Genomic DNA, 71,557 nt, shown 5'->3' on the forward strand with positions numbered 1-71,557 from the left:
TTTCCAGGGTAATGTTGCAATACATCATACTTTCATAAAATCATGCAACATACTCTACCTTGTCTGTGGACATTGTTATTTGCAAAGCCAGTGCTGGATAAACAAATAGCATGCGTGCGACAGAGGAAAAGTGCTTTGGTGTTGCTTTAATGAATTTGACATGAGGATTTATGTAAGGGATAACATCCGCTGAGGTGTCCTTATGCAGAAATAATGGAGAAGTCAGGGGTAAAGGCCTCCCCAATGCGAAACAGTAACAAGTTAATTAATTGTATATCGGGACACCTATTCTGTTTATCCCCCATGTTGCCAGTCATGTCAGTAGTCAGGTATGTAGGCAATTGGCATTCACTTATAGCACAAAAGGGAAATGCAGCTCAGTTTAAGAGGCCAACCTGTTCAATTTGTTGTATTATTTTTATTGGTTACGGAAAATGATGGTATAGTCTACTTTGTTACAGTTGATTCCACTGTTGCGAAGCCTGCTTGTTGACAATTCAATTAACGTATACATTAATATGGGACGATGATTACATTTTTACTTTTCTACTTCATATGAGCCCCAATGTACAGAAGTAATTAAGTTAAAGGCAGCCATGGCCTACTGGTTAGCACTTCGGACTTGTAACCGGAGGGTTGCCGGTTTGAACCCCGACCAGTAGGATGCGGCTGAAGTGCCCTTGAGGAAGGCACCTAACCCCTCACTGCTCCCTGAGCGCCGCTGTTGTAGCAGGCAGCTCACTGCGCCGGGATTAGTTTGTACTTCACCTCACTGTGTGCTGAGTGTGTTTCACTAATTCACGGATTGGGATAAATGCAGAGACCAAATTTCCCTCACGGGATCAAAAGAGTATATACTTACTTATAAATACTTAATAACCCCCTGCCAGCAAATCAGAAAATAGTATTTCTTGTCTCTTGGGGATACATTTCCAATAATGTGGTCTCTTTTAAAAGTTGTTAGACCTACCATGATTATTATTGTATGGGTATTTTTGTATTTTCAAATGACTAATTACTTGTATTTCAATTAAATACATTTTCACATCAGTATTTTGTATTTTATTTTGTTACATTTAATGAGCCAGTATAGATTGTAAAAAAATTGTTTTTGATGTATTTGTGCCCTCTGGATGACCACAGCCATTCAAACATGACAAGCCATTTACTTGAGAAACAGAAAGGACAAAAAGTCCACCAAAAACATTCTCACATGGTAAGCAATGGTCATGTACAGAATTGTGGTGCTTGTAGGCCTACTCGCAAATAGGGGCTAGTAAAAGCTGTGGCTGGCTATTTGGTTAATGTGATTAAATATGCTATTTTATTGAGCAGACAAAGCAACTTGAAATATCAATATGACATTAGAGTAGCCTAACATACAAGTTAAAAATAAATAAAATAAATAAACTACGGAATGGCATGCATATTAATAAATAAGCTAGGATATTATTACCTGGGCTACATTAGACTACTGTGCATAGAGTACCATGTTTTTCCCCTAGAAATATTAAACTCCGCAGACAGTATGGAGGTAATGACTGACTGACTATATTGTGTTACCTGCTTCAAATGTAAAGCACTTTGAGCTGCATTCTGTGTATGAAAGGTGCTATACAAATAAAGTTTATTATTTTTATATTATTATTATTATTATTATTATTATTATTAAACAGACTGCCCCGATGGCACGATCCGCACACTGCACACAGAATACGATGATCGTTTCCGGATGCCTTTCTCGAGCTGTGACGAAACCGCAACTTCAACCAATCGTTTTGGTTTGGCGGGCGGATTTGAAATACAACCACAGAAGTTCTGGATTGCGGAAGTGAGTGCAACAATGTAAGCTGGCTCGCGGTTATTTCATCGCTTAAAGTAGTTTTGAAAATAGTTTCTTAATAAAAACAAAAGACAAAGACACACTCCACTTCATTTGCCTACTCAACGTTCGTCTCGCACGGTAAGTGGTCTAGAAACATGTTGGGTAGCCTCACTGTAGCGCTGGGCTAAACGTATTTTTAGACTCGCATGGGATTCTTCTACATTGTAGCTGCACCCAAACACGAAGCTGCAGTCTCACAAAACGCGGGTTATTCACCCCTGTCTACGTAGAGCTAATTGGTTACATTGAATCTAAATCCTAATTTTATCGCCACCATGCTGTAACGTTATTTGATGAATGAGAGAGGCTGAGTAAGTTTCGACTAGGCCTGGGTTGTAGTAGCCTTGGTTAATGTTCTGGCGGTTTGTTGTTCCAGCTCTGCGCCATGGAAGCCACACCGAACCTACTCAACTTGTTGGAAAACATGCGTGCGTACGCGGATCTACTGCTCAGCGAGGGAGTCGAGCCGCGTGAGTAAAAAGTTAAGGAGGCGTTGTTGCCCTAAACTACACTGGTATCACTTGCGGGACTCAAATATAAATTAACATCATTGTTGGGCTTTATTACCTCAATATAGTTAGTTCACATGTCAAAGCAAATAACGGCCCCTTGTTGCTGACAAATTACAAAAACTTACTAGAAATACTAAAATACTAGACCCGGGTGCATGTACCATGTGTAATGTTTGAGAAGGTCCAGAACACAGCTCTTAAGTGTAGCCTACTGAGAGATGTCTTTTGTATGGAGGTGTTCAAAGCTTTTCATGGGCTATAGGTGTGAGAGTTACTTTGTCTCATGCAGAGTTCCTGCAGATGGCCATGTGCTTTGAGCGCTGCCGTGGCCAATGGCTTCGTGTGGAAGAGGAGCTTAGCGGCTGCCGAGAGATGCTCACCAAAGCCGAAACTGAGCGGGGGGCACTGGAGGTTAAGCTGAAGCACGCTCGCAACCAGGTAGACGTGGAGGTCCGACGCCGACAGAAGGCTGAGGCAGAGTGCGAGAAACTGGTGAGTGTCAGATCGGTGTGTGTGTGTGTGTGTGCATGTGCATGCAAACCCTGATGGTGTACGATTGTCAGCTACTTCTGGAAGTAAAAGTGTCTAATGTAGAACGGCTGAACAGCTGGTTAGCTCTGCACCTCTGATGGTCTGTGTCTGGTGTGTTGCAGGATCGTCAGATCCAGTTGATTCGGGACCTTTTGGTCTGTGAGGGATCTACCAGCCTGCAGCTTAACGAGGAGCAGCGGTCTGCTTTGGCCTTTCTGAATGCTCGAACTCGCACATCCAACCTTAACAACAGTCGAAGGTAATGTATTCCCACACCTTCAATCTAAAACACACACACGCGCACAAAACAACACAACTACTGATGCTGTTTATTCCGATTGTGGATTGTTAACTTTTAAAATGAAATACCATTACAAAACATATTTTGTGGTCTCACACCAGAATGTCAATTTGGGTCTAAAATATTTCATTTTAAACCTTTCAGGCTGACAACCATTGATGAGTCAACATCCATCCTGTCAGATATCAGCTATGATAAAACTGATGACTCTCTGGTAACCTTACCCTATTTCCATTTCCCAGGCCACTTACTCACTCACTCACTCCCTCACATGCCCATGATGGTAATGCAGTTGCACAGTTATTTAATTGGTTTTAACTGCCCTCAAGTTTGGCAAGCTGTCTATGAAGTGCCAGGTCTGCCGAGTGGTGGCGCATGTTGAATGTTGCACAGTTATTTAATTGGTTTTAACTGCCCTCCTCCCAGGACTGGGATTCCTCCGCAATCCGCACAGTCAGGCTGAGGAAGAGACAGAAAAGAGTAAGTGGCGCTTTATTTGTTCTGTCCTCTCCAGGGGAGCTCTGCAGGGACGGGTGTTTTCAGTGAGTGGATACAGTGTATCCTGTAGGATATGTCAATGCTTTGTTTTATGCGTTTGTGTGTGTTTGTGTTTGTGTGTGTGTGTGTGTGTGTGTCTGCAGCGCTCCTCACGCCTACATGTGGAAGGTCCTTCAGATGGTCCAAAGAGATCCCGCTCAACTGGTCGCAAGTCCGAAAAGGTGCGAGTGTGTGTCTCCTTTTTTTTTGGCTTTTTGCCTTTTATTGATCGGACAGAGGACAGAGAAGAGTAACAGGAAGCAAGTGGGAGAGAGAAATGGGGTGGGATCTGGAAATTACCCAAGCTGGACTCACACCCTGATCCTCGTGTGCACCTGGACCCAAGATGGTTCGGATGCTGTAGCCAGTTGCACCACAGCACCGCCTAGGATCCTGTTTTTCAGTTCAAATGCTTATAAGACAGTGCTTATAATTATGGAGGATTAGTTTTGGGTGGATTGTTTTTTAACTATTATTATTTATTCAAGGCTATCTTTAGTTTGGTGTCACTTACTTTGGTGTCACTTACAGTGTACATTTTCATTGCCCATTTGCTAATTTAGCTTATGCTTTTATCCAAAGTGACTTACATTTCTGCCCCACCTTTAACTAATGATGACTTTAATCATAGTAAGTATGGAGGATGTAACACTGATCAGTTTTATCGTCTTTTGCTGTGTCTCTAGGCAAATGAGTCCATCGTGGCAAAGACCACTCTGACCGTGCCTTCTGATGGTGGCCCGATTCAGGCAGTATCCACTATTCAGGCCATCCCCTACAGAGTCAACGGCACCAGGAATGGTGAGCAGGACAGGGCTACACTCAGTATAGAGAGGGTCATATGAAATCCTAAGAAAAATAATGAACATCATGTGTCAAGTCTTTAAACAGATCTCATTGACCTCAGTCATCGGGAATCATGTGGTATGCTGTCCTTAATGGGTAATACAGTACATATTGGTGATGGTGTTACCTGAGGTGCGTACAAATTTGCAAACATAGGCGAATGTTTGCAAACAGTTTTCAGTCAGCCTTGAGTTTTCGGCGAACGTTTGCGAACAATCGCAAACAGTCTGAGGAGGTAGTTCTCCGAATATGCGGTGGAACTGGACGCGAGTTTGACAAAGGCAACAATACAATTACCGTTACAATGGAATGTTAACACCAAATCGTTCAAATTTAACTGTTTAAAGAGAACATGTTCACCACGAGCGTTCGCCACTGTTTGCCATAATTGAACGCACCTCTGAGGTATATACACTGCAGTGTTTTGTACCATATAAAAGTTTTACTGTAGACACTGTTTTCCACTCAGTGGCATCATGTGGCAATATAACGACCTTGCTCTTGATTCTGCTCCCTCTGTCCAGCTGTTCACTGGGAAACAGACACGGACACGCTGTCTTGTGTGAGTGACGCCCCCAGCGCCCCACCCAGTGTAGTCTGCACCCCCACCCCTGCCAAAGCCAGCATCCCACAGAAAGCCCATGCCTTCGTCTCCAAAACGGTAACATTATAACAGGATGTGATAATCGCTTACTTAGAGGTACTTTTAAGAACTTAAAAGTACCTCTAAGTAATGATCAAAATGAACCCGAATGATCAAAGCCTGAACCCGCGCTTCTAATTGTTCCCTATTGCCGAGGCCCAGCTCTGCCCAGTCCGTCAGCAGCGGAGCCCCTGCGCAGGTGGTGCTGGGTGGGGTGAGGGTGGCGGGGGTGACGGGGGGGGGGGGGGGACTTAGAGCACATTAAGAACATGATAAGGAGTGATAGTTGTGCTCCTTTAAACACCTGATTCATAAAGTTGCCTTTTCATGAGATGTCCTGGGAGCTGTTGGATTTTGTTTTTGTTTCCATTTCTCATCTTAGTAATGCTTTGTCATCCCCATGATTGTTTGTTTTTGCCTACTAATTTATCACTTTGTCATCCCCATGATTGTTTGTTTTTGCCTACTAATTTATCACTTTGTCACAGGTAAAAGGCAAACTAAACTAAACATGAACTTACTGGTCCATGTTCCTCGTGCATGAATCTCTTAGGTCATCAAGCCTGAGAGCTGCATACCATGCGGCAAAAGGATCAAGTTTGGCAAGCTGTCTTTGAAGTGCCAGGTCTGCCGAGTGGTGGCGCATGTTGAATGCCGTGAGAAATGCCCTCTACCCTGCAACCCCATCAGCTCTGCCACACCACATAAGAATGTTGAGGTACCTAATGCAAAGATATTACTCAGAAGTGCAACCTCCCTTAATTTTATCCTTATATTCATCCAGTATATTTATGCTCATTTTAGACCTCTTTTGGCACATTAATAGAATACTGTATTTAAAAAAATGTAACAAACCTGTTAGTGGTTCGGTCAGTTATGCTAAGAGCATATTTGTCTTCCATCCAAAGTTTGGGCTGGCTGTGATTAATACTTTTCAAGATATTAATGCGTAAACATTGCCTCCCAGATAATGTGTTTTTCAGACTGTGAAACTAAAATAAATTCAAAATCTGAGAAGGTGCAGCAACAACCTTAGCTGATTTGACACGGAATGACCCACTTAGCTGCAAGATATTGTGCTCAATGTAGTTTTGTGGATCAGGTTGGAAACCCCCTTGAAAATGCAATAAACTTTTTTAGCACAATATTGTTAAAAGACCCCTGTTGGCATGTTGGCATCTTAGCTTTTCTCTGTGCCAATCAGGCTGTCGATAATGTTTTGTAGAATTTTTGCGTGTTTTTAGGTAGTTGGCTTCTCGTTGGTTCTAATCCCTATTGCTTTTTTCAAGTGATCTGTATTCTCCCTCTCTATCTTTTCACAGGGCATTCTGAGTGATTATGTTCCATCCCATGGACCTATGATCCCACAGCTGGTCATCCAGTGTGTCAGCGAGATTGAGCAGAGGGGACTGCGTGAGGTAGGTCAACTGGGCAAGATCACACATACTTGTTACAGGGAGTTTGCTCACTCTGAAAAAGTATGGAATTTGACATGACTGTTTCCCAGACCTACAGTACAAAATTATTGCCAGTGTGTAAGATTGAGTCTTAGTTCTAGTTAATAGTTAAAATAGTTATAGTTAAAATTAATTCATGCATAAAACATTGACAAAGTGCAAAAACAAGGTCAAAATCACTAGCAGCACTATACACCCCTGTCTGACAAAACTACAAGAAGTTCAGAAAAACTGTGTAAAAAAAGTCTGGATAATATATTTAGTTAGTTGCGTGCTCAGTCCTCTTTGTTTTTTCGTATGTTTTGTCGTTGGGTGCTCTTTGGTCCAAGGTTAGTAGTTTCATATGAGAGAAATAAGATAAAAATGTCTTGGACATGTCCAAAAAGGACCTAAAAATGCCCACGCGTAGCAGCTTCGGCCTTCTTCAGGGCATAGTTTTAAAAAGTCTGGATTTTTAATTTGGAATAAGGGCAAGTGCCGTGTGTAAACACAGGGAGTGTGGCCACATGTCTGTACTTAATTTATACAGCTTGCAACTTTGTCTCACTATGGGTGTTTATTTATGCAGAGTGAGACAGTGAGTTCAACCATCATGTTCTGTTTTGGATACTCATGCCATGGAGATCTTACACAGACCCAGAGAGAGTGATGGTTTGCCAGACTCCTTCATGTTGGCAATTCCATCTTTGGCCAGAGGGAGGCTGACTGTCTTAAGCCAACCAACAACAACTGCCTTAATGCTTTCTACATTTCTAAGCAGTTTATAGACTTTAGTTAGATTGCTTGTTGATCTCCCTTAGCTTATTGGCTTATTCAAAGGTGTAGAAAGCGGTCTGCTCAGTTGTAGGTGTAAGTGTGGTGTGGTTTCTGTTCCCTGCTGTGTAGACTGGTCTCTACCGTATTTCGGGTTCTGACCGCGTGGTGCGGGACCTGAAGGAGCGTTTTATGCGCGGGAACAACAGTGTTCCCCCTCTGGGCCGTGTTGACGACATCCATGCAGTCACTGGCCTGCTCAAGGACTTCCTGCGCAAGCTCAAGGAGCCGCTGCTCACCTGCCGGCTGAACCGTGCCTTCATGGAGGCTGCAGGTGAGGAAGCCCGCGTCATTGATTAGTACTAGGAGAGTAGGAGAGAGGCCGCACTATGCATATATACTCTTTTATTTGCACTATCCAGGCCAGCACTCTTAAAGTTTAAAAATATACAAATTGAGTGAAGCCTGCTCCTATCCTCACTGACTTTAGTACTAGGAGATGCATCGATTCGTGAAATTCTTGGTCGATAACGATACCGTTGCATAAAATGACAATTTAGCCGATAACAGATGTGTTTGTTTGTTTGTTTTTCTTTGTTTGCTTACTTTTTGATGTTAATTATACCATTTAGTTGAGTGGAAACAAAAATATTCTTTAAAAATGTAACAAAGTCTTCCAGGCCTTCATAGTAGCATCTCTTAATGTCCTGCTCTACACATAAGACAACATTTAATGATGATAAACATCAGGCGATGTAAATGTCATATACATTTGTAGATGGCCTATATCAATAAACAGTCCAGTACTGGCCATCTGTTGGAGCATCCCTAATTAGTATACAGAGAGAACATGTACATTATGTCTATGGAGGAAAGGCTGAATGAAGGATTTTAGGAAAATGTTGCTGACTATGTGAAAAAAAAATTGGTAATCCCATCTGCATTGTGTAGAAATTCTTGATGAGGACAACAGCATAGCTGCAATGTACCAGAATATCAGTGATTTGCCCCAGCCCAACCGAGACACTCTGGCCTTCCTGATTCTGCATCTGCAACGGTGAGTGGAGCCACTCTCAGAATGCTGTTGACTTTGACCTTTTTTGTCCTTGACTAAGGTCAAAAACCCTTTGACTTTTACTCCTTGACCTTTACTAAATGTTGGATAGACATGCAGTGTTTCCCACAGAATTGAATTCTATTTGTGGTGGTAGGTTTGCAGAATTAACCTGAATGCAACAGTTTTTAACAAATTAGTGCAGTGTGGTTATGATTCTAACCAGATTTAACACAATTTAGTACAACCAGGAAAATCATTGTGTGGTGGTCAATGTTGATATTGTTGTGGGCCGCCACAAATAAGTCAATGTATGGGAAACACTAACATGGTTAATTTAAAGCAACACCAAAGTGTTTTTTGTACCTTAAAATAATGTTTCCGAAATCGTTTCAGTGGTTCATCAACTCATAACAGGGTGAACGGCACTTTCTGCATTCGCTTCGCGGCCCTCTATCGACTATAACCGCACTATGTAAGTTTGCCGGATCGGGTAGAGGATCTGTAGTTCGATGAAATGAGACCTGAGAAACTACAAATTTGACTTGCATCTGATGTCGCAATACATCGTACTTTCATAAAATCATGCAACATATTCTACCTTGTCTGTGGACATTGTTATTTGCAAAGCCGGTGCTGGATAAACAAATAGTGCGTGCGACAGAGGAAAAGTGCTTTGGTGTTGCTTTAACTCCACTACACTGACATTTTCAGACCTGATAAAAAGGTGTGTGCGTGTTTACTGAACTGCCAAGTCTAGGGCGTGGGCTTGACCTTAAATTGACCTGTCTGACTCTGACTGTTACCCAGGGTGGCCCTGAGTCCAGACACTAAGATGGACAACACCAACCTGGCCAGAGTTTTTGGCCCCACTATCGTCGGCCATGCTGTTACCGACCCCGATCACATGACCCTCCTGACGGATACTCAGCGTCAGCCCAGGGTAAGCGTCAAATAGAGGAGCCGGGGATTGTGATTGGATACCTGAACCTGTTATGTGCAAGCATTGAATGAGAATGTGGTGGATCATTTCTGATATTGCAAACATCAAGTCTGTAGGCTGGATCTTATCAGTAATAATAATAATAATCACTATTATCAGTAATAATTAAATTGCAAGACTGCAAAAAATCAAGGGTCATAAAGTATTCAACATTTGTCCCCCTTCACCTGCCTTGTTGCAGGTGGTGGAGAGGCTCCTCAGCCTTCCTGCGGAGTACTGGCGCCAGTTCCTGATGGCGCAGGACAATGTGCTCCTAGGCAGTACCAATGGCAATCATGGCTACCACACTCCAGAACAAAAAGGTACACAGTCTGTCATTGCCTCTGTGAAGACATATTTCACTTTATCTTGTTTCTCTTGTGGTTAGCATTTTCTTTATGCTTAGGTGCTAGCCTGGCTAGCTTTTTATGAAAAAAAGTTTGCACACTCCTTGGTATTCTTTTGTTGAGTTTATTTTCTCATTTGGCACATGACGTTTCGACCTTGCGGTCTTCCTCAGATTCACTAGCCTGGCTAGCGCCACCACTTCTCAATGAGACGTGGTCTGGGAACCAAACGTTCATTTTCTCGTATTTGAAAAAAATGCCTAAATCCGTTTATTGGGTGCCACGGATGTCTATCAAATGCGTCTGTGCATAACTCATCATCGTCTTGCTTTCCCCCCTGTTCTGTGATTGGTTCCCTATCTGAGGCAAAAATTAGGGCGGTAGTTTCCAGGCTGCCTTAGCAGCGTGAATCAAATCGCGCGCAAGGCAGCATGGGAACACCCAGGCTACTTAGGTGCAGTCCCATAAACTGAAATTGCTTCCACAAAAATGGAATCTAAATTATTTTTACGGCACGCATGAGAAAAGGCTTGAATGCCCTTATGTAGTCAAGCTCCATGCGGTATTTGAATGGGTTATTTGCAGAACCTTTAACGTCTCTCCCACGAGATTAGAGCCTTTTGGGTTCCTTTTTGAATGTGTTCGTCTGTTGTGTTCCTGTGTCTGTGCAGTGAGTATTCTGGGGCCGGTGACGACACCGGAGCATCAGATGAGTAAGACTCCGTCCTCCAGTTCACTCTCCCAGCGCGTCAAGTCCACCCTCAGCACTCCCATGTAAGTCTGTCTGCCTTAACCCATTCGCGCTGGATGATGCACGACGCAACATTCTATCTCCCGCCTGTTGCTGCATAGCGCAGCATTGACTCTCCCGCTGGTTGCTGCGTAGCGCGGCATATTAGGAGTAAATGGGTTAACATGCCCACCTCTGTGTAGCACTGCAGTGCTAGAACTTAGTCACTGTAACAGTACATCTGATCCAATCCATGCTGTGACGCTCAGTGTCGTGCTACAATATAATAGAGTTTGGAGATAGATGCATGAATTGGTGATTGGGATTGTTGATGTCATGATATTCTGTTTCATTTTGATTGTTTATGATCATGGACGTGTCTATGATGAGAGAAAGTAAGAATGATGATGTCTGTCCGTGTTGCAGTTTTGGAAGCAGGAGTAAGGCATCTGCTGGCCTTGGTCGGCAGGGCAACTTCTTCTCCTCCCCCCTGCTGAAGTGAGGAACTCCCAGGGACCAAAGCTGGAGGCACCACTGTAGATCCTGCCAGCACTTTATCCTACTATGCAAAACACTCCAAGCTGCCAGATATTTACCAGCATATTATATACATATTTCATACTATATTTTAACACCTTTTTTTTAACAATCATGTTTTATTACTTCCTACTTTATTTATGACTAATGTTTTATATTGAATCTTGGTCCGGATGAGATATTGACTAACCAAGGAGCTGCAAACCATCTGAGAGCTTGCCATTTAAAGAAATGTTGTATGTTAAATATGTGGCATTCCTTTACTTTAAAAAAAAAAATCTTATAAGATGCAACATTTTATTTGTTGTCGTGTGCAATGTTGGCTAGTTTTTGCTACTAATGCAACCTTACACTGCAGTGTTTGAATGGGAAAGAAAGCTACGCTAAAACTGTTTTGTGTCTTTCAATTGGCAGAATGTGATTGAGGAAACACATCTATTCAATATTCCTACTCAAATTTTCCTACTCAAAGTTCTGAGCTCAATCTTATAATAAGTAGTTGAAACAAAAAAGGAATTATGGTTATATAGAGCTAACATCAAAGAGCTACTAGGAGTCTTTCAGGGTAATTGTCCTATGTTACCATGGTGATCATCCTTTTCAGGCTCTGAGGAAACCAAAGTGAATAATTTGAGGAAATTAACATCATGGAACTGTTCTGTGATTATGTGATTTTGATCACAGAATCACAAAAATAAGTTTGATTTCTGTGTTTTTGTTTTTTAATGTGTGTGGTGAAACATTTGGGATGTGCAATGTTTTCCCTTGTCTGTAAAGTGGAATGGGGATTTTTCACTTTTTTTCTGTTAAAAATATCAGTAATTGTTGCTTGTATCTCAACTATATTTCCTTTATAATCATGGAACTAACATTTAAGGATTTCAAGAACGGACTGTTGGCATTGGATTTCTGTTCTGATGACTCCATGACTAATGCTCGTGTATATCGTATCTATACATTGGTCTAGTCTTGTATTGATCGTTGCTGCTCTGACAAATTCTGAAATACTTTGAAATACAAATGTATGTTTGGAAAAGCTTGTCGTATTCTTGTGTGTGTGTGTTCAGCGTGCCACTCAGCCTGTGATTGAGTGGCATTACGCAATTAAATAATTCATAATTCTCGGATTTTACCGAGGATTCATAGTCAGCATATTTAAACTGCTTATTTTCCTCAAAGTTATTTTGCAAAAAAGAATAGACTAGGCAAGCCAAAGAGGGCAAGCTGAGATGCTGCACTGTTCGGTGACGATAGTGTTTACGATGAAAGACTTAAAGGAACACGCCACCCAATGTCAGTAGTAATATATGTTCTTACCTTAACTTTCACGAGTTGAGTCATACCTCTCCCGTGTCCGTACGTGCACTCAAACGCTCTGGTGCGCGGCTGGACTGTGTTAGCATGTTGCTATGCTAGCGGGCTTTGACGGCAACTAAGCGTAGAAGTAATCAAAAACATCCACGTTTTACCGACTTAAATACAGTTGCACGAGTAGTTGATAGAAATGCTACGGCCACGCAACGTGAAACGTGGCGATTTTCCAAGCGAATAAACCGGAGAACTACAATGTGTGGCGCAATAGCACTTGGGAGTACTTCGACCTAGCGTAGTAGTATTGTTAACACCTAATTGTAGATCCTATCCACCACAGAGTTTAGATGCTGGATCGACCCTCAGCCTCTCCCTCCCCTCTGAGCGAGAGAGAGGCACACACACTAGAGATGTGCTGATGGGCTATTATTTCAACCATAACTGCATAGCAAAACTTATCATCCATCAGCCATCCATCAACACCAAAGTTTTTTGACCAATTTTCGAAACGGCACCCGCCTACCATCCGCTGGTTGTTTTAATGTAGGGGAGAACTGGTACAATTGTAACAGCGGTACAAATGTAACAGTGTTTTATTCTCAAGATATGGTGTAGCTACGGAAACGGAAACAGACACATATCATAATTATGTATAATCTTACAGCCATCCAAATATGAACGGTCTACTATAAATACGACCAGAGATATTAAGCAAAAAGGTGCAAAATTCAAGCATCGCGATTTTTTATTTATTTTTAACCGCAACTGTTTGTTTAAGTTTGCTTTGTGAAATTTGAGCGTGTGGACTTCAATCACATGTCATTCATATCTTCAGTCCCTCTGTTTCAAGTTAACATGAGTCCTATTTGATTTATGTAGTCACAGCACATGCAATTAAATGAAAATAAAAACATGACCTGTGCAGGTCAGTTGTAACACCAGTCTCTATGGCAAAATGAACTGATTTTATCGCGAATGCACGAACATACTCATTGCGAGTTATGGATTATGATTTTTGTGCCGCCGTCACCCAATTAAAGTTAACACAGCAACTTGAAATATCACTGTTGGACCAAATGCTTCAGACATGTAAGAAATAAGCAGTTTATCAACTATATTTACTGGTTTTATCAAGTGGATATGGCCAAAATAAGCATATTTAAAGGTTATTGTGAGCTAGCATAACACCGTAATATGGTCTGCAATGGCTAATCAATAATGCAATAAATTAGCTTTAACAGTCATACATTTGGACTTTTTTTCTTGATTTTATATGAAAACAGATGCTCTTTGTTTAACCCAGCACTGTTTTGTGTTAAAATATGTTATAGGATTCACGATTTTAGCACTGTTACATTCATGACGCTACTGTTACAACTGTACCGCACTTTTTTATGGCTGTTAGGTTAAATTATTGACAAACTATAACATCTTTTTTAAATTCTGTTTCAACTTTCATGGAGTAGACATGTACGACTCTGTTCTGGTCAAATTTCACAACTCTCAAGTCTATCGTCTTTGTGTAAATCGAGTTTGAATTGGAAAAATAAAAAAGTGTTACAATTGTGCCGGTTCTCCCCTAGGCTATATGGGTGATGCAGCGCTGCTGACGTGAGGCTAGAAAGCCCTTGCCTGTTCTAGGAAGACTGATCCAATGCAGCAAATATATGAAAAGGCTAAAGTCGTACATTGGCTATGTTGTAGCCTATCCCCAGAATATCAGCAGCAAACTCAGTCTCTGTCTCGCAAAACAGTCTCCAAATAAAACGCACATCGGCCTGTTGCCTTTTCTGCCAGCTTGTGAAAATATATCGTCCAAAATGCTTGATTGCATTGCATTCTCCACATTTTTAGCTACATTTTCATTTACCACATCAGCATTTTTGTTCAGTGAATCTTTTGTAAATTGCTTTACAATTACCGTCGGGCCTATAGGCCTATTGCCTGGCTTGCCTCAGCTTCAGTCACGTCCTTTTACAATTTTATCATTGTAATAAAAAACGCAATTTGCCACATAATTTCAACATGCTCCTGGCCTACTAATTAATGCCTATTGTACTTTATTTTTTGCAAAAAGAAAGAAATCCTTGATAAAATAACAAGTCATTCACATTATAGGCTACTTTACACACTGTTATGTCAGGGTGACTGAAAGCCTGTTCTGAAGACTCCCATTCATTTTGACTGCACGAGCGCGTCTTTTTCAGACAGACAGCGCAATTCATTTTAAAGCAATTTACAAAAGATTCACTGAACAAAAATGCTGATGTGGTACATGAAAATGTAGCTAAAAATGTGGAGAATGCAATGCAATCAAGCATTTTGGACGATATTGTCACAAGCTGGCAGTATAGGCAACAGGCCGATGTGCGTTTTATTTGGAGACTGTTTTGACTGAGTTTGCTGCTGATATTCTGGGGATAGGCTACAACATAGCCAATGTACGACTTTAGCCTTTTAATATATTTGCTGCATTGGATCAGTCTTCCTAGAACAGGCAAGGGCTTTCTAGCCTCACGTCAGCAGCGCTGCATCACCCCCTACATTAAAACAACCAGCGGATGGTGGGCGGGTGCCGTTTCGAAGATTGGTCAAAAAACTTTGGTGTTGATGGATGGCTGATGGATGATAAGTTTTGCTATGCAGTTATGGTTGAAATAATAGCCTATCAGCGCACCTCTAGTGTGTGTGCCTCTCTCTCGCTCAGAGGGGAGGGAGAGGCTGAGGGTCGATCCAGCATGGATTCTAAACTCTGTGGTGGATAGGATCTACAATTAGGTGTTAACAATACTACTACGCTAGGTCGAAGTACTCCCAAGTGCTATTGCGCCACACATTGTAGTTCTCCGGTTTATTCGCTTGGAAAATCGCCACGTTTCATGTTGCGTGGCCGTAGCATTTCTATCAACTACTCGTGCAACTGTATTTAAGTCGGTAAAACGTGGATGTTTTTGATTACTTCTACGCTTAGTTGCCGTCAAAGCCCGCTAGCATAGCAACATGCTAACACAGTCCAGCCGCGCACCAGAGCGTTTGAGTGCACGTACGGACACGGGAGAGGTATGACTCAACTCGTGAAAGTTAAGGTAAGAACATATATTACTACTGACATTGGGTGGCGTGTTCCTTTAAGAATGGATTGATGTCACAATGTTCATGAGCGCGTCTCCCCTGTAACTATGCGACCTCAATAATAACTTTTTTTGACCAATTTCAAAGATTCATTATAGCCTATATTCTTCCTGCAATACAGGTAGGTCTTGATAGTTTCTCCTTTTAGGTAATACCATGAGAGGTAAGTTCTGGGTTACCAGGATCGTACGGGCAAAATTGTGAGTAGTTAAAAGGCCTACCATCGCATACCTACGTTTTGTGTTAGTTCTAGGCTAAGCCTACCCATTGTTTCTTTACTTGCCCTTCAACATGCAACACGCTGTAGGCTATTTCAGCAATCGTTTTGTGGGACATAGAAGCTACAGTCGTACAAATTCTTCTGTGACTAGGTTATCTAATTTTATTAGGCTGCTGTAGTATCCTAATGGGCGTCACCTCCAGAAGGGCAACATAGGCTACAGTCAAAAGTAGGCTAGTAATTCTCTGAGTAAACATGACCTTTATGTCGGCTTTGTCTAATTTGCTATTGATCCTTGTTTTAGGTAGGGCCTACAATGTGCCAACCACCTTGCCTGTTGGCCTACATTTACAACCAACTAGCAGCAGTGAATTCTGATATTAGCACCAGAAGTGGGCACATAAAAAAATATTTTGTTACAAACTACAAATACTAGCTCATAAAATGTAACAAAATAAAATACTGATGTGAAAAATGTATTTAATTCAAATACAATTTTGTTTCATAATACAAAACTATGTCGTTAGTGTCGTGCACTATTAAAAGCTTCCATTTACTGCACCCTACTGCGGTGAGGTAGGGCTGTCAACAATTTCGCAAAAGCTATATCGCTACAATTTTCACAAAACTTGTTGGAAAAGTGTAGCACAGGCTAAGGAAATCCCATACGTTTTTGGAGCCGATCAGACTCAAAAGGAACTTTGAAACATTTTCCATTGTAGTCTTCTCGCAATGATAGCGAAAGTGAAATGTTTTATTTTAAATTATGAATTTGTGCAAGCCTGTGTCATTCAGGGGGCATCTGTGCCCAGGGGTTCATAATCCATCCATGCCATGCCTATGTCCGTCAGACCTTATTTTACCTGGACTAAACAGAAGGGTGGGTTCAGGGATTTCAGGCACAAAATGTAATAAAACATTAAAGTTGGTCGAATAATATTATCATGTATTTGCACTTGATTTATTTAAATGTTACAGTAATGGGAGACAAAGTATGATCATACGTTTTTATTGTGGCAATTTTGGTCTCTAGATAACACCATCACACACTAGATATAGTTCCATTTAGAATAGGTAATCTGTATTTTGTAATCTGGATCAGGTTGATCCAATCCCAAATTGCCTTGAAAAATTGGCACTTAAGTAAAATGGACTACCTGATCCTGAATTGTAAAACCTGGGATTTCCAAATCCGGATAATTCTGATCCAGATTAAGTTTTTTGAACAACTGGGCCCCGGATACAAACCTATTATGACATATGACCAATCCAGTTTGACCAAGATTAGTGTGAGAGAGGCTATCGGTCTGCTAATCCTATGAAACACAGCTTTAGTTCAACTGAAACTATAGTGTAAATTTGAACCTTTCTTGTTGTACAGATTTGATAAATTGCTTAAGATGTCGATGCCAGACGCAGAAGCAATCACACCTGGCCATGCAATGAGGACCAGATCCATGGGCCAGAAAGGAGACCACAAGGCGGAGGAGGCCGACAGGGTGAAGGCCTCGATGGATGTAGGCTACTTCCTGCAGCGCGCAATGACCTCAGACTTAGCTCCCTCCGTCATGCACTCTAACCGCATGCGTCTGGAGACGCTGCGCCGCTGCTCGTACTACCTGGAGGTGATCCGGCTGGACTTGCCCCTGGGCGAGCACAGCTACCTGTCCAACTCCACCATCCTGCACCTGATCGACCCGTGGAAGCTGCAGCGCATGAAGAAGCTGGCCAACTGCCAGGTGAAGATCCAGCTGAGCCTGCTGGAGGAGCTCCACGAGCAGCTGGTGAAGGGCCGCCAGAGGCTGGACTCCCTGCTGGAGTGCTGCGACCTTCCCATGCTGATGGTGGAGGGCGAGTCCATCCACGAGCAGGTGACCCAGGTGCTGCGCACCAAGGCGGACTTCGACGCCGTGCTGTTGCCGGGGCGCCTGCATTCCAAGCACCAGCTCATCTCCGACATGGGCAGCGCCAAGGTGCCGCAGGTGCGCCTGGCGCTGGTGCTCAAGATGCCCGTGCACTTCAACAAGGAGCGCTCGTTTGCCACGGGCAACGCGGCCAGCCTGCACTGGCACGTGGCGGGCGCCGAGGTCTCCGACCCGCGGGAGCAGTTCGAGCTGCACTACAAGCTGCTGCAGCCCGCCTGCACGGCCGAGGGGACAGAGGTGAACATGCTCACCTGCGACGCCTACAGCGCACAGGTGGAGGGTCTGCGCTCAGACCGCTGCTACGAGTTCCGCATAAAGAGGGTGGACTCCTGCTGCCTGGTCTACGGGCTCTGGAACGACAGCATCATCCTCAGGACCGTGTCCGCAAGCTTTGGGGGAGGGAAGGAATGCAATGAAAAGAGAAGGAGACTGTTTCCATGGTGAGAGGGACATCACAGACAACGTTTTATATACAGCTATGGGAATTAAATACATTTATATTTACATTTTGGATTAACTGGAGTGTTACTGTGTTTTTATTGCCTTTCACTGTGAAGAAAAGTGGATTTTTTCTACCTTGTGATATGTAATGTCATTATTACTGTAATTTTATTATTATTATTTTATTATACCTTTATTGAACCAGGGAAGAAAATCACATTGAGATAGGTATGTATAAGTATACATACTCTTTTGATCCCATGAGGGAAATTTAGTCTCTGCATTTAACCCAATCCGTGAATTAGTGAAACACAGCACACAGTGAGGTGAAGCACACACTAATCCCGGCGCAGTGAGCTGCCTGCAACCACAGCGGCGCTCGGGGAGCAGTGAGGGGTTAGGTGCCTTGCTCAAGGGCACTTCAGCCGTGGCCCACTGGTCGGGGCTCGAACCGGCAACCCTCCGGTTACAAGTCCAGAGTGCTAACCAGTGGGCCACGGCTGCCCAAATTAACGGGAATGTCACGTCATGAAGCAGGATCAGAACCTGCGACGCTGGCAACTTCAAGTGCTTTGCACAGCGAAGTCCAGTCCATTGTGCTACGGGAGCGCTAGGTATCTCATTTACAAGTGAGCCCTGGCCAAGGTAGCAGCAAACAGTGAACATCGTGTAAAACCGCATATATTTGTCTTTGTGAGAAAATATTACCACTAATGCAACACTGATAGCTGATTTTGTTTTCAACTCCAACATCTAACCCGATATTTAACATTACAGTTGTGTGGCCAAGGACACAATAAAATGACATTAATGGCAGTAGACAGCTACACACAGTAAGCTCTGAGCTGCAAGCACATTTTTGAGTTTGGCTTTGGATGTCAGATTTTCATGTCCTGAGCCTACTTCATATTTAGTCAGCCAAATAAAATTTCAGCAAAACAAAAGGAAGCGGTGAGTGGTGTGTGTTGAATTACAGCCAATGCTAATTGGTTTGGATATCCTGCCTGTGAGGCTGCAGATGTCAGGTGGCGACCCATCTCGGAATAACCCGATTAGAGCAACAAGTTGCTATGTGTCTACTACACAGTGTGCAACTGAAACAACAGATTTCCTGGAAATGCAAACCACACCCTAAATGAAAGTACTACTACTACTACTTAAACGTTCAGGGGAAAGACCAGAAACTTCTTCACATTTGATGATCTGTGGTGTGCAGTTCAAAAAACTCGGATCCACTGTTTGAACTGTCTGTAAACAATCAATTATAACATCAAGTAAACAGGCTCAGTCCTGTTCATCATGGTAAACAAAACACTGAAAACACTGCAGAGACAAACAGCGAGTTTCCTCACACATACTCTCAACATGGTCAACATGGTCAACCACAGCAAGCCTATACATTGTGCTAGACGTGTGAAGTATGAAGTGTGAGATATTTTCACTTCTGAAAAAAAAAAAAAAAACATATATTTACTCTATAAATACCTACACAACAGCAACATGCACAGACTCAAAACTATACTGTATCGGCAGCTGAACTCTGCTTGCCGGTGACCATATTCTCTTCTTGGAATTTGACCAACTAATTATGTGATGACAAGAGGAAGTAAACAATTTTGTCATGGAGTAAGTCATACTCACTAATTCACTGTGCCTAAACGTGTCTGTTCATGATCACTGACTACTGTTTGAAACAAAAAAAAAACTTCAGAGAACATTGGTGAAAGTGGAAAAAGGCCCCAAACACTCACTCAAGTTAGGATTTTACAGTATAAATAAATACGGAGGAAGAATTGTTTAAAGGCTTTAGGCTTCACATCTGGTTCCTCAGCTGAAATGACAAATCATGAGTTCTGAAGGACATGAAGATGCAAATGCATTTAAAAATGTGTTGGCTGTGAACCAATATTAAACTAAAAGAAATGGTATGGAAGATATGTGATATTATGTGCTGATGTATAAACAATTCACCCCACATATATTCTTCTAACATGAGAGTCAAACTTTAAAATGTAATGACACTTGCAACATACACAATAAGAATATCGAGAAGCAAAATAACAGCTAGTATCTGCAGTGATGCTTGTCTCCAAGCATTCCAATAAGGTTCATTAAATTTAGGTGGAAACTATATTAGTTTGTGGAAATTATTTAGCCTAGCCTACTTGTCCTGTTGGTGATGGAACACTGACATTGTTGCAACAACTTTTATTCCATAATCTTTTTCACATGCAAACGTAAGCTACAAGTAAACTTAATTTATAGATTTGGAACATCTGGAACAGGGCCTATCAAATAAGTAGTCATACCATCTCCTCAGTATCATGGGAAAAGGCTAGGCTACTAGTACAAATCTAACAGTCCGACATTTGAATACAATAGCAGAGTGACAAGCAATAAAACAAGCTAGCCATGTAGAAAGCAGGCCGGCCCACCTAGGGTTTACAAAGTATAACGCTAGGCCTATTTAGGCCATTTATTTTGTCTTTTGTATAGCCTATAGGCTAGGCTAGACTACAGCATAAAAACTGAACAAGTGCGATAACCTATAACATCAACTGCTGTTCAAACATAAGAAAGTCCTGAAAGTTCAAGGTGACAACAGAGTAACAGTATTGGGCTCTGCCTCCGTATTTACCGTTGAATACATCTCCCTTGGTTTGCGGTAAATTACAGCATCGCTCAGTTGCGCCAATGACCTTCGAGTTCTTTTACTTAAGCTGTGAAAACGCATAAGAAATTCGTCGTTGCCGACCAGGTAGATGAGTGGATTGATGGCGCTGTTCAAGCAAGCGAGTCCTCGGCTGACTTGATAGGCTAAATAAATATCGTCAAAAGTTTTGTAGCAGATTCCCTCCATTTTCAAAATCCTCGTAGACAAATTAAGATTTCTTAAAATGTGATATGGAACGAAACACACAGAAAACAACACAGTCAAAAATATGATCAATTTAAGGCTCCTTTGCTTCAGCAGAGTGTTGATATTCGCCTTGGTCATGAGGACGAATGCCACGTGCCCGTAGCAGACAAGGATGACAAGTAGAGGAATGACAAATCCCGTTATAGTCCAGCCGATGCTGTACGGCAGGTAATCCTTGATACGGTTGTTGCCAGTTGTATCAAAACAGGATCGTGTGGAATTTAACGCTGATTTGTCAAAGAACATATCAGGGAGAATTTGAATGATTACCAAAGTCCAAACAAGTGCACTTATGGCCACAGAGAGCCGTGTGTTTACAATACCTTTACTTTTCATGGGATAGACAATACCAAGATACCTGTAAACACAAATGCAGGTTAAAAACCCGATGCTGCCATAGAGGTTTAAGTGGAAGCAAAATCGTGTTATTTTGCAAAATACAGTTCCAAACATCCAAGTGCTGTCAGCTGCGTAATAACTGATTAGGAACGGAAGCGTAGAGACGTACAGTAAGTCGGCAATTCCAAGATTCAAAATGAAAACTTTTATGTCACCAAGTGTCCTCCATCGATTAAACACCAGTTTCAGTCCGCAGACGTTTGCAACAATTCCAATAGGGGATTATCACGCTTCCGGGTTTCACGGGCGGGATTTTTTAATTTTGTGCACGTACACTTCCGGCGCAGTTCAGCAATGGCTGAAATGAAGGCTAGATGTCACTGCTCTGTTCCACTTTGTACATAGAACAAACAACGCCAACCCATGGATTCCCGACTGAATTGAGTCTAAGGAAGAAGTGAATTAAAGCGGTTCGCCGGGATGAATGGCCCAACTTTAAAATAAAACAAGGTAGCACGTTTGTTTGTAGTCGGCACTTTAGTGAATCAGACTACACTAACGCTACAGGTGCTATCCGGCGGCTAACGAGGATAACTTTACCAATCGGGGTCGCATCAAGCGTCTGAAAATCGGGTTGTGCCCTCCCGTTTTCAGTGGAACAACTGGGGACTGCCAAGAAGGGAGTCCGCTTATAAAAGAGCATCAACTCGCTTAGGCCATGACGTTTGCCCAGCCCTTCCTCTGGAGCAGCCCCTGCCATGTGAGGAAGAGGCTATGGAGGAGGTCCCAGCTTAGGTGGTGATGACAGAACATGATTACGCCTCTGCTCCTAAACCAGGTATGTCAGTGTTTGCCGATGTTCTGAAATGTTGGCCTACCTCCTCATGATGACCTACCAGTACCCCATACTATGCTTAAACCATAGGTAGCACATCCTGTTAGGCAGTGGTGGAATTTAACGAAGTATACTTCGTTACTGTGTAACGTTAAGCTTACTTAAGTAAATGTTCCACGTATTTGTACTTTACTTAAGTAGAATCTATAGTGCATACGTTTGACTTTTTTACTTCGTTACATTTTGCAGCAATTATCTGTACTTTTACTCTACTACTTTTCTACAACACCATCGTTCCTTTACGTACCTTTCTCAACAACATTTATTGTTCAATCTGGACCAGCAGAACTGGCATTACGATCCACCAGACGTTTCCCTTGTCTACCCCGTTAATTTTCAGACTCTCATGTTTTTACTAGAGTAAATATTTCTCTGCTTATTTGTACTTTTACTTAAGTAATGAGTTTCAGTACTTCCTCCACCACTGCTGTTAGGTAGAAATGATAATAGAAATGTCTATCAGAATGCCCTACTGCTCATTATATTTTGCTTAAACCATAGATAGCACACCCTGACAGGTAAGAAATGTCTATCAGGATGTGCTACCTATGGTTTAAGCACAGAACGGGTTATTAGTACGTCATACCGTGGGTAGGTCAGCTTTTCAGAACACTGGCACAAAATGTTTAGTGTTATTGATGTCCCAGCATTTGACTAATACTACAATTTTAAAAGCTTCATCCCAAGTACAAACGTTGCATTTTATATCTTACTTGATTAAACGTAAAGGTGAATATTGAGCTATAAAAAGCTATTTCACGTAGCTTTAGAGGTCCAAACTACTTCCAATATGCAAGTCACAAACAATCTGGGTCAAATGTTTTCATTTTTCTCTCATCTCATACAGGTGCACTGGATGCTGCTGTTGCACGCATACAGCAATTGGAAGACCAAGTCAAGGAGCTGATAAGAGCTGTCACAGCTGAAAGTGGGTTGGGTGCATTTTCACAGATTTTGTGTTTTTTACACAAGATTCACAGCAATACGCAGGGTCAAGGAATACCGCATCTGGGAACACACTCTCCCTCTAACCTTGTCTGGGACAGTCAACCAGCTGTGGACCGTCTGTTGTGTGATGACCAACTTCCAGGGACCACTTGATTTAAAAGGCTACATCCCTGTAGTGTTTCCCCGATCCCATGCATTTAACTATATACTGAAAACATTGTATAGATGTACATAATTGAATGAAAAGTCATTCATCTATAATAAATTCTAGTCAGTCTGTCATGAAGGTATTCAAAATAATGTAAATAATGCAAATATGTAAATAAATATGTAATAATGTAAATAAATATGTAATAACGTACATAATGTAAATATGTAATACTGTAGTAAGTAATGTACTCAGAAAAGGGAATTAATAAAATCCTTTATTCATTCAGTTCATTTCACTTTCTGCTGTAGATACACATTCATATATGTACCAAAGAAGTACAGGTCCACCTTCTTTTTCATGTCTTTTATCACTTCATCATGAACCTCGCGGCACAGGTCCGAACCTGGAGTCGACCATGGTGAGTTGAGACAAGCCACGCAGCACTAATGATATTAGTGGTTGCGGCCTGAGGCTTTTCAGTCCTTTTCCAAGAGACAAGACTTGCGGGTCAGGGAGGGATCCTAAAACATAAAATTAAAAACAGTAAGTGTTAAATTATCCACACATCTCTTTAGCTTGTTTTGGTTTTCAATTCTGATGTCAAGAGTCTTTCTGGAGAATTGCTCACTGCAGTGTTCTATATCATATGGTAGCCAACAGTATGATATTGTTACAGTATTAACATTACCTGTGTATGCTTGATAGAGTGTTGATTTGCATACGCTGATGGCTTTGGTTCCCTAACAACCAAGTCCTGAACCGGCTCTGCATACACCTAGACCTGACAGCCACCACCCTGTCAACGATGTTGGACACTGGTGGACAAAACTATAATTAATGCATAAATACTGTGGATTGTTGATTCTAGCAAAAGAAGGCTCATATGCTGACGTTAGCTAGCTGACACTGACAGAGGCTAAAGTTCTTCCTATCAGAATAAATGGAATGGGTGCATTGACTCGTTTAAAGCTGAATAATCTTACTTTAGTTGGGTTTAACGTAGGTTAAACACGTTATAACCATACGACCATCTGAGTTGACGTTAGCATAAGCTAACCTACCTAGCTAATGTAATGTTATGTTAGCTAGCTAGCCACTCACCTTCATAGTCGTAGATGAAGTTCTCGAAAAAGAAACTGTATCCCTTGTCCACTTTGGAGCGGGCTGTGATGCAGTGTTGTTCAGTTAGTCGATGGTACGTCAGAAAAAGTTATTTTAGGTAAATTTACCAGGGATGCAGTATAAGTAAACTTGGGCTCATCCATCACGGGTACGCCAGAGAGATGAATGATTCACCGGAAGTGGCAGTGCACAAAAATCATGAATGCGGAAGTACGTCGTATCAGCGTGATAATGGCTTATTACGCACACAAGGACATAAACGGTGGGCAAAAAAATTTGCGTAAATTCTTGATCAATCCTCTTACACACAGTGAAGTTGAACTTGTCCATTTTCTCTTCGCGCTCAGCTCTCACGGTATTGCACATTAACAATATAACAAATATACAGTCCGAAAATCCCGCTCTTCATCTACTTTCGAATTCATGGTGTTGGATACATGTAAAAAGAGATGAAGGTAGGCTACCATCGTTACGCCTACTTCCTTTGTGACTTTCGCATAGAACATTTCACATAGCCTACTGAATTCTTGTGCATGTGCAGTGTCAGTGACAGTGTTGTTGTGGAGAAAGTCTTCACGTTGTGATTAAAGGTGTTTGAGTCGTGACTCACTCGGATCTTTCACCCGTGTCTTTAAATTAACCCATGAGTCGCGAGTCTCTAGTATCATTAACTCGGATCAGTTGAGTCCTACTACAATTCAATCTAAAACGATAAACAGCGCCACACACAAACCTCTTGCAACATTAGCTAGCCTCCTAGCCCTAGCCATCATAGCTGCCAAAAATGTAACAATTTCGCAGGCAACCACAACTCCACAAATCAACTCAAGCGACTGAGTGAGCAGGCAGTCCGAGGTAACTGGTTAACTTCCCGCAGAGCCGGAAACATTGCAGACTTACAGACCATGGGACTCAGATTGGAGCTTCTGAGTAGCAATCCAGGTTAGTCGGATCAGCCGGCCGGTTAGGCTACGTTGAGTACGAGTCAGTCGAATCAGCCGGCTACGTTGTCATGAGTGGATCTGCGAGAGCGAGTAGCTCCTCCTCGAGGTGAAAAGCAATTCCACAACAAAAGCCATTCTTTCACTTCTGAAATAACATTCAATGTTCTTCATGTAGCCTAGACATAATTAGATTTGGTGTACAGATGTAGCATATTAAAATGCAATTAGGTCGTGCAAACAGTCCGAACTGCACGCTCATGGAGCTGCTTGAGTATCTACCCGGGTCAGTCGAATCAGCCGGGCGGGCCGGTTACGTTGTTATGAGTGCGAGTCAGCCGAATCAGCCGGCTACGTTGCCATGAGTGGATCTTTAGAGCAGCGAGTAACTTCTCGTCAAGGTGAAAAAGAAATCCACAACAAAAGCCATGCTTTCACTTCTGAAATAACATATGTTCTGCACGCATAGCCTACTATAAAATGCAATTAGGTCGCAAAGACAGTCCGAAACATTGCAAGCTCTGTATGGAGTTGCTTGAGTAGGCTATCTGAGTCAGTCGGATCACCCGGGCGGACCGGTTACGTTATGTTGTTATGAGTGCGAGTCAGTCGAATCAGCCGGCTATTGTCATGAGTGGATCTGTAGACGAGCGAGTAGCCTAGTTTCTACTCGTGTTAAGGTGATAATAATAATAGGCCTAATGAGAATAGTAGTAGTAGTAGTAGTAGTAATAATAATAATAATAACAATAATAATAATTTATTCACTGCAGGGCATTTCTACGTTCCTGTTTCTATGTCTACATTGAAAGTCAATTGCTTAGGCTAGGTTAAGACAATAAATAAACAGTCTGGCTCAAACTGCTTTCTTTCCCGTGAGTGGGTGGAGATTTTGATGCTATTATATTAGGCTATTTTATATTATATTATATTATATTATATTATATTATATTATATTAGGCTACCTAACAGTATAGCTATGATTAATAGTAATATTAGTTGCCTAGCAGCCTATAATACTTATTAAAATAGATTCCTAGTAACCTACTATTAGTATATAGAAGTGGTAATAAACATTGTAGCAGAGTAGCATTAGACCTAGGCAAACTTTTCTATTGTTAACAAAACAACAACAAATAATGCATTATTACAATATAGGCTACCCTCTCTGTCAATAAGATCAAAGTTTCTGAACATGAGCACCAAAAAGATGAACAATGTGTGGATGCACTTTGACCAGAAGAGCAAAACTCTTAGGCTAAATGCAAGTACTGCAAAAACCTGGTTTCAAATCATGGAGGATCCACATCCAACATGAGAAGGCACTTAACGAAATGAAGCACCCCACTGCACTGCTTGAACGTAGGACTGAATTTCTTTGCGATTTAGCAATACTGACTCAAGTGACTCAAGTGACTCAAGTGACTCGTTCAACCCTGATCAGTTTAGTGAGTGACTCAGAATAACCCGGATCCTTAAAAGGAATCGAGTTTGACAGGCCTAGTTGTGATCATCATGCTTTGTGTTTCAGGGAAGCTTTTCCTTAATTAAGTGTGCTTGCTGAAAGCAGCACACTTATTGTTCTTCTTATTATTATTCTATTTTATTCCCTTTCAGCCCACTTTTTTGGCCAGTTCCTGCCCTTAGAGGTAGTGATGTCATTGATTAAATCAATGACATCAATACCTCTAAGGGCATAATAATTAAAGATACATTAAAACAATGCGTAACAAATTACGCCGCAATGAGAGTATAGTTCCATGTCAAATCAGCCTAGAAAATCGCCACGTTTCCTTTTCCATTAGTCTTAATTTAAGTCTGGACCTGTTAGTAGCACATCGTTCAGTGACACACCATGATGACAAGCGCTAGAATGGAAGACCACTCTAATTTGATCAGGCTTACATGGATGAGACACCAAATGTGGGTAAGTACCAGCATTCTTCTCTTTCGTTCAGCGGTGGAGTCGGTTCAGCATCATGATGATGGAAGATTTTCTCCATGACGACTAAGAGCCTACACTTTGTTATTAGGCAGGCATGTCCGAGGTAAACGAAAGGGATGCGACGCCACTGAGCTGTTCGTGTCGTCCATAAACACCTCTTTGTCCATTATTTGAATGAACAATTTGTCCTCAATTGAAGGACCTGTCTCTGTTCTTTCAAAGACTGTGCTACCTAATGTGTTTTCACAGGTGGAGCTACGACTGCAAGAGAGTAGCCTAGAAATCTAGACGCGCCCCTAGCGCCCCCAGGGCTAGTCTAGCAACTCTCCGTTGGCTTGTGAGCTCCAGAAATCGAAACTCAATCAGGCCAATAAAATCGTGTATAGAGTCGTTAGGTGGGCTTAACCTAATGATTGATGGCAGAGTTGCAATGGTTTGGCTTGAATTCCCTGCTACTTGAAAACAAATAAGATGGATGTTGCTGTTGGCGAACAGTGTGACACGAGTTGAGCTTTTATTAAGTTGGCAAACGTTTGAACTAGCCAACTAGCTCCGCTGGTGGGAAACGCATGGGACTCATAGCGCTGCCGCTGTCCTATTGCGTGCAGAGGGAATTTGAAACTGATTACCCCGCCCCTCGGACTGAGCACTGCGAACGGTGAGTGCCCAGACCCTACATTTTAATGTGGGTCTGGCTCGTCAGGCTAGCAAGAGAGGTAAGTGGTGGGAGAAAAGATTTTTTTTAGAAATGCTTTCTACATTCAGCGACTCTTTTAGAGAGATGTGGTTATGAGATAGTCTAAGTGTGAAGGGCGGCCATTACCTAGAATGTTAGTGTGATAAGCGCTCACAGTTGTAGGTTTGTGAGCAGTGCCTTGGCAGACTTCACCAACCACGACCCAGCCAAGGTCAGGCTTCTGTGCATATGGTGCATTTCTAGGCCCATTGTGCTGTTCTCTCACTTTGTGAACCTGTAGGATGTCATGTCTAAGTAAGAAGAGGATCTGCGCATCTGGATCAAGGGGGGGAATAAGGTGAGCAATAGACTTGAGGTGTGAATTGTGTTTTGCTGCCTCAGGAGTCAGTATCTCTGACCTGTCATCTGGCATGTGATTGCACTCAATGAGCGTAGGAAGTGGCACACTGCAAGTTCCTTCCAGTGACTGTGCGATGAAGCCTGTAGCTCTCCTTCCAGACATCTCTGTAACTCCTGCGCATGTGCGAAGAGTGTAAGGAGACTCTGTGCTTTTGAGGCAGAAGAAATCAAAGAATTCTGATCTGGCTAATGACCAGTTGCTTCGGCCGTCGAGTATTGCATAAGCTTTCACAGCTTTATTTGGCTGGCCTTCATGATGGACCTCAATGAGACAGATTTTAGAGCAGGACCAGGAACTTAGCGGATCTCCACAAACATCAGTGCATTTGGAGTTTAACGGCTAGGGAGGTTCTCTCATCTTCCTCCCCTGCATTGAGGGGATTAAAAGTCCACGAGGGCAGCCCTGGATGAAGGGATGTTACATGTGCAACACTGTTACATTCTGAGCATTGTACAGCACATACCTTTGCTATGTGACTGCTTGAAGAGCAGCATCTGAAACAGACATTATTCTCCTTTAAGAATGTCTTGCATTCCTCGATGCTTTTAGCCCGAAAGCTTCTATACAACGCCTGGGGGGGGGGCTTTTAATGAATAGGGCAGTGTCTGTCTATGTCTGGCCTGCTGCTTGACAAGTTGGTGATGTTTGGGGTTTGTGTGCGATAGATCTCTGTCTTGTGGGCAGAAACAAGGCTTTTAGACTGTCCATAACCTGTTACAGGGCTCTCTGGCTTCACAGCATTGACCACAGAAGGGCTCAGAGCAAAGCTAGGGTCATTATGCTTATAGGGTTTGTGACACACAAAGTCAGCAAAAAATGAGTAAGGTGGGAATGCTACCTGCTGATGAAGCTTATACTGGGAACCTTGAGACATCCATTTCTATTGGAGGTTGTGAGAGTTTATTGATGATGGGTGTCACACGTCGTGCCGTGTCCAGGTAAGTGAGCCCACGTAGGTAGCCCTCTAGCTTTGCAGACTCAACTTCTTTCAGCAGGTCTCCAAGTATTCCAAGCTTTAGAAGTTCTCTCATGTTAATTTTGGTTTTCCAGCTTATCAACAATAACTTTTTCAATAATCTCTGGACAGCCATAGCAGTGTTCAAGACGTAGCCACGCCATTCTTAGTCCTGCAGTGGGGTCAGTATTGTGGACAGCTCTTAGCCTCTTAACCTGCTCTGAAGACTTAACCATTTAACTAGAAGATCAAGCTCTTCGCTGGCTGTCAGCTTTAGCCCCTCTATGGCACTGAAGAATGAGGACTTCCAGGCCCAGTAGTTTTTAGGGGGATCGTCAAACTTGCTAAGCCCTGAATTAAAAAGCTCACGGCGTACGAGGTACCTGGCTATATGTCACTCATTCCAGTATGGTCGGCAGTGCATGGCTGACGCACTGGTTTTATGGGAGGCATACACAATAAGAATATCTAGAAGTAGAATAACAGTTAGTATCTGCAGTGATGCTTGTCTCCATGCATTCCTAAAAGGCTTGTTTAATTTAGGTGGAAAATATATACATTTATGGATATTATTTAGTATAGCCTATGTAACTACTTGTCCTGTTGGTGATGGAGCACTGACAGTGTTGCAACAACTTTTATTCCATAATCTTTTTTAAACGTGTGGCTGTGGAGCTGTACCAAAGATTGTTAAGGCGGAGCAAAATATTTCATCCGGAGCCACTTCCGGGAACCCGCATCGCACGAGGTGGGGGGGGGTTTGCAAAATCACCCTTTATGCAGAGCAAAGGCAGCGACTGCTCCATTGAGGTCTATGGCCATAGCTCAGAATTTCCCCACATATGCTAAGATCTTGGTTCTATAGAGTTAGTAATGTGAATTTTGGGCACGTTTTCATGATCCTCAAACCCTTCTGAACATCTCAGGTACATTTTTAGCATTTCTGAGCATTCCAGTCTGGAGAAAATCGACCTTATATCAGGTGTGCACCTGTTATTTATTCTGCTGCTGTTGGCCGGTTGCTACCTACGCTCATCAATATATATACATCAACGACACGCTTCTTTATGTGGACAGGATTCGATCCCCATTTTGCGCCAATAGACATGAACTACGACAAACTATCTTGCTCCGCCTTAACAATCTTTGGCTGTACTCTGTACTCTGGCTCTACTTTGAGCGTAGGACTGACCATTAGCTGGCTGGTAAGGAAGAGAGGGGTATGGCTGCATACCTGTATGTGTGGCAGCATATGGCTGGTGTGTTGCTCTGAGTGGAGGGGAAGAGTGCGGCTGATGCGCTTTACTTTGAGCATGTCTGACCATGAACTGGCTTGTGAAGAGGAGCGGGGTTTGACTGCTTGCCCGTAGGCTCTGCAGTGTATGGCTAGTACACTGCTCTGGTAGGAGGGGGAGCTGTTTGGACCTGTTGTGTTCCACCCGCTGTGATGGTGCTTTTTCACTATTCTGTCCTCCAGCATGCATGTCTATTTGGCACAAGTTGACAGATAGCTAAACAGTTAGTAGTGCTGAATGAAAACCCAGACGTGGAAAGTAAAGTTGACTCTTATAAGGGCATTGGTACCGGTAACCACTGAATATGTAAAACTTAATACAAAAATAATATTTAAGATTCAAGATTGTCTTTATTACATCTCATTATACAGGTATAAGAATAAGAGAGCAAAATTCGTGTGTTTTTTTTTTCTCCTCAAAAAATAAATAATAAATGAATCGATGTCATAAGTAAACACTGTAAATATTGTAAATACAAAGTATGAATACACCAATTGGAATGAACTACAGCCTCTGCTGCATTACATGCACTAGTGACTGAGCTAATAGACTGCACAGTAAATGTATTGGGTGAGCTGCTTGAATTCACAAAATACACACGCATATACTGTAGGATCATAAAATATTCGTTAACAACATTACTTACAAGCAAAGCTTCTCCTAGGCGTTTAAACACATAGATGAAATAGATTACAGAAAGAAAAATAAGCTATGCTTTCTACTGTAAATGTTGGTCATAAAATGGTGTGTGTAGGCCTGCGTTCAGGTGAATTGCAACAGAAAGTGATATATTGTTTGCGTAGCAGATAAAGTCACTGACAGTAGTATATTTTGCATACACAGCCAGCAAGGATTTTAAAGACGGCGCGGTTTGACAGTGGGTTTGGCTTTTGAGTTAGACCAATCACATAGACCTAGGTCAGAAAAGGGAAATAGGGAAAAGACCCTGCCCCGAAGTAGGAGCTGAAAGAGTTATAGGAACTGCGGTCAGAGTAACTTAATAATCCCCAACTGGTCAGAACACAAAAAAAAAATGGTTATAGGAAATGCACAAATCCCGTCAGTGGAACTGCACCTAATTAAGTGACATCCAGACCAGGAACTAGCTATCCTGCTGTATCAGGAAAGGCCAGTGTGTGTGTTGTTAATACATAACATGGTAGCTTCACATCTGGTTCCTCAGCTGAAATGACAAATCATGAGTTCTGAATGACATGAAGATGCAAATGTATTTAAAAATGTGTTGGCTGTGAACCAATATTAAACTAAAAGAAATGGTATGGAAGACATTTGATATTGTGTGGTGATGCATAAACAATACACCCCATATTCCTCTAACACCAATTATTCATAGTATCAAGGAGCTGGCATGGGAGATTATGAGTTAAAGGGATATTCCACCATTTGGGGAAATACACTCGTTTTCCGTTAGCATCTCTCCTATAAGATAACGGTCTAATCTGATTCAATGAGCTGGAGCTAAAAGTGTTACTGTCAGACTCAGAGAACGGCTGGATGAACTGGGGAAAGGTAAAACTCAATTGTTTAACTCAAGGGGAGGTGGAAAACGAGTGTATTTCCCCAGATGGTGGAATATCCCTGTAAGGGAATTTTGTTGACACTCCAACATGGTATTTCTATGCAAGGTAGCCTATTCAACAGGAAATGTTGAATTTTGTAGATTGTAACCTTTGATCTGACTGACATTTAGCCAACAGCATTGGCTCTGATGGATTTTGTAATGGATGAGAAATAGTGTTACTAACAGTAACCTACTAACATGATTCACACTCACACTTTAAAATGTAATGCGACGCTTGCAACATGCACAATAACAATATCTAGAAGTATAACATAGTATCTGCAGTGATGCTTGTCTCCATACATTCCTAAAAGGTTAATTTAAATTAGGTGGAAACTATATTAATTTGTGGAAATTATTTAGCCTATGTAACTTGTCCTGTTGGTGATGGAACACTGACATTGTTGCAACAACTTTTATTCCATAATCTTTTTTACATACAAACGTAATCTACAAGTAAACTTTGGAACATCTGGAACAGGGGCTATCAAATAAGTGGTCATACCATCTCCTCAGTATCATGGGAAAATTATAGGCTGCTTGTACAAATCTAACAGTCAGACATTTGAATACAATACCAGAGTGGCAGGTAGGCCCACCTAGTTTACAAATTATGACGCTATAACATTTTTTTTGTCTTTGTATAGCCTATAGCAGGGGTGGGCAACTAATTTCCCCAAGGGGCCACATGACAAACTGGGACTGTTGAGGAGGGCCGGACCCAAAATACCGAACTCAAGTCTGAACTCAATTCTGTTCAATTCTATTCTGTTCTTGCATAACATTAAGTAAATCATATGGTTTTGTTTACTAGTCGTAAGAACAGATGAAAATGTGAGGGAGACAAAGGAAAAACAGCAATATTTAATTCATGTCCAGTATTTAATCCTCATTATGGAAAATGATTTTTTGACAATGACATTTTTTTTCAGTTTTCAAAGACTGATATAAAAAAGTACTACAATATCTATATAATTAGGCTAGGTCATGAAAATGTGAAGGAGTCAGTACAACTGATAGGCCTGTGCCACCATTTCACACTCAGCAATATTTCATCATTAAATCATTACCATCATTAAATTAACTCTATGCAGAATTAGACTACGAAAATGTGGAGCAGACAATAGTAGGCTGTCATTAGTTAATCAACATGCACAAAGAAAACTATTTTAAAAATGTAGGCTATGGTTTTGCTTTATGCACCATAACTGTGATTGGTCAATTCGCTCTGTGTGTTGAGCCGGCTGCTTCAAGCAACCTGTGGGTAGTAGCATCATACTAGTTCGCTAACATAAGCTTTGCAAATAAACTCAGACATATTTTGGTTACAATTACGGGGTTATCCGATTGTAAACTGTCTATCTGCCAGTAACTTTTTGAAATGAACACTTCGTATCGCCAACGAGCACCATGTAGGAGTTCGTTCTAACAACCTTTGCGGTGGTGAGCGACGCAAACATAAGACACAAAACTTTGAAAGGTTTACGCCGACGTAAAGGCAACTGCATTGTGTCGACGCAGAAGCATAAATTCACCAGCACATCAGTGAGGGTGTTTACGTCGTATGCATCCACGCACAAATGTATGGGCGTACAAATAGCAGTCGCTTTCAAAATAAAAACAACGATATTGATTTGCATGCATTATCTCTATGCTAGGCTCTTGACTATTGTTCTTTCACGGACCTTACGCGGGCCGGTCAGGGAAAGCCCACGGGCCGGATGTGGCCCGCGGGCCGTATGTTGCCCATGTATGGCCTATAGGCTACTACAGCATAACAACTGAACAAGTGCAAAAACCTATAACGTCAACTGCTGTTCAAACATCAGCAAGTCCTGAAAGTTTAAGAAGGTGACAGTAAAGTAACAGCAATATTGGGCTCTGCCTCCGTATTTAGACTACCGTTAAATCCATCTCCCTTGGTTTGCGGTAAATTACAGCATCGCCCAGTTGCGCCAATGACCTTCGAGTTCTTTTACTTAAGCTGTGAAAACGCATAAGAAAATCGTCGTTCCCGACAAGGTAGATGAGAGGATTGATGGCGCTGTTCAAGGAAGCGAGACCTCGGCTGACTTGATAGGCTAAATAAATATCGTCAAAAGTTTTGTAGCAGATTCCCTCCATTTTCAAAATCCTCGTAGACAAATTAAGATTCCTTAAAATGTGATATGGAACGAAACACACAGAAAACAACACAGTCAAAAATATGACCAATTTAAGACACCTTTGCTTCAGCAGAGTGTTGATATTCGCCTTGGTCATGAGGACGAATGCAACGTGCCCGTAGCAGAGAATTATGACAAGTAGAGGAATGACAAATCCCGTTATAGTCCAGCCGATGCTGTACGGCAGGTAATCCTTGATAAGGTTGTCTCCAGTTGTATCAAAACAGGATGCTGTGGAATTGAACGCTGATTTGTCAAAAAACATATCTGGGAGAATTTGAATGATTACCAAAGTCCAAACAAGTGCACTTATGACCACAGAGAGCCGTGTGTTTACAACACCTTTACTTTTCATGGGATAGACAATACCAAGATACCTGTAAACACAAATGCAGGTTAAAAACCCGATGCTGCCATAGAGATTTAGATTGAAGCAAAATCGTGTTATCTTGCAAAACAGAGTTCCAAACACCCAAGTGCGGCCAGCTGCGTAATAACTGACTAGGAAGGGAAGCGTAGAGACATACAATAAATCGGCAATTCCAAGATTCAAAATGAAAACTTTTATGTCTCCAAGTGTCCTCCATCGATTAAACACCAGTTTCAGTCCGCAGACGTTTGCAACAATTCCAATTACGCACACAAGGACGTAAACGGTGGGCAAAAAAATGTGCGTAAATGCTTGATCAACCTTCTCACATTCAGATTTGTTGTCCATTTTCTCTTCGCGCTCAGCTCTCACGGTATTGCACACTAACAATTTAACGAATATACAGTCTGATAATCTCACTCTTCAACTACTTTCGAATTCATCGTGTTGGACACGTGTAAAAAGAGATGAAGGTACCATCGTTAACGCCTACTTCCTTTAAAATTTTTGCATACAACATTTCACATGATGATTTTTTGTGCAGTGACAGTCTTCATGTTGTGGAGAAAGTCTTTATGTTGTGATCATCACGCTTTGTGTTTCAGGGAAGCTTTTCCTTAATTATCTATCTTCTTATTATTCTTTTCTATTCCCTTTCAGCCCACTTGTTTGGCAAGCTCCTGCCCTTAGAGTTATTGATGTCATTGATTAAAGAGATATTCCACCATTTGGGGAATTACACTAATTTTGCACCATCCCCTTGAGTTAAACAATTGATTTTGTACCTTTCTCCAGTTCATCCAGCCATTCTGAGTCTGCCACTTTTAGCTTCAGATCATTGAATCGGATTAGACCATTAGCATCTCGCCTGCTAGCATCACGCTTAAAAGTGACTAAGATTTCTGGAATTTTTCCTATTTAAAACTTGTCTCTTCTCAAGTTAGAACGTGTAATAAGACTAACGGAAAAGGAAACTTGGCGATTTTCTAGGCTGATTTGACATGGAACTATACAGCTTTTTCACATAAAAAAAAAGTAAACTTGATCATTTATAGATTTTGAACATCTGGACCAAGCCTATCAAATAAATGGTCATACCATCTCCTCAGTAGGCCTATCATGGGAAAAGGCTAGGCTACTTGTATAAATCTAACAATCAGACATTTGTATACAATAGCAGAGTGACAAACAAAAAAACAAGCTAGCCATGTAGAAAGCAGGTCGGCCCAGAGTTTAAAATTACACTATACACAGGTTTCCTGTTTACAAACATTACTGGGTGCATGTGAGTCCAGAAGGCAGAAAGCCAGATTGGTGACTTGGTCCGCTGCTTCAATAACCTTAAGTATTGAAGCTTCCTTATTTCCATTTATTTTGTCTTTTGTAGGCTATGGCACGGCGTTATGGGTGTTTAGTTTTCAAAACAATTTTTTAAAAGCTGGTTATGTCTTCGATGTTTCTGCGCAAGTTCAGCAGACAGTGCCAGACTTGAGTTTCTGGGGATGTAGCTTGAAAGTGTGAAAGTGTGAAAATCATTTCCAGTAAAGGACAGTGTTGCAACAGTGTTGTTTAGGTACCTTAAATGTGCACGAACTGTCTCAGAGAGTAATCGCTGCAACCAGGAGATGAAGGAGAACTGAGATCCACAGCACATCTTCTGAAATGCTTTTTTTTTTGTGTGACCGACTGTACCTATAGGGTACATATAAGTGCACGACTACGCCACTTGGGGCCTTTCACACCAAGATATGTTGTAAACCCAAGTATATTTGATGAGACACACAGATAAGATGATTAAAGACAGAGACGTGATTCCAGTACAAAAATAAACAAGATTTTATTAATATGGAATTCACTTAAAAGGCCATTTATGCGGTTAAGCACTAGAGCGCAGATCCACTATGGTGAACGGCAAGGGGAAGTGGTAATGGCTGCCACCAGGGATATTACTCTTTGGGACAGTAGCAGGGGAGAAATAGCTGGGAAGCTGATGGGGAGCAGTTACCTGTCCTGGGAGAAGTGTGAGGCCAACACAACACTCGTGCTCTTGACTCTGGTGCCTATTCACACAGACACACACACACACGCATAGGCACAACTACTGCAACAATGTGATCACAGCAAATGGTGAGGTGCACGTTACCACTACAAAATACTGTGAGCAGTGCGCGAAGAGGAGGACTCAGATCCGGCGACCTGCCCCGTGAGCAGCTTCACTATTACTCTGGAGAAGAGAGAAGGGGGGGGGGATGGTTAGCACTCGGTGACTGAGAAAACAGTAGAGCAAAGCTTAAGGAAGGATGTTACTGGTAGCAAACTACTGGGGCAGCCAGTACCACACATGCCCTAATGCCGTGAAGGAGAGAGGCAACAGGAGGCTAAAAGGTAACGGCCAAGTCAAATAATACCAAATGAAACCAACTAAACAGAAAAGAAAACAAACAAAACGGCAAAAGCTACTTTACATTAATTTTACAGTAGGCAAAACAGCAGTGGCAACTGGTTCTGGAGACACAAAACAGTCAGAATCAGTCATCCATAAACAATACACAATCAACAAACAACAGTTTTCCATTGACAGGATTTACACATTCACACTAGGCATCATTCTACTTTACCTCAATGCATCCTAAAAGCAAACACAACATGGCAAGGGGACCCCCTGGCATGAGAACACTGCTGTACACAAGCATATGTCAGATACAGCGAGACAGGCATTTGAATCATAGACTGAGGACATGATTAGCTCACATGTGCTACATCATACTAAAGCGGCAACAATCACATATAGGTAGTAAACAGACATAGATAAGAGCAAAAGGGTTTACAGACAAATATTTCTCTCCCTAACGAGAGTTACAAATAAATGTACCTTTGTTGGCTAGGTTCCTTGGTAAACAGTGCAGGGCTTCGTTGAAACGTCTTTTCACCCGAGACCCATGTTACAATGTGGCTATTAAATATACGTACAACCTCACAAACATGGTAGCCTGACGTTAAACCAACAATGATTAAAATAGTGTACTATTACCTTCAGTAGTAGATCTACCCACCAACTACTCGGAAGCGTCTGGCGACAGTAGGACACCTGTTGCCCACAGTTTAACATTAGATAAACAAATAAATACAATCATATGATCGTGTAGCAGATGAGGCAATAGCACGTACCTTTCACAGACGAACACCCAGGGAACCAAGGATAGCCGAATCGGCAGTGTTTACAGAAACCAGGGATCTTAGTCGGCCTACCGGTGAGCCTGTTATTTTATAGAAAGTGGTGTTGCCGCTAAGGAAACCTAGCCACTTAGAAGCTAACTGGAAGGCGTGACAAGGGGGAAAGGAGCTACGGTAACAGCAGGAGGACAAACTTAATACAGCAGTGGCTCTACCGGTTACATTTGCAATGCAACAATGTGGCGAAAATGAGGCTTGAGTTGGTGGATTCATTTATGAAAAGTGAGCAGCAATGGCAGGCAAAATGGGAATTATAAGAACCGTTTAGGCTCGATGGGTTAAGCACGGAATGTTTTCAACTGCTTGCGACGCCCCTGCATATTGATTGAAACCAGGGGCGCAGGAGGCACGAAGGACGTGGGGGATATGTCCCACGCAGTGATGAAGAGAGCCGGCATCCCCCTCACTTTTGATAAGGAAAAAAAGCCTTATAGGTACGCTAAATAAATAATAACATATAGGATTTGCGCTAACTGTAAAACTCCCCATTACCAGCATCACATCACTAACCACAGCCATCTACAGTACTGTAAGACTGCACAATCTCATATTCACTCTGTTGGATATCTGAAGCCAGTTTGTCTACTAACAATCATAAAATAATCCAGGCTACTTGCTTAGCATAAATCATTTATCATCATCTTTATTTGAGGCAGGCTGGTATTCGAGGCAGGCTTTAGACATGCATTTCGTTTGGAGCGGCATGCATACCCGTAGGCTATCAAAAGCATTTTCGGTTTGGTTTGGGATTTAATTTACTTTTGGACTGTTGGGACTGATGGGCACTGAAATCTGGAAGATATTTGATGGTTCACTGTTAAGTTTCATGCAGTTGAAAAAGTGTCGGGATTTCCACTGCTGTTTATTGCCAGACAAGGCAGCCCTTCATTGAATAGGGGTTGTGCTGCAATGGAAACCTTTTTGCGTAGCCAAGTAGCCTAAATTGAGTTATTGTTTAGTTATGCATGATTTAGCTTTTTTTTTTTAAATAAAATTCATAGGCTGGAATGCCTTGAGTCGCAACAATTGTGTTTAAATGTAGTAGGCTTCAGCCTCTGGCAATTAGCTCGAAAGGGGCGGCAAAAAAATGAGCTTGAGAACGTGTGTTGGAGACCCATGGTAGGAAAACGACTTTTCTTTGCCAACCGTAGGCTATTAATCCAACCAACATAATACAATACAATACAACATATAATAAAATATTAAGAAGAGGTTATTTCATTGACTTAAATCGAACAATGTCTTCTAGTGGACTGATGGCAATTGTTGGTATGGTAGGCAATTGTTACCCCGTCTTGTATATGGGAACCTGCCTTTATTTGTCCTGCTATAAATAGAATCAATCCCGGGCATAATTTGAGGATTTATGGTAGCCTAGTCCTCAATTCCTCCTGCTCAACATGACGTTATGTTTATGATAACAAACTCAACTAGCCTACTTATAAACTCGTTTTCACTAGCCTAACTATAAAATACAAGTCTATCAACGTTTTTGTTCTAAGACATTTATTTCAAACATAATTTCAAGACACAAATTGGATACTTTTGGTTACCTTGGTGCATAAATCCCAGAGAGTAGGCTACCACACCCCAGAGTGATGGGCCTAGCGTTCTTATGCGTTCAGTGTGGGGTATAAACAAGCTGAGAATTTAGCGGTGTCACGTCTGCCTGTCACAGACGTGGGGAGCTCTTTGAAGCTTGGGATAATGTGATACAGTCACTACAGTAACAGTATTTTATTTTACTTCTTATGTATTTTTTTTTTCAATTTTATAAATGCTTTGTTTAAATGCTGTTGGAACAAATAGTTGATTATAAAGGCAACTTTCTGTTGCAATTTTCTGTGTGTTCTGGACTGGTAACTTGTTAAGCCAACACTTGTTAAGTTCTAAAGTTGCATAAATATTAACTGCAAACACACAGTGGAGAGTTGATTTGGTTTATACCAGACAATTTAAGTAGGCCTAACTAGGCTATTTGATCATGTAGTCTATGTTTGGATCATAGGCATGATGATTCATTCATGGCTTCATAAAATATCAACATCCCATGTTGCTTTTTTCTACCATTAGCCCAAGTAGTGACCAGTATTCTACCATTGGCCCAAGTAGTGAAAACAATTGTTTGAAAACAATCAATGGTATTATCTTAATATTCTGGCAAGTTTAAAATATGATGGTCGAAAGTGGGCCAGAGGTGGCAATCCGATATCTGGAAATCTGATCTCACTATGGGTTTGTGTTCACAATTTGGTCCCCCTCACTTTCAAAATATCTCCTGCGCCCCTGATTGAAACTGTCGGGCAGTGTTGTTGATCTGTATTGTTGAAAACTTAAAACAAATGAAATATTCGGCCTCATGTTGTACGAGCAGAACTGAACTATGTTTGGGGGAAATATTAGATTCCTGACCACTTTTGCAGTCTATAGGCCTTAGGTCTATTAGAGAGATGCGCTAAACGCTAAAGATATGGTGCGTAATGGAGATTCCAAAGCGCTCTTCTTTGGCCAGAACCAACGGAGAGCGATCGTGGATAGGTCCGTCCTATCCACCGAAACATTACAATGCAACAAAATATTTAAAGAGCATCAAGCTATTAAAATCTCTATTATGTAAGCACATAATATAACAGTATAGTCAGTCATTTTTATTAGGTCAAACAGTGATTTGATAATGTTTTTTAAGGCCCAATTGGTCTGGTCCATCAAAAACTGGAATCCAACTGAACAAGTGCAATAACCTATAACATCAACTTTTTTTCTTTCAAGCAAGTCCTGAAAATTCAAGAAGGTGACAATAAAGTAACAACAGTATTGGGCTCTGCCTCCTTATTTACCATTGAATCCATCTCCCGTGGTTTGCGGTAAATTACAGCACCATTCAGTTGCGCCAATGACCTTCGAGTTCTTTTACTTAAAGGGACACCAGGCAAGCCTGATCCCTCTCTACGACACTCCCCCTCGCTCGGTCTGAAGCTCTTTTCCTTTTCTTTGCGTCTAGCGTCAAGGGTTTTCGCTGCTTCTTCGCTGGCTCTGCCATTATACACACGTTTGCAACAATCTCTAGCATTTCGTTAGCCTGCCTCTGTGCTGTAAACTGATTCTGCTTCGGTCAGCGGGTAGGATACACCGAACTTGCAAGTGGGATATTCTTCCTACAGGCAGTAGGGGCGGGCGAGAGAGCCTTCATTAGCCCCGTAATGAGTCATTTAACCATATACCGACTTACGAAGATGATTAATTAACACGAAAACGTTGCCTGGTGTCCCTTTAAAGGGAAACTTGGCAGGATTAGCTATATTTCCCTCTCTGCTGGAGAAATTGTGCATTATGCTATTCAAACTGTGGAAAAAGGTAACGATAAAGCATATGGATTTGTTTACAAGCTAGCGAAACGGTTAGCATAACAATGTGGATGTTACAAGGTAAGAAACACGATTTAAAACAAGTTTTGTATCTCACTTCTCTTTCCGGGACGGCAGTATCAATGTTGCAAAGTTGGTTTTCCGCCTGGGGACACTAGGGGCAGCGGGGACTATTGACAGTGATAGTCACGGTGCGTCTGTGGAGGTGCGTCTTTGCGTGTCCGACAGTGTCCATTTATTTCGACCCAATCACCAACATAGCTGGATGTGCCAGTCTTCGTAACTTGGATGTGCCAGGATGTGCCAGTCATCGTAATGATAGCGTCCGTAATGGACGTGGTACAGACAGCAGGGGTAGTAAAAATAGGGCTTTAAAGAACTACAAAGTCACCCGCGATAGGAACTGATTTGACCAGGCTACTTTATTGTATAGTATAGGGTTTGTGGTTATAGTAATAGTTTACTGTTGTTGGTTTACATTGTACTGTTTCCTGTTAATTTGTTATGTGGGTGAAATGACAAAAAAAGAAAGTAAACCTGCTCAAATATGTTCAACATCCAGTATTTACTGAAAGGTGCATAATTCGAGGTGGTTGCCATCCAGTGACATCATAATATGCCAAGTAGATGGGTAAATTTACCCCTTCATAAACTTTTGTTTATACTCAAAGATTTTCACATTTACCAGGGTTCTCAAGTTTTGAGCTCATCTTTACGGTGCCCCTAAGGGGACATGAGCAAAATAAAATCTAAAGTTTAGTTTCATGTGCTCACATGAAACTTTCATGTGCGCACGTGAAACTTTGATTTCACGCACGGGAAAGTTTCATGTGCACACATGAAAGTTTCACGTGCGCACATGAAAGTTTCATGTGAAAAGGTTTTGCGTGCGCACACAAAACTTTCATGTGCTCACATGAAAGTTTCACGTGAGCACATGAAACTAAACTTTAGATTTTTTTTTTCTCATGTCCCTACAGGGGCTCCGTACATCTTGGAGTGGGATTAAAAAATTAAAAACAAATAAAATTTAATAAAGTATGTGCACTATTTACTAAGTAGAGTGCACCATTTACTATTTACTATAAGGAATCTAATCTCTGTCATCTTTAGTAGAACTCGCACCCTATGTAGCAAAAGGAGTGCACACATGGACAGATTATGAGGCAGTGTGCGCCTGGGCAAAGATGTCAACTAACTCAGCTAAGTTAGGAGGGTCTGGGGGCATCCCCAAAAGAAAATCTTGAAAAATGACCCCTTAAATAATGACTTCTGGTGAGTTTTATGGAAAGAAACATTAATCCTTTGAGACCTAGGCAGTGTAATTTGTCGTTATGAGGGCCATCCATCCTACTGTATATCTAGTATTTGTTGTATTGTTCAGGACAGTCAGGGATTTTGCCCATCAGGGAAAGCATCATGTAATAATACTTGCATAGCCTATGTCTCTTATGTAAGCCTTTTTGTCATGGACAAATTACCTGTGTTTTTGCATTAGTGTCACAGGAAGCATGCCAGTAGAAATAACATATTTAGGTGGGATTATGTGGAATCTAGCAATATACGAATCGTGACGGTGGGATATTCCATGGCTTAGGAATTTAGATAGATTGATAAATATATACTTTATTGATCCCCAAGGGGAAATTCAAGGTCCAAGTAGCTTAAGACATCACACACAACATACACTACACCACCACCAAGGGGATCAAATAGACTGTTGACGGTTGCTAAAACACCTCTGCGAGTGAAAGGCTTATCACTGTTGGCAACGCAGAATGTGAATGTGTCATTTTTGAGATTCCAGCACAGTCCAAGGCTGTGTTGTATCGGTGGAGAGTCTATCTGTAAGTCCAGGTCTTTCGGATCTTTTCTATAATCGTCTGAAAGAAACGCTTGCATGACCGCTGGGTCCATTGGCTGCTGCCATGCTCGCAGAGGATTTTCTTGAACTAGTTGTGGAACTATACCACTGACTTGCTTTCCGACTGACTAGAGGAGTTGATGGGTCTCTCTTCTGTATTCTCTTCCATCTTGTATTTGTCGTGCAGGAAGTGGAGTGACAAAGGCTAAAGATGAATGAGGATGAAGAGTAGCTGCCTTCTTGGACCTGTTTTTGTTCCAAAGATGAATGAGGATGAAGAGTAGCTGCCTTCTTGGACCTGTTTGTGTTCCACCCGCTGTTATCTGCCCGCTGTGATGCTGCTTTTTCACTATTCTGTCCTCCTCCTGTGCATGTCTATTTTGTTGATAGATAGCTAAACAGTTAGTAGTGTTGAATGAAAACCCAGACATGAAAGTAAAGTTGACTCTTATAAGGGCATTGTTACAGGTAACCACTGAATATGTGAAACTAAATACAAAAATAATATTTAAGATTCAAGATTGTCTTTATTACATCTCATTATACGGGTATAAGAGAGTAAAATTCTTGTGTTTTTTTGCTCCTCAAAAAAATAAATAATAAATGAATAAATGCCATAAGTAAACACTGTAAATATTGTAAATACAAAGTATGAATACACCAATTGGAATGAACTACAGCCTCTGCTGCATTACATGCACTATTTACTGAGCTAATAGACTGCACAGTAAATGTATTGGGTGAGCTGCTTGTTTCACAGAATCACAGTGTAAGGATTCACAAAATACACACGCATATACGATCATGAAATATTCGTTAACAACATAACTTACAAGCAAAGCTTCCCCAAGGCGTTTAAACACATAGATGAAATAGATTACAGAAAGAAAAATAAGCAATGCTTTCTACTGTAAATGCTGGTCATAAAATATTGTGTGTAGGCCCGCATTCAGGTGAATTGCAACAGAAAGTGATATATTGTTTGCATAGCAGAAGCTATGGTTATGTCATTGCACAAGGCTGTTTACCATCCATTTGTGTCTAGACTGGAGCAGAGTGCTTCTGAATGCTGTCCATTCTCATTAATAAAGTCTCTGACAGTAGTATATTTCCATATATTTTGCATACACAGCCAGCAAGGATTTTAAAGACGGCGTGGTTTGACAGTGGGTTTGGCTTATGAGTTAGACCAATCACGTAGACCTAGGTCACTAAGGGTCCATATGCGGAAAAAGGAAATAGGGAAAAGACCCTGCCCCGAAGTAGGAGCTGAAAGAGTTATAGGAACTGCGGTCAGAGGAACTCCCCAACTGGTCAGAACACAAGAAAAAAATGGTTATAGGAAATGCAAAAATCCCGTCAGTGGAAATGCGCCTAATTAAGTGACATCCAGACCAGGAACTAGCTATCCTGCTGTATCAGGAATGGCCAGTGTGTGTGTTGTTAATACATAACATGATAGCTTCACATCTGGTTCCTGGGCTGAACTGACAATTCATGAGTTCTGAAGGACATGAAGATGCAAATGCATTTGAAAATGAACCATGTTGGCTGTGAACCGATATAAATGGTATGGAAGACATTTGATATTGTGTGGTGATGCATCCATATATATATTCCTCTAACACCAATTATTCATTGTATCAAGGAGTTGGCATGGCAGATTATGAGGTATGGGGATTTTGTTGACACTCCAACATATGCAAGGTAGCCTACTCAACAGTAGAAAAAACAGAGGCGCACTCAAGGGCTTGATAGTAATACAATTTGTATTGAGAACCGAGGTTTTAACAATGAGTCTAAGGACAAAACCTGGCCCACCTGGTGGAGTTCACGCACCAGGCAAAACATCACAAACTTAAGGCGCAGACGCCGATTCGCCATTGAGCCTACTCAACAGGAAATGTTGAATCAGGTAGTTTTGTAGATTGTTACCTTTGATGTGACTGACATTTACAGCATTGGCTAAGCTGATGGATTTTGCAATAATGGATGGGAAATAGTGTTACTAACAGTAACCTTACTAACATGAGTCACACTTTAAAATGTAATGCGACACTTGCAACATACACAATAAGAATATCTAAGTAGAATAACAGTTAGTATCTGCAGTGATGCTTGTCTCATCAGGGTTCCCACTCTTAAGTCAAATGTAAAATTCCATTACTTTTCCCTGGCGAAAAACCTGAATTTCCATGACTTACTATATAAGTTACTCAAGGAAGCAGTAAAGCTAAAAATCTTTACACTTACCCCCCCCCTATAGTCTTGTAGACTATTTGGAATGTATGTCAGGGGTTCTGATATAGAATGACTACACAAAATATGGAATGATTACACAAGTCTCTATTTTTGCATTTTCTTTGTTGGTTCAATGGGTGTGTATAGGACGGACATACCCTATACACTGCATCTAGTTATTGCTAAGGGATATACACTGCAGCTAGAAAGTAGGGAGGCACCAAAGGCGGAGGGGGGCATTTTTGATCAAATTTAATTGAGACATAGTAAGATTAATCTGACAATGTAAAGCACTATACAGATTGTACATGAAAAAATGTTGTCATATATGGATTCCCAAGAGTTCAAGCTTTTAAGTAAGGGATAATGTAGGCTATAGGTCATTATGGGGAAAATAAGTCCCGACAGGGCGAACCGGACCCCGACGCGTCAGCGGAGGGGTCTTGTTTCGCCCTGAAGGGACTTATTTTCCCATAATGACCTATAGCCTACATTATCCCTTACTTAAAAGCTTTTGAATGAATGAACTTGAATCAAACATTCTTTAGAACACAGCTGATCAACCGTCTGCTTTCACTTTTGAATGATGTTCCAAGCGCAAACTCCTTTGCCATTGACAGCGGTCATTCTTGTTTTCAGAGGTCCTTTCCCAAGAAATAATGACCGCTAGAACTTTCGGAAATCCCATTCAAGTCAATGGAGCATTCTACTTGCATTGTGAAGAGCCATATAATATTACTATGCTACATAGCAATAGGGACACAGTGTAGATATACACCAATATGTGGAAATATATTTGTATTAATGTATTTTGGCAAGTAAATTCCCTGACTTCATGTCTGGAATAGACTTTTTAAAATTCCATGATATTAGAAATCCATGCATTCCTAAAAGGCTCATTTAATATATGAATGAATAATCTATAACATAAACTGCTGTTCAAACATAAGAAAGTCCTGATAGTTCAAGGAGACAATAAAGTAACAGTATTGGGCTCTGCCTCCGTATTTACCGTAGAATCCATCTCCCTTGGTTTGCGGTAAATTACAGCACCACTCAGATGCGACAATGACCTTCGAGTTCTTGTACTTAACCTGTGAAAACGCATAAGAAATTCGTCGTTCCCGACAAGGTAGATGAGTGGATTGATGGCGCTGTTCAAGCAAGCGAGTCCTCGGCTGACTTGATAGGCTATATAAATATCGTCAAACGTTTTGTAGCAGATTCCCTCCATTTTCAAAATCCTTGTAGACAAATTAAGATTCCTTAAAATGTGATATGGAAGGAAACACACAGAAAACAACACAGTCAAAAATATGACCAATTTAAGACTCCTTTGCTTCAGCAGAGTGTTGATATTCGCCTTGGTCATGAGGACGAATGCAACGTGCCCGTAGCAGACAATTATGACAAGTAGAGGAATGACAAATCCCGTTATAGTCCATCCGATGCTGTACGGCAGGTAATCCTTGATAAGGTTTTTACCAGTTGTATCAAAACAGGATGGTGTGGAATTGAACTCTGTTTTTTCAAAGAACATATCTGGGAGAATTTGAATGACCACTAAAGTCCAAACAAGTGCACTTATGGCCACAGAGAGCCGTGTGTTCACAATACCTTTACTTTTCATAGGATAGACAATACCAAGATACCTGTAAACACAAATGCAGGTTAAAAACCCGATGCTGCCATAGAGATTTAGATGGAAGCAAAATCGTGTTATCTTGCAAAACACAGTTCCAAACATCCAAGCGCTGTCAGCTGCGTAATAACCGACGAGGAACGGAAGCGTAGAGACATACAATAAATCGGCAATTCCAAGATTCAAAATGAAATATTTTATGTCTCCAAGTGTCCTCCATCGATTAAACACCAGTTTCAGTCCGCAGACGTTTGCAACAATTCCAATTACGCACACAAGGACGTAAATGGTGGGCAAAAAAATGTGCGTAAATCCTTTATCAACCTTCTCACATTCAGATTTGTTGTCCATTTTCTCTTCGCGCTCAGCTCTCACGGTATTGCACACTAACAATAAAGAAAACACAGTCCGATAATCCCGCTGTTCATCTACTTTCGAATTCATCGTGGACACGTGTAAAACACATGAAAGTAGCCTACCATCGTTACGCCTACTTCCTTTATGATTTTCGCATAGAACATTTCACCTACTGAATTTGTGTGCATGTGCAGTGACAGTGACAGTCATCATGGAGAAAGTCTTTATCAGACATCCCAACCTGCAAAAAGTAATTTCAGGGAGGTATCACGAAGCGCCCCCCAGAAAAAAAAAACTTTAGCCTATTTAGATACTGAAATACAGATTAATATGTTTGTTCAATGTCTAATCAGTACACCAAATAAGGAAGATAGAAATTGTGAAAATACATTTTGGTAGTTTGGTCTTTTTTTTTGGTCTTTTCATGTACAGTGTTGCCTTGGCAATTAGTCATGTATAGGCCTGAATATAGAATAATATGCACATGAATTGGCACAGGCCAATCAGGATGCTCGCTGTCTTGGATGCGCTCAGGTACACACGCACCACCCCTCTCTCTCTCCCCTGTCGTGTGCGCGCTATACACTCAGATGCACTCGCGATTTGAAGTCTAGGTCTCGCGTGCGCGCTCTTGATCGCTCGCTCTAGATTCCGGGAGATTTTATCTAATTTGCAGGCGTCAGGGAGCCGCTGTTAATATGCGGGAGACTCCCGGAACTTCCGGGAGACTTAGGATGTCTGCTTTATGTTGTGATCATCATGCTGTGTGTTTCAGGGAAGGTTTTCCTTAATTTCTTGGCTGCATTTCCCCACACCTCAGTAGTGTACACACTGTAAAATCCAATAAGTAAACCTTACTTAAAAAAACCATGGAAACCGATTGCCTTGAAAAATCAGACTAAAGTGGACTGGGATTCTAAAACTGAGCTTACAAGCAATTCCTTAGTGTAGTGTATTAACACTACAGCAAATTCCTCTTTAACCTACCTAGGTATTGTGAAGTGAAGTGTACTTTAGTTTTCATTCATAAAACTCATGTTCTGAAGTTGAGGTAACTAATCAACCAATTCCTCATATCTGGAATATGTAGTAACAGTTACTTGAACAGCAAGTTAATCTTACTTGGTGAAACCATGGAAACCGATTGCCTTCAATTTAGCAAGTAAATATTACTCATATACACAAGTTTGAATAAAAATTGGCTCTATTCTAAAATAATGACATTTACAACTGCATCAGGTACAAATACGGCTTTGAATTATTTATTATTCTTGTAAAAACAACAAAATTGTGTTGTTTTAATAAAAAAAAAAAACATCTTAAAATGTCTTAAATGGCACAATTTAGCTGTAGCAACAACCTACATCTTCCTTTTTTCTCCTTGAACATTTTATAAAAATCTTTAAGTATCTCAGTAGCCTGTACCATATAAAAATCAACACAGTAGTCTAACGTAAATTAACACAATACATGAAAAATACTGTCTTCTTAAAGGGATATTCCACCATTTGGAGAATTACACTCATTTTCCACCTCTCCTTGAGTTAAACAATTGATTTTTACCTTTCTCCAGTTCATCCAGCCGTTCTCTGAGACTGGCGATACCACTTTTAGCTCCAGCCTAGCATAGATCATTGAATCGAATTAGTCCATTAGCATCTCGCCTGCTAGCATCACGTTTAAAAGTGACTAAGATTCCCGGTAATTTTCCTATTTAAAACTTGTCTCCTTTCAAGTAAGAAAGTGTAATAAGACCAATGGAAAATCAAATGTAGAGATTTTCTAGGCTGATTTGACATGGAACTATACTCTCATTCAGGCGTAATAATCCAGTCACTAACCGATTCGTCTGCTGCAGCTCAACTTTGTTGCTGGAAGTTAGCCTACAGTGACTATTTTCAGGTGCTGCATGATATCATTGTGCTGCTGTGCCCATGGTGTTCCTTGATTATTACGCTGGAATGAGAGTATAGTTCCATGTCAAATCAGCCTAGAAAATCGGCACGTTTAATTTTCCGTTGGTCTTATTACACTTTCTAACTTGAAAGGAGACAAGTTTTAAATAGGAAAATTCCTGGAAATCTTAGTCACTTTTAAACGTGATAGGCTAATGGTCTAGTCAGATTCAATGATCTATGCTAGGATGGAGCTAAAACTAGTATCTCCAGACTCGGAGAACGGCTGGATGAACTGGAGAAAAAGGTAAAAATCAATCGTTTAACTCAAGGGGAAATGGAAAAAATGAGTGTAATTCCTAAAATGGTGGAATATCCCTTTAAACATCTCTTAAAACTTAATCGGGCCACCAATTTATAGGGCCAAATTCTAAATGACTTACCACCACAGACTTAAAGGGGAATTCCGGTATGATATTGACCTAAAGTGTGTTGAAACATGATGCAGAATATGAACGTATGTCTCATAGCTCATCTCGGCTTGTCCCCTGCACTCCGAAATCTGGCACTAGTTAGCCGATGCTACCAACAGCTTTTTCAATGGGGTTGCCTCGGCATCGGCCTAGCCATGCAAATAAATCACTGTTTCACAGCATTTACGAGGCTCAAAATATCTCCACACTTCATTGGTAGACTTCCGAGGGCCCTGACATTTAAAACGAGACATTGAGAACTTGGAAAAAGCACTGGTAGTTTATTTACAAGACGATTTATACAGACAGTACCTTAAGGAAGTTTACCGTTCGCAGCCATCTTGAATTTAGTCACGATAAGTCGAGCGACGAGTACGAATGAACAGGTATGATAAGGGATCAGATTCCAAAAATAATTCCGTGGAAATGCATGTATTCCAGTTGCTTCCAGTAGCAGCAACTGGAATCCATGCATTTCCACAGAATTAAGTTTACCAATTAAGTGTGGAGATACTTTGAGCATCGTAAATGGTGTAAAACAGTGATTTATTTGCTTGGCTAGACCGATGCTGAGGCACCCCCACTGAAAAAGCTGTTGGTAGCATCGGTTAGCTAGCGCCAGATTTCGGAGTGCAGGGGACAAGCCGAAATGAGCTATGAGACACACTTTGAGACACACTTTAGGTCAATATCACACCAGAATTCTCCTTTCAGTTTAGAACCATATAAGCTCAAAAAATAGAAAACATCTCAGCAGAAGATTTTTAAGACTTTGCCATTTTGGTGGTAGCTTGTTCTGACCCAAACCAAGCATCACCTTTTGAATGAAATTCAATGTATTTTTCATTGACTTGGGGTAATCAAGGTGTAAGGCATATGATAACCCAAACAAGATGCAGAGTGCCTCAGGCAAACTTTTGAGACCATCCATTACCAGCCTCCCCTCAATGATGATGGCTGTAGACACTTTAAATGTTGAATACACACTAGTATGAAAATCACAGCCTTCATATGGGCATGGAATGTTAATTTCAAATGACTACGCACATGTGTGAAAAAATCTGCTTCAGTGCAGGGCTCCCCATATGACTGAAAAGTGCATAAACAATCCATATGAAGACAAGGTATTGGTTGTTGCCGAATAAACCCGCCATGTCTTAGACGATAATGCTTAAATAACTTACCTCTTTTGTTTGCCGAAAAAATGCAATGCTTACATTTCCACTGCTTGCTTACACTACCATCTTCTAACCTGCTAACCTTAACTTTGATTCTGTATTCACTACCTCCTGCTTTAAAATTCTAAATTAGCTGCCAACTTTGAATTGGACAGTAATTTACTAGTAGTTAAAGTTACACATTAATTTATCCAACTGTTAATGCAAAACATCTGTGGTGTGGTGGGGGGAAGGGGGGCCATCGATCTAATGTTAGCTCCTTCGAACCAAAAACATGCCTGGGCAAAATAAAAACAGTTCACCAACATGTATATCCTTACAGCTTACCACAAAGTCTTCCGAAAGGAAAAGGTCTGATGTTTATTTTTTATCTTCTGAATGCTTTCAACAACGACTCTTCGGAAGAGCAAACTGAGAGGGCGAAAATTCAAATCACTCCAGCACAGTAACGTTAACGTCTTCCTTGCATGCTCCCACTTCTTCTTCTTCTTCTTCCCTGCAGAAATACGCGCAAGTTCGCCTCCTAATGGTAGAAATTTGTCACTGTTGAGGTTACTTGTCTCAGACAAGTTGACCTCAGTCTTATTATGAAGTAACATGCTTTTTTCAACATGGAAGTAACTGTTACTTTACTCAAATCATTAAGATGCACACATTTGTTGCTGAAAGTAAAGGAAACAAGGTTAATGCAAGTTTACACAAGTGTTAGATTTTACAGTGCAGTAGGCTACAGTAGGCTAAGCAAGGCTAAGGCGCATTATCTTTTGACTATTGCGCAAAAGCCTCTTGTTTTGATATTTATTCATTTCACATTCTTACAACATAGCTTGCCACAACATCAATACACAGCCTTGGTATACGGCCTACAAACAGACGTTTAACTCCAGAGGAAATGCGGATTCAACTTTCCAAATAAAGAAACCTCCACAAATAGGCTACAATATAACGACTTGAGTTACTTGCTATGCTAACATAGGAATTGATGGTGCTATAGATCCATTTGTCTGCAACGCAACGTAGCCTACAACATCTCTCTTCAGAAATATAAGAACTATGGCCCCGGCTGTGGCGCAACTGGCTGGGGCACCTGCACCATACGCCGGCGACCCGGGTTCGATTCCCGCCCCGTGGTCCTTTCTGTATCCCACCCCTGCTCTCTCTCCCATTCGCTTCCTGTCACTCTCCACTGTCATAAAAGTAATTTTGTCACACGCTTAAACTACGTTTCGGCTATCTAATGTTATAATTTTCTTGAATTTTACCCCATCGTGGGTTTTGTTTTTTGGAGGACTAACACCTGACCTGGACTGACTGGGCAATCGTTGCGCTGGTTGCGCTGTGTTCCACTGTCTACTGTTGAGCTTGAGGCTGTTTTGGGGACTTTGGCTACACGGTGTCTGTCTCCCTCTCCATCCCATCCTGTCGGCGGATTTGACGCTGAGTTTGTTGACCAGCTGCTAGGTTAGTCGGTTGACTAGACCTTCCAGGGAGATTGAGGCTTTGTGCTGTGTTGCCTTAGCTGCTGCGCCTCCACAAGACCTACAGTGTCTGTCTTGGACAGTACTAGCCTACATGGGATTTCTCTACACCGCCGAGCAGCTCCAACAACTTGCCTCCTCAAATGCCAGCACTTCTATCGATGAAGCTGTGCTCCACCTTTGCCAGGCTACGGGGATCCTTCGGAGGAAGCGCTACACGCACAGAGGGTCGCGTCGCTCCTTTACCATCTATCATCAAGCAACGGAGGATGCTATCCCGACCCTGCAGTCCCGGTGTGGCTCTCCTGTGTGGTCCACTCCTGTAGGCAACTCTGCACCCCGCAAGAAAGTCTTCCATCAACACCTCATCACCATATGAACTATGCCTGTTACCGCTACTGCTGCTGCTGCTGCTGTTGCTACTGCTCCCGTCACTGCTGCCACTGATTCCACCTGTGCGGCCTCTGGTGGAGAGGCTAATATCTGCCGGGTAAATCTCTCTAACTGCGGCCCCTTCCAAGAACGTCATGAACAGGACTCTTCTTTGGTTAAGTTTGCTGTCTAATAGTTGATACTGGTGTGTCTGACCATTTTATGATTTTATTTGAATCTTCACTGTTTTGTCCCCCCCCCTCCACCCCCCTCATCCTACTCCCTTGTCAGAGCTATTCATTCCACCACAGCCTCACAGTTCACTAATACTTTTAGGCTCTCTCTTTCACCTGCTGTCTTAGATTCTCTTTCCACCTGCACCGACACTGAGGATCTACTTACTCTTTTTAATACATCTTGCCTTGCCACTCTTGATTCTGTAGCTCCTTTAAAACAAAAGTGGTGTAAATCCAATAGGTCAACTACTCCTTGGCTAAATTCCACTAGGCCTACCTGTTCGCTCAGAAAGGCTTGTAGGAAAGCAGAGCGAAAATGGAAAAAAGATAAACTACAGGTCTCCTATGATATATTTAGAGATTCTCTTAAGGCTTATCAAATCACTGTCAAAGCAGCAAAGGCAGCTTTCTATGCTGAGCTTATTCACAAAAATGCTCACAGACCAAAAGTGTTGTTTAACACAATTAATAAAATCATAAATCCTCCTACTACAATGTCCTCTCTTCCTGCTACAACAGAAACCTGTGAGATGTTTCTCAATTTCTTTATTGACAAAATTGACCACATAAAGTCTCATATCACACACTCAATTTCTGATCCTGCTTTGTATCAGTCTGTAGTTTGCCGCCTCCAACAATTCCAACCAGTCTCTTCCTCACAGTTGTCAGATATGGTCTCTCATATGAAGCCCTCTTCTTGCCACTCTGATATTCTTCCATCTCACCTTTTCAAAGAAGCTTTTGCGGCTATTTGCCCTTTTATCTTGAGCATCATTAATGGAGCTAATGGAGTAGTACCCTCTGGCTTTAAACACGCTATTGTGCAACCTCTCCTGAAAAAACCTTCCCTTGATCCCATTGATTTGAAAAATTATAGGCCCATTTCTAAACTGCCCTTTCTCTCTAAGATCTTAGAAAAAGTTGTTCTGTCACAAGTCTCTTTCTATTTAAACACCTCTAATATCCTTGACAAGTTTCAATCTGGTTTCAGACCACTTCATAGTACAGAGTCTGCCTTACTTAAGGTCCATAATGATCTATTGCTCTCTGTTGACTCTGGCTCTTGTGCCCTATTGGTCCTGTTAGATCTTAGTGCTGCTTTTGACACCATTGACCACAAGATCCTTTTAAAACGCCTGGGTGTTGAAGTTGGTCTGCAAGGCACTGTATTAAATTGGTTCAGATCTTACTTAACTGATAGATCTTTTTCAGTGCATTTAGGCAATGCTTCTTCGTCATCTTCTCCCATTAAGTGTGGTGTCCCCCAGGGTTCTATTTTAGGGCCTCTATTATTTTCTTTATACATGCTTCCCCTGGGCTCCATTTTCAATCAATTCAATATTCGTTACCACTGCTACGCAGATGATACCCAATTTTATATACCGGTTGCCCCTGCAAATTCCTGCTCATTGACAAACCTTTTTCTTTGTCTTAATGACATTAAGAATTGGATGGCTAACAACTTTTTACAGCTAAATGACAGCAAAACTGAAGTAATCATTTTTGGACCACCAAATTCTGTCAACAATGTAAGCAAGTCTCTTGGCCCTCTGTCTGTCCACCATCCCAGTGTGGTCAAGAACCTACAGTAGGTGTTTTCCTAGACTCTTCTCTGACTTTTAATAAGCAAGTCAACAGCGTTGTCAAGGGAAGTTTTTACCAACTTAGGACAATAGCAAAGCTCAAGTCTTCTCTCTCCTACAGTGATTTAGAAATCCTTATACATGCCTTTATTTCCTCTAGGCTTGATTATTGCAACTCACTGTATGTAGGTGTAACTAAATCTACTCTAAACAGACTCCAGCTGGTCCAAAATGCTGCAGCCAGATTACTGACTGGATCTAAGAAACGTGACCACATTTCACCTGTGTTGGCTAAACTGCACTGGCTTCCTGTGGAACAAAGAATTAATTTTAAAATTCTTCTGTTTGTTTTCAAAGTTTTACACTGCTTTAAGGTAGGATTCAAACCAGTTAAGAGCTTTCCCAGAAATTCCCAGGTCAGATAATGTAGAAAGGAGAATGTCATGGTTTACAGAGGACTTAGCTACTCTCAGTGCTTCAGTCACAGATAGAAGAGCAGTTTCAGTATAATGACCACTCTTGAAACCAGACTAGGCCCACTTACGGTCCATCAGGATATAGGAAGTCACAGACTTGCTTGAAGACCACTTTCTCCAAAACCTTTGACAAGAAAGGAAGAAGAGAGACAGGTCTGTAGTTCTTCACAGTTGGAGTAAGTATACTTTTCTTGAGCAAAGGCGTAACCTTTGCCTGTTTAAAAGAAGAAGGAACTATTCCAGAACTGAGTTAAGTATTAAATATAGAATTTACCCAAAGAGGCCAAGATGTGTTTGGTTTAGGCCCTGTCTGACATGTTCTTTTGTTAACTGACATGTTCTTTTGTTAAAAGCCAAAGGCCAGAATCTTGGTGAATCTGGTTTTAAGAATATAGGCTGGGTGCCTGGAGATATCCTTTGGGCAATTCCCTATATTCAACTGTAAAGTTGACCTAAACATTTTATTATCTTTTTGGAAGAAAAGCATGAAATGTTTACCCATTTTCCATTTTCCTTGCTGTGGTATGCCACATTGTGACCAACTTAAAGGTGTTAGATCCAACTTTCTTCTATTACAATCCCCTCTGAACATGTGTTAAGTTGAAAAAAATGAAAAGAAAAGTCAATTGTTGGAGCCAAATTGAATTTTTGTCACCCTGTAGACAACTTAAAGCCCCTTAGAACCCCTTAAAACATGTCAGGAAGTTGAAAGAAATTAAAAAAGTAATTAGGAGCTTGAATTGTCAGGTGTCTTAAGTGCTACAAGACTAAAATTTGAAAACGATACAGATAAGATACTGAGGGAGAATATTAGGACCACGACCTTTGACCCCATGACCTTGAGTACCAAATAGCTGATGTTCATTTTTACTACAGGACAGTATTAAAACTTGGATTTGACATGATGATTTATGTAAGGAGTAACATCCGCTGAGGTGTCCTGCAGGGGCGCAGGAGATATTTTGAAAGTGAGGGGGACCAAATTGTGAACACAAACCCATAGTGAGATCAGATTTCCAGATATCGGATTGCCACCTCTGGCCCACTTTCGACCATCATATTTTAAACTTGCCAGAATATTAAGATAATGGCAATTCCATGCAAAGGTCATCCTTACCATAGAAAAAAAAAGTTGTGCATACGCAAATAGAACTGTTGTTAAAATCTTCATTTAGGTCTATATTTTATTGTTTGTAACTGATCTGATTGAATTTGATGGATAATTACACCCTTTTTACATCATAAATATGGTGTGCAACCATACAGAAACAACATTTTTCACATGGTAATATTATACATATTTAAAAGTGGATAAATGGACCCAAGGTTCAAACAAATTGTGCCATTTGACAAATTCCAGAGTGACAAGGGAATGGTAGAGCAATGTCTATGCTCAGCTTGCCTTTAAGAGCACAACTCCTTACATTTGTAAGGCTTTTGTTTTTAAGTCAACAAGTTCCATGGCCATGTCACATCCATAACGTTTTATAGGAAAAGTTTATGCTACACATACAGTGTTGATGCGACAATGTCCATAGTGTCTGTGCAAAGCTGATTTATATCAATGTAAAGTGTGATGACCAAATTGTGCCACTTTCTTGCTTTTAAAACCTTTAATGGTGCGTTATGGATGTGACGTTATGGATGTTACATAATGTGAATTTACAAGACTGGAGACTTTATTATACCTCAAAGCCGATAAAACGTCTGTTCTGGTGGCATGTCAGTTTCAACGCATTTCATAGTGTTTACAATTGACATTTCAAAGATTATTAGGTTGATCAAAACCACAGGGAGGCCTTGCCTAACCATTAGCAAAACAAACATAATATTAAAATACCTCCAGTGATTAGCCTAGCCATAGCCTATTTTCAAGTGGCCTAACAACGAAAATCTGAGCGATTATCTTCCTGTAACTGTCATACTGTTGTTGTACAGTAACTGGATTATCGTGTTAGCTGGTGAAGATGGCTGACTTTGCAGCTGGAGTTAACATAGCAACCTCCTTCTGTTGCAGATCTGTTCAGCCTGCCGTTCACGTCTGCTTAACACAGTTTAATTTTAAATGTGACGCGATATGCCAGCATTTGAAGTGTCAGGTCCTTTGTAGCTAATACCCACAGAGTAACATAAGTAACGGCAGCAATAAACATACAAAATATGACCGCCTCTCAGTCCTGCATATTCTCTTCGCAAAAATAAATCACGCTTGTCAATTTGTCTCCATTTCCTACTCCTGCAACTCATGTGCATGTAAATGAGTGTGTGCATATGTGAGTTCGCTTTTGTTTATAAGTGTGTGTGTGTGTGTGTGTGTGTGTGTGTGTCTGTGTGTGTGCATGTGCGTATGCGTGCCTGTGTTTGTGTGTTTATGTGTGTGTGTGTGTGTGTGTGTGTGTGTGTGCGTGTGTGTGTTGGCATGCGCACATGCGTATGCGTGCCTGTGTGTGTGTGTTTATGTGTCTGCATTCATGTGTGTGTGTGCTTGCCTGTCTGTATGTGTGCGACTGTGCGTGCGTGCGTGCGTGTGTGTGTGTGTGTGTGTGCATGTGCGTGTGCATGTACTTTATGTGTGCAAATCACAAATGAGTGGGTATGGGTTAGGTTGATGCGGGCTCTTGAGACTAACATACCATAAATATTTTGTCATCTTGGGTGCAACGGTTCAGGTAGGGCTAGTTATTTAGGGGGGTGGCCACCAAGTTTCATGTTCCCTGGTGTTTCAGTAATTCGGGAATCACTGACCAAAATTGATGACGGTAAAAGAAAAAAATTAAATATTTTTTTATATTTTAAATGACTTGTTGTCCTGATTATTCCTGTGTCTCTTAGTGGGCACTGAGGAAGCAATAATTTCATCGCTAGTTTGTCATGATTACTATTTCAATTGTTTCATATCAAAATTCACTACTTAATTATGTGTTTTATGTAGTTTGTCGAGGACTGGTTCAGACACGTCACATCCATAACGTGAAACCGTCACATCCATAACGCCAGTTTTTCCTACATAATGCATTACGAAAATGACGCATAGTTTCAAAAACACACTTTTTGTGTTCATTCAAGTCTCCTTCATGCTACATATATCATAGTTTCGGCAGTTTCCTTCAAAATTCACAGAGTTTGTAGAAAACCTGTAATCTCTCACAAAAGTGTGTCCATTTCATGTCACATCCATAACGCTGATAAAATGCTTTGTATTCTTAGGATGAAATTGATTATATGAAATATGAGGATATCTCAGTATTCAGAGGACAGAGGTTACATTAAAAGTTATGGAAATTAATTCACTGATACTAATTTTGCCCCCACTCTAAGGCATTTTGTTTACCAATATGAGTCCAATTGTCACATCCATAACGCTGGAACTGCCCAATACCATTGATTGTTTTCAAACAATTGTTTTCACTACTTGGGCCAATGGTAGAATACTGGTCACTACTTGGGCTAATGGTAGAAAAAAGCAACATGGGATGTTGATATTTTATGAAGCCATGAATGAATCATCATGCCTATGATCCAAACATAGACTACATGATCAAATAGCCTAGTTAGGCCTACTTAAATTGTCTGGTATAAACCAAATAAACTCTCCACTGTGTGTTTGCAGTTAATATTTATGCAACTTTAGAACTTAACAAGTGTTGGCTTAACAAGTTACCAGTCCAGAACACACAGAAAATTGCAACAGAAAGTTGCCTTTATAATCAACTATTTGTTCCAACAGCATTTAAACAAAGCATTTATAAAATTGAAAAAAAAAATACATAAGAAGTAAAATAAAATACTGTTACTGTAGTGACTGTATCACATTATCCCAAGCTTCAAAGAGCTCCCCACGTCTGTGACAGGCAGACGTGACACCGCTAAATTCTCAGCTTGTTTATACCCCACACTGAACGCATAAGAACGCTAGGCCCATCACTCTGGGGTGTGGTAGCCTACTCTCTGGGATTTATGCACCAAGGTAACCAAAAGTATCCAATTTGTGTCTTGAAATTATGTTTGAAATAAATGTCTTAGAACAAAAACGTTGATAGACTTGTATTTTATAGTTAGGCTAGTGAAAACGAGTTTATAAGTAGGCTAGTTGAGTTTGTTATCATAAACATAACGTCATGTTGAGCAGGAGGAATTGAGGACTAGGCTACCATAAATCCTCAAATTATGCCCGGGATTGATTCTATTTATAGCAGGACAAATAAAGGCAGGTTCCCATATACAAGACGGGGTAACAATTGCCTACCATACCAACAATTGCCATCAGTCCACTAGAAGACATTGTTCGATTTAAGTCAATGAAATAACCTCTTCTTAATATTTTATTATATGTTGTATTGTATTGTATTATGTTGGTTGGATTAATAGCCTACGGTTGGCAAAGAAAAGTCATTTTCCTACCATGGGTCTCCAACACACGTTCTCAAGCTCATTCTTTTGCCGCCCCTTTCGAGCTAATTGCCAGAGGCTGAAGCCTACTACATTTAAACACAATTGTTGCGACTCAAGGCATTCCAGCCTATGAATTTTATTTAAAAAAAAAAGCTAAATCATGCATAACTAAACAATAATTCAATTTAGGCTACTTGGCTACGCAAAAAGGTTTCCATTGCAGCACAACCCCTATTCAATGAAGGGCTGCCTTGTCTGGCAATAAACAGCAGTGGAAATCCCGACACTTTTTCAACTGCATGAAACTTAACAGTGAACCATCAAATATCTTCCAGATTTCAGTGCCCATCAGTCCCAACATTTAGCAATATAATCAAACAGTCCAAAAGTAAATTAAATCCCAAACCAAACCGAAAATGCTTTTGATAGCCTACGGGTATGCATGCCGCTCCAATCGAAATGCATGTCTAAAGCCTGCCTCAAATACCAGCCTGCCTCAAATAAAGATGATGATAAATGATTTATGCTAAGCAAGAAGCCTGGATTATTTTATGATTGTTAGACAAACTGGCTTCAGATATCCAACAGAGTGAATATGAGATTGTGCAGTCTTACAGTACTGTAGATGGCTGTGGTTAGTGATGTGATGCTGTTAATGGGGAGTTTTACATAGTTAGCGCAAATCCTATATGTTATTATTTATTTAGCGTATATAAGGCTTTTTTTCCTTATCAAAAGTGAGGGGGATGCCGGCCGTCTCTTCAGCACTGCGTGGGACATATCCCCCACGTCCTCCGTGCCTCCTGCGCCCCTGGTGTCCTGATATGCAGAAATAATGGAGGAGACGGAGACAAAGACCTCCTGGAGTGGAATTCTCTCCCAAGTTAATTCACTCCGTATATTGGGACACCTTATAGGTTGTTATTCTGTTTATCCCCCATGTTGCCAGCAGGCATGCATTTATAGCACCACAAGGGAAATGTAGTTCAGTTTAAAAAGAGACCGACCTGTTCAATTTGTTGTACTACTTTCATTGGTTACGGAAAATGATGGTGGGTAGTTTGCTTTGTTACAGTTGATTCCACTGTTGCGAAGCCTGCTTGTGAGTTCAATCATTGTTTACATTGATATGGGATGGTGATTACATTTTTTACCAGATCTACTTCATAGGTGCCCCAATGTACAGAATTAATAGCCCCCTGCCAGCCAATCAAAAATAGTATTTCTTGTCTCTTGGGGATACATTTTCAATAATATGCCTTGTTAGTATACCATGATTATTGTGTGGGTATTTTTGTATTTCCAAATTACTAATTACTTGTATTTTAATTAAATACATTTTTCACATCAGTATTTTGTATTTTATTTTGTTACATTTCATGAGCCAGTATTTGTAATTGGTAACAAAATAGTTTTTGATGTATTTGTGCCCACCTATGACTGTCGCTAAGAATCATCTTACAACTAAATGTGCATCATGAGCAATACAGCACTGCTTTACTGCATTTAGTATTACAAATAGCACAGGGAAGTGAAACTATATGGAGGAGCAGGTGTCAGCTGTCCTGCAATCTTATCAGTTTGTTTTTTGGTGTTTGGCAGAAAAGAAGCATCTGACTCTAATGCTGGTTGATTTTGAATATTTATGAAAACACTGTAAACAACTTAATCTAAGATATTATGTTGTCACTCATCTCCCTACGTCAAAGTAGAATTACTCATACAGCATACTGGATTATGATTCTTTAGACATCAGTGATATAGCATGCATGACATTATGATGATGACAATAGTGAGTCCACATCAACGGGGCCTAAGCATTTGTTAGCCTAAGCATTTGTCAGCAAAGCTGACATATTATTATATGATCGGACACAAAAATGTCCCTTAACAGCTTAAATCAGAAAGAAGTACAACAACTTAAAACAATAAAACCACTTCAAATCACATCACTACAAACCTCTTGGAACCCATGGAAATGACGTCAACAAAGAAAGAGGGATACAAACACTGTATTTGCGTCAATGTGGTTGCAACAATGGACACGGTTGAGTAGCTTACATGTGAAATACTGAAATCATAAACCTAGATATTTGATACAACTGATAATTTTATAAGGAACTTAGATAGAAGATAAGACCTAAGATCCTTTCATCAAAGGAGAAGCAAAGACTAGACGCAACTTCCTGCTGATTTGTAGAACCCAAAAATAAGCCAGGCTTTCAACACTTAACCAATTTCAGACCACAGACTTCTGTAAAAACTTAGCTGTGGACATGACCCATCTACTGTGAATGTTCTTTACTGCAAAATACTGCAAAAAAGAATGACCAAGACTATGCTACACATTGAGCATCCAGTCGTTTCCGCTTAAGGTTGCAGGTTGACACCTTTCATCAGCCAGATTTGCAATCACGTCACACTGGCTTTTTCATTTGTGCATATCCAATGCACATACTGTGTTTATCAATTGTAGTTTACCATGCTCATAACATTGACAATAAGCAGTGGCATCATCTTGCTGCAGGTAATCCTTCACAAGGTCACTGGTGTCAAAACAGGAATATGGGGAATTTGACACTGACTTGACACAGTGCACATCTAGAATTTCACTCTCAACCCAAATCTACAATAATAACCTCACTGTCTCAGACAGTGGTCTGTTAATGTTTGTTCCATTTCTATGAGTTGGAAATTCTGCATATGCAGGAAGTGGGTTCTTGTAAATCTAGTTTCAGAAACAGCACACAGTAACTTCCTGTCCAACAACACCTTTACAGCTTTTATTGATACAGTTTTGCATCAGCCTTTTTGTAAGAGTAGTTTTTCACCTGTCTAATTAGGGTCTACAAGAAAAGAAATCCATCTTGAATAGAAAGTTGTGGTTCCAAACACAACATACACCACCAGTCTCACTACACTGACTTTTGGCTTTCAGTTGCTTACAATGCAAGACAATGAAAGTGGGAGACAAGATTCTTTAAAGCAACCCGTGTTATTTCCTGGCCATAATAAATTACACCATTTTTAAGTGCATCTGATCCCTTTCTTATTGTCTAGAGCCTCTTTTAATATTAGGATTATTATTATTATTATTATTTATTTATTTAATAAGCTCCCCACAGAGTTCCCCACGGTGCTGCCAGGGGAGACGCTGGGCAGCTGATGTGGCAGGTGCAGGACTCGATCAGCATGACCGCCTGGTGGATGGCGCCGCCACGGGGGCAGTGGAGGCGCAGGTGGACGGTCCGTGTGTGGTGGGGGGTACAGCATCGGCCGTCCGCACACTGTCGGCAGTAGCGCGGCCGGAAGGAGCGAGTGCTCCGGCACCCCCGGTGCTCCAGGCGGACAGGCAGTCGGGAACGGACGACGTTTTCACAGGAGCCGTGAGCCTGGAACATACAGACATTTTATATATATATATATATATATATATATAGGCCTTTCTATGCCTTTTAATGACAGGACAGTGAAGAATGACAGGAAGCGAGTGGGAGAGAGAGTCGGGGTGGGATTCGCAAAGGACCACGGGGCGGGAATCGAACCCGGGTCACCGGCGTACGGTGCAGGTGTCCCAGCCAGTCGAGCCACGGCCGGGGCCGACATGCAGACATTTAAAGACATTGAGCATAAACTGTTTGGTATGTACATGGAACACTCAAAAAAAGCCTTTAATTGAAACTTTGATACACAGATGACATTTCTGCTTTTTCAGAAATGTTGGTGTCTAAATACTGAATCTGCAATGTTATGAAGGTTCACCAATTTTAAATCAGGAGACCTATAAAAATAGGATCCATCTGCTTATCTCATGCTGGCTAGTGCTGGAGACATACAATATTGTACTCCTCAGATACTGGCACTATCAGGACATGTCTGACATTTTACTGGTGTTTGTAGTATATCACACAGACTATGTGATACTGACTAATCTTGAGTCATTTTCAACCTGAAAGCTTTTTTAATGACAGAGACATTCAGACAGACACACCCTCACACACGGGCACCTTGCCAGAACAAACCTTTGCTAGTGACTATCACTTCTGCTTGATTGTATACAACTCAAACACACCTTCCTTTCCTTTTACAGAGAAAAGTGAGAGAGAGAAAAAGGGGAAGTTTCAAACGCCCCTTTAGGTGTCTGTTGAATGTGTCAATATGCACATTCACACCAACCACACTCCAGAAATGGACTCTTTTGAGTGGAAATGGAATTTTTAGAAACAAGGAACTGAGAACACAGGTATATACACTTGTGTAGCATAGACGTCATGCATGCATGCATGCACACACTCACACGCACTCACATGCACACACACACTCATACGCACACACACTCATACGCACACACACACACACACACACACGCATACACACACACACACACTCACACACTCACACACACACGCACACGCACACGCACACACACACACACACACACACACACACACACACAAACACATTAATTTACCATCTGTGTGAGGGCTAATGATGCTGTATAGCAGGGACGAATCTGGCAGAACCGCGTCTGTGCCTGCGGGCGACAGCGCCGGTTGCGGTTGGTGGTGCGGCTGGAAAGGCCGGGTCCACAGCTGCGGGAGCAGGGGCTCCACTCCGATGCCTGCTCCACGCAGTTGGACCCGAGGCCTGGACTCTGGCCTGACGTCTCAAGCCAGGACCTCCTGCCTCTGTCCACCAGCAGACCTAAGGGAGTCGGTCAAGATAGGAGACATTTTTACATAGATAGATAGATAGATAGATAGATAGATAGATAGATAGAGAGATACTTTATTGATCGCTAGGGGAAATTCAAGGTCACAGTAGCATACAGACAACACACACACACATTCACTAACAGCAGAAAAAGTGATTAAAAGTATATAATATAAAAAACACAACTAAGCAATAAGGACTGTAGAAGATAAAGAATATACTAAATATACTAAAATACAAATTACTGTATACTAAATAACACTTAATCTAAATCAATTCTAAAAAACAGTATCCACTAGTGGGTGATTAATCAATCGGGTGCGCTTGCAATGACTGAAGCAGGGACTGAGCCTGTGGTTCTCTGTGCGTAAGGTAAGGTGCTCTGTGTGAATGAGTGTCATGGTGATGGTGCAAATGAGTAAGTCAAACAGTGCAACAGTGCAAGAATAAAGTCTATATATCTATATATATATATATATATATAAATATATATATATATATATATATATATATATATATATATATATATATATATATATAATATATTAAGAAAGGTATAAGTGTGGTCACAGTTCGGCTGTGGCATGGAGAGAGGGGTTGTGCATATGTGCTAATATAGCACGCAAACAGTGAGGCAAAAGACAGTGGTAAAAAGTGGCTAGTGGACAGACAGTTCAAGACATGGAGGTGGTGAAGAGGCAGACAGACTATGCAGAGAAGTCTATTTCTCCTCTTCCCTTAAGTGAAGCACTGAAATGGTTAATGGTTGAAATGGTTACATGCCATGGTTATAGGAAGGGAATAACAGTGGTAATGGTTGTATGGACAGAGAATAATTTTGGTTCACTATGTAAAAATGTTTAAACTTTTAGAATAAATAATAGTTTTAATGTAACTAAAAATGACAGTGCGGGGAATATGATCAATGTTTAAACTCAGTGAGGGGAAAATGTTGTGATGCACTACTTATGCAGGTGTCAGTATTTAACACTTAAAACATAGCTATATATCTGAATATCCTGAGTAGAGCAGTATTTCATTCCAGTTTGTTTGCTGATTTGTGACTTTGTGCAAACCGGTCCATCAAGTCAAAATCCAGACCTGTGGATAAATTATGATTGTTGTTGTAGGGCCAATAATGTCAGCACAAGGATTAATATTTAATCCCAAACTGTAGTATTTGTGAAGGCAGTGAAGTGAGACAAGAGAGAATGTTTAACCATTAAGAAGACAAAGACTGTAGACTTTGATCAAAGCCAATCTTTTGTTTACAGCCCTGTCATTGTCTTACATTCCCAGACCAGCTGTAAGTACCCCTGTTTTTCCACAGCCTGTACTTTGCTCTTGTCCTGACGTGTGTGTGTACCTGTGGGTGTGTCCGGAGCGATTCTGTTGTCCAGGGCATCACACACCCACTGTGGGCAACAGCTGCCGGGCAACTTCACCATCCGCGGGTGCAGACAGGTGGCACTGGGCAGCTGCAGGTCGTCGGGGCACAGAGGCACACAGGTGATCCCTCCACCTGAGCACTTGCATTGCTGAGCACAGGAGGGCTGGAAGCTTTGCCCTTCATGGTAATGCCTACCGTTCAGCTCGCAGTCCAGCAAGTTCTGGCCTGTGGCAATGGGGTGCGGCAATGATAATCCTGACATTTGGTACAAGAAATATCGTATGCTGTTTTTCCTGACAGCAGACTTTCACTATTATTTCCCAGCAGTGTGCTGTCATGACTTCACATGTACCCTTACTCATCAGTACCATCTTAAATAAATCAACTATTTTAATCCTTACAGGAACACACCAATAGCCTGGCCTCGGCCTGCCTACGTACTTCCGCTCGATTTCTTTTCCCTGCGAAGTCAGAGAGTCTGTTTTACAGGCTAACACACCAACCCCAGAGTTAAAAATTACCCCACATACCCTACCACAATCCAGTCTGACAACATTAGCATAGCTTAGCATAATTCACTGGAAGTAGGTTGGACCAGATAGTCTATATCTTCCTTTTAACTATAGGCTAGCTAGAGAATAACTGGTTTTCACATAGATTGGACTAGACTAGATTTAACTGGTGCACCACTTTGCATACATTGCATTGGACATTGTCAAAGGATTTAAAAACGCACGAGACCAGGTACTCACTGATACATTCCCCAGGTCCTTCAGGGTAGCTGGCACTGTAGTCACACTGCAAGCCCTTGAGGGTGTCACACACATGGTGCTCAGAACACGGTTGGCCCTCCTGCCTGGCACACACCTGGCAGCAGTGGCACCTGTCCCACAGCAGGGCCACACCTGGCGGACAGCTGGAGGCTGGCAAGGGGCAGTGGCATGGGCCTCCACACTGCTGGCTCAGTGTCTGACAGGAGATGATGGACAGGAAGCCATTCATCATGATTACAGTCTGGTGTCCATATCTAGCACCTGCTGCTGAGGAAGGTCGGTATCCAACTAGCATTTCCTTGTGTATTTACATGCAACTGGTGACTAACTATGTTTTTAAGACAGAAGCTTATGGCTCATGTACACTGCCCCTGAAGAAATAGCTAAAGGGACACATATGGAAAAGGTCTGTAAAAAAAACATGTAATAATCACAATTTCTATGTTACTTTATGTGGAAAGAGTCATAATCATTTCTTCACAAACTATTGCTGATATAGAAATGACCATATACATTTTACAGATTGAAAGGTCAATAAAACTGGCTCCAGTAAAGAAAACAGGCAAGCCTCACCTGTTTAAGCACGCTCAAAATCAGAGCAGAAGTGAGTGCATGCAGCATTGCTCGCCCTCTCCTGCTGGCCTGGTTCTCTCTCGACTGATCGGCTGCAGTACAGGGCCGTTCCCTGCCGGTGTCAGCAAACTGTCGGACCTGCGCGGGTCCATTTATAAAGTCTGAGTTCTGATGTCACAGATGGTCAATGTAAATAGATTCTGGACTGAGATCACAAGTATTTTGAAGTTCCACACTGGCGTCGGGTGAAGGTCCATCCGTTCTCTGCTGCCCAGCTGGAAGTGGCGGATTCCTCACCTCAAAGGACTTCTGCCCCACGTCAGACAGCTTAATGTGTGCAAATGTGCACACATATGCTCTGTGTATCTTAACAACATAAAAATAAAAGAGTATTTGCCAGTGAGGCGTGCATGTGTTTGCCTGGGCTCAGGGAACCTTAGAGAGTTGATGCAGCAGCTGGTTTGAGAGAAGAGTTCCCTCAGTTCATTTACTGCAATTTGGGTCAAAATCACATGTCAGACAAAAGTCACATCAATACATTAAGGATTGTAGTAACGATTTTGTTTCGTGTACTGATGGTCTATGGGCATCTATTATTTACTAAGGCACGGTAAAGTCAGAATATGGATGACCAAATGGTGACCAATTTTCTGTCAACTGTTTAAAAGGCTAAAAGGCTAGTGGCTAATCCTCTATGAAGCAGAAGCAGCACAAACAACTACAGGCCTGTTGGACTTGGATGGAGGGAAAGGAATGCTTTGGGCATGTCTTTGCAGCCAGTTCTGACTAATAGACTAAATTCTTGGTATTCCATTCCAAGTGTTAAAGGTTGATGTAAAAGGAAATGTGAAAATGAAAGTGTAGATGCAATGAAAAAGGGTGATCATATATGCCGGTGTGTCACTAACCGTGTGATACTTTGAGTGATTGGAAAAGAAAATTGCACAATGTAAGATAACGTCCATCTCATATGACTTAAGGCTTGAACACATTACTGCTGGTGTTGTGCCTGCAGAGCAGCTCTTTTGTGTGTTGATTTCCATTTCGACACCCATGTTAAACAGATTACAGCAGCCACAGGGCCTCAGTCATGCTCGAACCGTGCTGCAACCACTACCCAGCTACAGAATAGAAGGTACGCCTATTTTTTCCACTTCATGCCAGCGGTTCTGTGCAGAAATACATTGATAAGACCAGTTGATAATTTGTGTTTAAAATACGGTGACCTTTTGTAACTTTGCTGAGTAGCACTGTCACACACAAAATATGGAGGGTCACACACACACACACACACAAAGATCTTATCACACTCCCACACACAGACAGACACATGCAATAATGTTTGTGTGTGTGTATGTGTGTGAGAGAGAGAAATGTACTAATCAGATCTCATCTTTTAGTGGTTTGTGCTGGTATTACAGTAGTAGGCTATTTAGAGGTGTATAGGTTTGGTCTTTTGTCTGGAAGGCACAATGACTTGAAATAAAAAATAAGCAATAACTTCCATTAAATGCATTAAAAGGAAAGCAACAAACCTGGTATATTTCTGATCAAATGTAGAGGAGGGAAAGTAAAAATGTGGCAGAAAAAGAAATACTCCTGGTGGAAAGTAACAGTAAACTATTTGGGTGAGGCAGGGTTATATTATAAATTATTCATACCGCTTTTAAATACAGTGTACAACACACAAAACCATGTGCATATCTAATTTAAACTGGACAGTTGTTTGATAGTATAATTCATAATATTATACTGAATATGAATTAATATGAATATATAACAATAAATTAATAAATATGAAAATGCAGTATGCTTCACCTATGCTTTTTCACGTCGATGAAGCATGAAGAACATTAACACATTTTCACAGTTAAAAAAACACTGTATTGAAAGTATAGCCTTGAGACTGTTATCACACTATGACCAACAACATTCTTCAGGCTTGCAAGGCCATGTTGACATGTCCTAATCTAAAGTTGAACAATAAAATATGTTATCTTTTATATTTATTTATAGACACACCGAGAGGAGAAAGCTTATCACATAACCTTCCCATGACAAAGAGAACGATCACTATTCAAATTAAATCTACAATAAAGCAGACATAATTTAATATATTTGCACAATGCCTATTTCCCAGGGCCGTAGTCACCATAGACTTTGGGGGGGACGTGTCCCCCCCAATATTCAGATGTGACCAAAATGTCCCCCCCAATATTCGGACATAGAAAAATAAAGAAAGAAAAAAACGCTATAGGCTACTACAGGAAACTAACAAGTCCCACCATCTGAAATGCAATCAAACGTAAATAACACACAAATTAGTGACCTATTGACATGGCCGTAGATTTGCGTGGGGTCCGAAGGACGTGTCCACACCAATATCAAACTAGATGTACCGCAGAGCGGTACAAAATATGACCGCCGCCCAGTCCAGCACATTTTTTCCACAAAAATAAATCACGCTGAAAGGCCTATATGATTCTAACTGTCTCACTAAATTGCATTATCCACACTCAATTCTCACTGAAGTATAGCGCCACCTTGTTAAACACAAAAAAGTAAAAATGAGGTGTTGGAAGTGTAGGATCATTATGACACCCTCTGTATGCACGCCAAGTTTTGTGGAATTCCGTTCATGGAATGAATTTATGTTACTATACACCAACTGGCCTGTAGGTGGCCGGAGACAGTTTTCTGTGAATATCTCGAGAACCGTAGGGCCTAGGAGGTCCACCTTTTTTATGTATGTTGGTCTTAAGGGGGCATGTCAACCCATCCCATTACCACTTATTTCATGTATAGCGCCACCTAGTTAAAAATTAAAAAGCAAAAAATTAGGTGTTTTCATCACAATATCTCTGGCTGACAAGGTCAAAACTGCAAGAAATTAAAAGTGTAGGATCATTATGACACCCTCCGAATGCATGCCAAGTTTTGTGTATCTTTCGTTCATGGGGGGCCTTACAATAAAATAATTTATGTGTACATTTAGTGACGTACACCAACAAGGATTCCCGGGACACTGAAAGACCGGGGTACACAAAACTTGGTGGGCATGTACCCCCACATGGATAGCATGGAACCGTCATTTTTCGTTTTGATCTGTAGCCCCCCCGCTGGACTGGACCCCTGAAAGGAGGGTAGGGCAGACACAGTTCTCTGTGAATATCTTGAGAACTGTAGGGCCTAGGATGACCATTTTTTTCCGTATGTTTGCCTCCAGGGGTCATGTTAACCCATTTCATGTGCACACATGTGCACAAACAGATACACACACACACATACATTCACAGTAATCATACGTATGACACATACTCACACAGTAAACATATGTACGCTTGCATGCACAGGCACATACGCAGGCACACACACAAGCACGCACACACACACACACACACCCACACACACTCACACACACACACACCCACACACATAACATAAACATAACACAAACAATCAAGAATTTCTCAGAATTATGAACAGGCAAGATGGAGGTGGGGTTGTATAAAATTAATTTTACATGTGAAATCTATGAACTAATCATGTTTTGGTACTTGTTGTCTAGCAGATACCAGTGAGAATTGAGTGTGGATAATGTAATTTAGTGAGACAGTTAGAATCATATAGGCCTTTCAGCGTGATTTCTTTTTGTGGAAAAAATTTGCAGGACTGGGCGGCGGTCATATTTTGTACCGCTCTGCGGTACATCTAGTTTATAAAGTGACAGAGGAACCCCGGCCAGGTTGTTGCTCAGATAGGGGAGATTCAGGGCTACAGTTACATTTGACATGGTGTTTTGACTAAATGTTTTACTGCATATGCATCAGTAGGTAATGCATCATACAAAGTTAAAGTCAGGCACGCATCATATTTTTTTTTGTTGTTGTTTGTCCCCACCAAAGCTCAGACCAAACCTACGCCCTTGCCTATTGATGGTTTCAGAGAGAGTAGCCTACACTGTGAGTGGTTTGTCCTGGAGGTTATGCGTTTATCGTTAGAGGCGTGTGCTATCAAAAACTCCCTGCACCCTACTGCTGTGCGGGCTGTCAACAATATCGCAAAATATACCGGTACAATTCTCACAAAACTTGTTGGAAAGGTGTAGCACTGTCTAAGGAAACCCCATTAATTTTTTGAAGCTGATCAGACTCAAAGGGAACTTTGAAGCATTTTCCATATTATAGCCTATTTTCTCGCAATGATAGCGAAAGTGAAACGTAGTGTCCTTTTATTTGAATTTGTGCGTGGCTGTGTCATTCATTTCTTTCACATGTCTTACAACATAAATAATGCATTCATATGCTAATAGTAATGTCAGAAATGAACCAGTTTATAAGCCTCTTAGAAATGGTTGTTGCATCTTGCATGTTACATTTAGATGCGCACTCAATCGCGCATCCATGCAGGCAAAACGTAGCATTCAATTGTGGCGACGGCACAAAAGTGGAAA

The 71,557-nt window shown here is 41.2% G+C and overlaps 6 protein-coding genes and 2 long non-coding RNA genes across 8 annotated transcripts; 2 read left to right on the forward strand and 6 right to left on the reverse strand.

The window, feature by feature from the left end:
• The first annotated feature begins 1,831 nt into the window (after positions 1 to 1,831).
• On the forward strand, positions 1,832 to 12,110 carry LOC143104319 (rac GTPase-activating protein 1-like). Its single transcript, XM_076268326.1, has 17 exons — positions 1,832 to 1,963; positions 2,262 to 2,355; positions 2,687 to 2,889; positions 3,051 to 3,187; positions 3,374 to 3,443; positions 3,656 to 3,709; positions 3,871 to 3,948; positions 4,453 to 4,567; positions 5,137 to 5,273; positions 5,809 to 5,973; positions 6,578 to 6,673; positions 7,598 to 7,799; positions 8,417 to 8,522; positions 9,330 to 9,462; positions 9,704 to 9,824; positions 10,520 to 10,622; positions 11,005 to 12,110. The coding sequence occupies exons 2-17, from the start codon at positions 2,271 to 2,273 to the stop codon at positions 11,078 to 11,080; spliced, it is 1,881 nt and encodes a 626-aa protein (XP_076124441.1). The 5' UTR covers positions 1,832 to 1,963; positions 2,262 to 2,270; the 3' UTR covers positions 11,081 to 12,110.
• Positions 12,111 to 17,178: 5,068 nt separating this feature from the next.
• Positions 17,179 to 18,147, forward strand: LOC143104911 (fibronectin type III domain-containing protein 11-like). The gene has a single exon (XM_076269242.1). It carries the CDS (start codon positions 17,179 to 17,181, stop codon positions 18,145 to 18,147), a length of 969 nt encoding a protein of 322 aa, XP_076125357.1.
• A 2,154-nt stretch (positions 18,148 to 20,301) lies between these two features.
• LOC143104186 (P2Y purinoceptor 1-like) lies at positions 20,302 to 22,239 on the reverse strand. The gene has a single exon (XM_076268149.1). The coding sequence runs from the start codon at positions 21,515 to 21,517 to the stop codon at positions 20,735 to 20,737; it is 783 nt and encodes a 260-aa protein (XP_076124264.1). The 5' UTR covers positions 21,518 to 22,239; the 3' UTR covers positions 20,302 to 20,734.
• Positions 22,240 to 23,829: 1,590 nt separating this feature from the next.
• On the reverse strand, positions 23,830 to 25,034 carry LOC143104187 (uncharacterized). The gene is made up of 3 exons (XR_012983020.1): positions 24,499 to 25,034; positions 24,086 to 24,212; positions 23,830 to 23,918 (listed from the first exon to the last, which is right to left on the reverse strand). It is a non-coding gene; the product is annotated as an uncharacterized LOC143104187 (long non-coding RNA).
• An 8,181-nt stretch (positions 25,035 to 33,215) lies between these two features.
• LOC143104188 (P2Y purinoceptor 1-like) lies at positions 33,216 to 35,332 on the reverse strand. Its single transcript, XM_076268150.1, has one exon. The coding sequence runs from the start codon at positions 35,215 to 35,217 to the stop codon at positions 34,228 to 34,230; it is 990 nt and encodes a 329-aa protein (XP_076124265.1). The 5' UTR covers positions 35,218 to 35,332; the 3' UTR covers positions 33,216 to 34,227.
• Positions 35,333 to 36,681: 1,349 nt separating this feature from the next.
• LOC143104116 (uncharacterized) lies at positions 36,682 to 38,146 on the reverse strand. Its single transcript, XR_012983004.1, has 2 exons — positions 38,038 to 38,146; positions 36,682 to 37,957 (listed from the first exon to the last, which is right to left on the reverse strand). It is a non-coding gene; the product is annotated as an uncharacterized LOC143104116 (long non-coding RNA).
• Positions 38,147 to 45,808: 7,662 nt separating this feature from the next.
• Positions 45,809 to 47,690, reverse strand: LOC143104041 (P2Y purinoceptor 1-like). Its single transcript, XM_076267953.1, has one exon. It carries the CDS (start codon positions 47,657 to 47,659, stop codon positions 46,538 to 46,540), a length of 1,122 nt encoding a protein of 373 aa, XP_076124068.1. The 5' UTR covers positions 47,660 to 47,690; the 3' UTR covers positions 45,809 to 46,537.
• Positions 47,691 to 62,762: 15,072 nt separating this feature from the next.
• LOC143104912 (CCN family member 1-like) lies at positions 62,763 to 66,760 on the reverse strand. Its single transcript, XM_076269243.1, has 4 exons — positions 66,511 to 66,760; positions 65,735 to 65,983; positions 64,127 to 64,359; positions 62,763 to 63,047 (listed from the first exon to the last, which is right to left on the reverse strand). Exons 1-4 carry the CDS (start codon positions 66,758 to 66,760, stop codon positions 62,763 to 62,765), a joined length of 1,017 nt encoding a protein of 338 aa, XP_076125358.1.
• Positions 66,761 to 71,557: the final 4,797 nt, after the last annotated feature.

The sequence above is a fragment of the Alosa pseudoharengus genome, unplaced genomic scaffold (genome assembly GCF_046254945.1).
Source record: "Alosa pseudoharengus isolate Yale_2024_CS ecotype anadromous, Long Island Sound unplaced genomic scaffold, YU_APseudo_1.1 YU_APseudo_1.1_scf_5, whole genome shotgun sequence".
In the NCBI taxonomy this organism is placed as follows: Eukaryota; Metazoa; Chordata; class Actinopteri; order Clupeiformes; family Clupeidae; genus Alosa; species Alosa pseudoharengus.

Coding starts and splice junctions, on each gene's coding strand:
- LOC143104911 (XM_076269242.1), top strand. CDS start 17,179: ATGTCGATGCCAGACGCAGAAGCAATCACACCTGGCCATGCAATGAGG.
- LOC143104319 (XM_076268326.1), top strand. CDS start 2,271: ATGGAAGCCACACCGAACCTACTCAACTTGTTGGAAAACATGCGTGCG. Junction 3,949..4,452: donor CTGGTCGCAAGTCCGAAAAG/GTGCGAGTGTGT, acceptor CTGTGTCTCTAG/GCAAATGAGTCCATCGTGGC. Junction 5,274..5,808: donor ATGCCTTCGTCTCCAAAACG/GTAACATTATAA, acceptor TGAATCTCTTAG/GTCATCAAGCCTGAGAGCTG.
- LOC143104186 (XM_076268149.1), bottom strand. CDS start 21,517: ATGTTTGGAACTGTATTTTGCAAAATAACACGATTTTGCTTCCACTTA.
- LOC143104188 (XM_076268150.1), bottom strand. CDS start 35,217: ATGGACAACAAATCTGAATGTGAGAAGGTTGATCAAGCATTTACGCAC.
- LOC143104912 (XM_076269243.1), bottom strand. CDS start 66,760: ATGAATGGCTTCCTGTCCATCATCTCCTGTCAGACACTGAGCCAGCAG. Junction 65,984..66,510: donor AGGACCTGGGGAATGTATCA/GTGAGTACCTGG, acceptor CCATTGCCACAG/GCCAGAACTTGCTGGACTGC. Junction 63,048..64,126: donor CATTAGCCCTCACACAGATG/GTAAATTAATGT, acceptor TGTATGTTCCAG/GCTCACGGCTCCTGTGAAAA.
- LOC143104041 (XM_076267953.1), bottom strand. CDS start 47,659: ATGAATTCGAAAGTAGATGAACAGCGGGATTATCGGACTGTGTTTTCT.